This window comes from Coregonus clupeaformis, chromosome 39 (assembly GCF_020615455.1).
Source record: "Coregonus clupeaformis isolate EN_2021a chromosome 39, ASM2061545v1, whole genome shotgun sequence".
NCBI lineage: Eukaryota > Metazoa > Chordata > Actinopteri > Salmoniformes > Salmonidae > Coregonus > Coregonus clupeaformis.
This window is the reverse complement of record NC_059230.1, coordinates 3,168,307-3,240,395: the sequence shown is the minus strand read 5'-3', so window position 1 is coordinate 3,240,395 and position 72,089 is coordinate 3,168,307. Positions and strand designations below refer to the sequence as shown.

General features: G+C 42.7%; 2 protein-coding genes across 4 annotated transcripts; both read right to left on the bottom strand.

Moving 5' to 3' along the window:
* Window positions 1–28,969: 28,969 nt before the first annotated feature.
* Window positions 28,970–32,718, bottom strand: LOC121554445 (butyrophilin subfamily 1 member A1). 2 transcript variants are annotated; one of them, XM_041868041.2, is made up of 7 exons: window positions 32,511–32,700; window positions 31,236–31,327; window positions 30,727–30,756; window positions 30,597–30,626; window positions 30,205–30,276; window positions 29,836–29,862; window positions 28,970–29,687 (listed from the first exon to the last, which is right to left on the bottom strand). In XM_041868041.2, exons 2-7 carry the CDS (start codon window positions 31,237–31,239, stop codon window positions 29,161–29,163), a joined length of 690 nt encoding a protein of 229 aa, XP_041723975.1. In that variant the 5' UTR covers window positions 31,240–31,327; window positions 32,511–32,700; the 3' UTR covers window positions 28,970–29,160. The 2 variants fall into 2 exon arrangements, 1 of the variants encoding a protein (XP_041723975.1); XR_005997694.2 differs by having other exon boundaries at window positions 29,548–29,687; window positions 29,836–30,000; window positions 32,511–32,718.
* A 4,357-nt stretch (window positions 32,719–37,075) lies between these two features.
* On the bottom strand, window positions 37,076–69,839 carry LOC121554289 (calsequestrin-1). Of its 2 annotated transcripts, XM_041867784.2 has the most exons (12): window positions 69,349–69,839; window positions 45,922–45,954; window positions 43,820–43,913; window positions 41,151–41,251; window positions 40,785–40,896; window positions 40,431–40,504; window positions 40,001–40,131; window positions 39,739–39,784; window positions 39,377–39,431; window positions 38,962–39,062; window positions 38,453–38,527; window positions 37,076–38,225 (listed from the first exon to the last, which is right to left on the bottom strand). In XM_041867784.2, exons 1-12 carry the CDS (start codon window positions 69,583–69,585, stop codon window positions 37,935–37,937), a joined length of 1,350 nt encoding a protein of 449 aa, XP_041723718.1. In that variant the 5' UTR covers window positions 69,586–69,839; the 3' UTR covers window positions 37,076–37,934. The 2 variants fall into 2 exon arrangements, with proteins under 2 accessions (XP_041723718.1, XP_041723719.1); XM_041867785.2 differs by lacking the exon at window positions 45,922–45,954 and having other exon boundaries at window positions 69,349–69,838.
* Window positions 69,840–72,089: the final 2,250 nt, after the last annotated feature.

The following is a 72,089-nucleotide window of genomic DNA, read 5'->3' as shown; positions in this document are numbered from 1 at the left end:
GACAGATTTGGGCCGGACCCTGTGATGATTTGATACAATGTTGAACTTCACTAGCAATAGCTCAAGTCAAAACAGATAGAAAGGGAGGCAGACAGGCGGAGAAAAGAGATGAATGGTATTGAAATAACCAGAATTTTCATCAGGATATTTTCTACTGTTTTTATTTGTCAGCTTTAGGCCTATGTATTTTACTGAGTTGATGATGGAAGTTATCGGACTTCTGCTGCATTGGCCTATATACAGGCTATTTATCTCTGAGTCCTATGCTCTCATTTCTTTAGCCTCCAATGGATCACAGTGTATCAATGTGTCCATATGGCAGAGGCTAGGGCTTTTTATTTGATTTTACTTCAGATTTCTATGACTAACCACGTGACAATGATTTTGAGAAACAAAAACATTATTATTGAAATGAAACTGTTCCACGAAAATGTGCATATAAAAATAATCATAACTGGCATGCAGATCAGTAGAAATGGTAGGATAAATTGTAAGCTTCCCCAAACTTGAAACTCACGAGCTACCTATGGTCTTTACTATTACACCCATTTAAAACATGCGAGTAAGCGAGTGCACACATAGGAGGTCACAGTAAATAACGGGCCCGTTTTATGGAAATCAAAGGCCCATCCAACTGATTTGTTCTGCCACCTTATCTGATAAAATTACTCTTTCAATGTCAATACATATTGAATCTAAGTATCTGCTTTTCAAAATGCAATATTCACTTTACTTTTGATATGATTTAAGGATGCGTTCGTAAATTCACCCTGGCTATCTACTCCGATTTCAGAGCACTCTCCTCTGAGTGTGCCAGATTGCAGAGTAACTGATTAATTTATACACTCAACACCAGTTGAATATGGCCGGTGTCAGTAAATGTCGTCAAGAAAAGCGTAATTAAATGTTTGCCTGCAGCACAGTTACAGTCACCAACGCTCTGGATAACATGAAAACAGCCTAACCAGCTCTGCTGGGGCGAGTAAAATGGTCAGTGAGGTGTTCTCTCATTTGTGTCTGGAAGTAGCTAGCAAGCTAGCCAACGTTAGCCAGTTAGCTTGGGTGCTTTACTGCCGTTGTGAGGTCAGAATGCTCGGATCAACCCTACTCCTGCGAGAGCGAAACTGAATTTACTAACGGACAATCTGACAAAGCTCTGAATTTAAGAACAGCCAGAATACACTCTGAGCGCACTCTGGCCCTCCAGATTGAATTTATGAGCACACCCTTAGTTGTCATTTGTTAACAATACAATTAACTAAAACTTAATCAAACTGCTCAAAACTGATGACTACTGAACCAAAATTATTTAGTACATAGTTAACGTATATAGTTTGATAACTGGAACACTGTTAAATGTGATATTTTTACCTCATAAATGTATCAATTTGACAGCAATTTATGTTGGAAGGTAAAACCAAATCATACTTGGATGTGACTGTAAATACTACATCATCATTCTCCATCAGCCAGTGTGCTTCAATAGGACAAAGTGGAAAGAGTCACTCTATGTGATGACATTTGGAATTATAGTGTAGTGTACAATGCACTGCTGAAATACATTATACGGTATATAACAACATATTCCACTCATTATCTGAATTTCATTGGTACACTGTAAGCTGATGAATTTCTAGCAGAGAGAAAGGCAGTACTGTATCAGTTGACAAGTCACGTAGAAAAGGTAATTTTGTACAATGTTGCATGGGGCAGAAATGGCATACAACACCATGCTACGTTTTTACAGTAGCCGACTGCTTTACAATACCCCTATTTCTGGTGATTTGTCCTAAGTATGCATTGTATAACGATAATGAAATTGTAAAACTGACACATTTCTCAACATGCTCATAACCTGCCTTTGGATACAAATAATTGTTTTTTAATTGTGCTTGTCAAGTTTGAGTCAAATACTGTATGGAAAATGATATTTACCATCTACTATTCGTTCTATTCAGAACTTCATTTATTTTATTTTTTAAATGAGTCTCTTGTATTCTTTGCTATTGGATTTAATGGTAGATAAAATGACTAAATGATGAGCCTATCATTATCTGATGTATTGATAACTAAACAAAATGTTCTCATGGTATTTCATAGAAAACAGATTTTTCATGAATGACTCAAATCAAATCAAATCAAATCAAATCAAATTTTATTGGTCACATGCGCCGAATACAACAGGTGCAGACATTACAGTGAAATGCTTACTTACAGCCCTTAACCAACAGTGCATTTATTTTAAACAAAAAAAGTAAGAATAAAAAAAAAATAAAAAATAAAAAGTGTTGAGAAGAAAAGAGCAGAAGTAAAATAAAGTGACAGTAGGGAGGCTATATATACAGGGAGGTACCGTTGCAGAGTCAATGTGCGGGGGCACCGGCTAGTTGAGGTAGTTGAGGTAATATGTACATGTGGGTAGAGTTAAAGTGACTATGCATAAATACTTAACAGAGTAGCAGCAGCGTAAAAAGGATGGGGTGGAAAAAAAAGGATGGGGTGCAAATAGTCCGGGTAGCCATGATTAGCTGTTCAGGAGTCTTATGGCTTGGGGGTAGAAGCTGTTGAGAAGTCTTTTGGACCTAGACTTGGCACTCCGGTACCGCTTGCCGTGCGGTAGCAGAGAGAACAGTCTATGACTGGGGTGGCTGGAGTCTTTGACAATTTTGAGGGCCTTCCTCTGACACCGCCTGGTATAGAGGTCCTGGATGGCAGGAAGCTTTGCCCCAGTGATGTACTGGGCCGTACGCACTACCCTCTGTAGTGCCTTGCGGTCGGAGGCCAGGCAGTTGCCATACCAGGCGGTGATGCAACCAGTCAGGATGCTCTCGATGGTGCAGCTGTAGAATTTTTTGAGGATCTGAGGACCCATGCCAAATCTTTTTAGTCTCCTGAGGGGGAATAGGCTCAGGGGTGAAAGATGTGTGAAACCCCAATTAATGCGCATTCAAATGTTCTGAACATAAGATATGGGGCATTACAAGTTTTATTATCAGTTTAGAGTTTTGTACTTAGAGTTTTGCAAATTCACCACATACTTGTGAAAATAGCACCAAAACCGTTTTCTCAGATAAAAATTACACCCACTCCAAACAGCTAGACAGAGTTGAACCACCTCAAGCTGCCATTCTGTTTGAACAAACAGAAAGTACACTCCTCTTCCTTGACACGTGTGTTGGGAAAAGTATAACTTTTTGGACGAGATGGGTCCCATTATGCCATTACGCCTGGGCGAAAACCAAACACTGCATTCCACAGTAAGAACCTCATACCAACGGTCAAGCATGGTGGTGGTAGTGTGATGGTTTGGGGTTGCTTTGCTGCCTCAGGACCTGGATGACTTGCCTTAATAGAAGGAACCATGAATTCTGCTCTGTATCTGAGAATTCTACAGGAGAATGTCAGGCCATCCGTCTGTGAGCTAAAGCTGAATCGCAAAACACAGAATCAAGTCTACATGAAAATGGCTAAAAAGCAACACATTTGAAGTTTTGGAATGGCTTAGTCAAAGTCCAGACCTAATCCCAATTGAGATCTTGCAAGACTTGAAACGAGCAGTTAATGCTTGAAAACACACAAATGTCGCTGAGGTAAAGCAGTTCTGCATGGAAGAGTGGGCCAAAATTCCTAATACCAAACCTATGGCTTTACTAGGACTGCGTCTGAAATGACACTCTATTCCCTATTTAGTGCATTACTTTGATAGGATCTGGTCAAAAGTAGTGCACTTTACAGAGATTTGGGACGCAGTCTATAGGTGATCCGGAATAGTTTCTCAATGTGATGATCATGAGGGCTTTCCCCTTAGATACAAACACCTAAATGGTTGTTGACATAATGCTTGTTTGCTGACAGTATCTCACCTTATTGTAAAATGTCACTTGACACCTCTTTAGTCGAAAGCTTTCCTCCAACATCGATAGAAACGACCTCTAGAGACAGAGACAAAAGCAGAGGCTGCAGTGTTTTAGCCATGCCTAGTCAAAGTTTAGGTCTTCAGTATCAGTTGAAAGCTGTAGGGCTTCGGGAAAGGTAACATTGGGTTTGGTCTATGTCAGGGAAGAAAAGCAGGTGAGTATGGGGTTAGTTGGCTTGTCTTACACTTATGTAGTAGTGTGGTGACAGCGCACCTGAACCAGCCAAACAGGATCCAGAAACTGGCAGATAAAATCAGGTGTGGCATCGTTAACCGTCAGCTCTCTCATACCTGTGGCTTAAAACAAAGGAGTGTTTGTGTGTGTGTGTGTGTGTGTGTGTGTGTGTTTGTGTGTGTGTGTGTGTGTGTGTGTGTGTGTGTGCGCGTGCATGTGTGTTCATGTCTGTTTTCCCCCTTGCAATTTAAGATCATGAGACTTGAGGTGTGAGGTGTGTGCGTGTGTAGCCATATGGAAAGGGGAGACTCTCACAACCACGACGGTTGTCTCCGTTTTGCTCTACGACCCCCACAAGTGTCACGGGACTGGTCTGAAGGTAACCCATACAAACAAATGTAAGTTCAGTAGGGAGGTAGTTTGGTGCCCCAAACAATATGGGGTTAAATATGTGTAAATATATATATATATATATATACAGTGGGGGAAAAAAGTATTTAGTCAGCCACCAATTGTGCAAGTTCTCCCACTTAAAAAGATGAGAGAGGCCTGTAATTTTCATCATAGGTACACGTCAACTATGACAGACAAAATGAGGAAAAAAAATCCAGAAAATCACATTGTAGGATTTTTTATGAATTTATTTGCAAATTATGGTGGAAAATAAGTATTTGGTCAACAACAAAAGTTTCTCAATACTTTGTTATATACCCTTTGTTGGCAATGACACAGGTCAAACGTTTTCTGAAAGTCTTCACAAGGTTTTCACACACTGTTGCTGGTATTTTGGCCCATTCCTCCATGCAGATCTCCTCTAGAGCAGTGATGTTTTGGGGCTGTCGCTGGGCAACACGGACTTTCAACTCCCTCCAAAGATTTTCTATGGGGTTGAGATCTGGAGACTGGCTAGGCCACTCCAGGACCTTGAAATGCTTCTTACGAAGCCACTCCTTCGTTGCCCGGGTGGTGTGTTTGGGATCATTGTCATGCTGAAAGACCCAGCCACGTTTCATCTTCAATGCCCTTGCTGATGGAAGGAGGTTTTCACTCAAAATCTCACGATACATGGCCCCATTCATTCTTTCCTTTACACGGATCAGTCGTCCTGGTCCCTTTGCAGAAAAACAGCCCCAAAGCATGATGTTTCCACCCCCATGCTTCACAGTAGGTATGGTGTTCTTTGGATGCAACTCAGCATTCTTTGTCCTCCAAACACGACGAGTTGAGTTTTTACCAAAAAGTTATATTTTGGTGTCATCTGACCATATGACATTCTCCCAATCCTCTTCTGGATCATCCAAATTCACTCTAGCAAACTTCAGACGGGCCTGGACATGTACTGGCTTAAGCAGGGGGACACGTCTGGCACTGCAAGATTTGAGTCCCTGGCGGCGTAGTGTGTTACTGATGGTAGGCTTTGTTACTTTGGTCCCAGCTCTCTGCAGGTTATTCACTAGGTCCCCCCGTGTGGTTCTGGGATTTTGCTCACCGTTCTTGTGATCATTTTGACCCCACGGGGTGAGATCTTGTGTGGAGCCCCAGATCGAGGGAGATTATCAGTGGTCTTGTATGTCTTCCATTTCCTAATAATTGCTCCCACAGTTGATTTCTTCAAACCAAGCTGCTTACCTATTGCAGATTCAGTCTTCCCAGCCTGGTGCAGGTCTACAATTTTGTTTCTGGTGTCCTTTGACAGCCCTTTGGTCTTGGCCATAGTGGAGTTTGGAGTGTGACTGTTTGAGGTTGTGGACAGGTGTCTTTTATACTGATAACAAGTTCAAACAGGTGCCATTAATACAGGTAACGAGTGGAGGACAGAGGAGCCTCTTAAAGAAGAAGTTACAGGTCTGTGAGAGCCAGAAATCTTGCTTGTTTGTAGGTGACCAAATACTTATTTTCCACCATAATTTGCAAATAAATTCATAAAAAATCCTACAATGTGATTTTCTGGGGAAAAAATTCTAAATTTGTCTGTCATAGTTGACGTGTACCTATGATGAAAATTACAGGCCTCTCTCATCTTTTTAAGTGGGAGAACTTGCACAATTGGTGGCTGACTAAATACTTTTTTCCCCCACTGTATATAGTACCAGTCAAAGGTTTGGACACACCTACTCATTCCAGGATTTTTCTTTATTTTCACTATTTTCTACATTGTAGAATAATAGTGAAGACATCAAACATCTAAAATAACACATACAGAATCATGAAGTAACCAAAAATGTGTTGAACAAATCAAAATATATTTTATTTTTCTCTGTTCCTCCCTCCACTTCCCACATAGCTAAATTCCTGCCGATCGTAAACACAGGAGGTCACATACTGTGGTCGCACCCATGCAGCTCATTAATCTGTATGCTCAGATTTATGACTAAGTCACACAAGACAATGTTGTATCAGTAAAAAAAATACTAGCATATAACAACGGACAATCTTTAAGTAAAAAACAGCATAGTATGTCTAATTAAACAGTATGGTATGTAATGAATACTAATTTCCTCCACAGTAGCCATGCTGGTTAAGTGTGCCTTGAATTCTAAATAAATCACCAAGAGTGTCACCAGCAAAACACCCCCACACCATCACACCTCCTCCTCCATGCTTCACGGTGGGAACCACACATGCGGAGATCATCCGTTCACCTACTCTGCGTCTCACAAAGACAAGGTGGTTGGAACCAAAAATCTCAAGTTTGGACTCATCAGACCAAAGTACAGATTTCCACCGGTCTAATGTCCATTGATCCTGTTTCTTGGTCCAAGCAAGTCTCTTATTATTATTGGTGTCCTTTAGTAGTGGTTTATTGGCAGCAATTCGACCATATCTCTAGCTTAAACTGACAGATTGTTATGGAGATGTTTTTATTATGCTAATTAGATTTCCACGGTGGCATGGACATCAACCTTAGGGGGTTAAGATTCACACACACACTTCAACAGTCAAAGTGTCGCAACTGCTTTGAACAGTGAAATATGTACTTACTTACAGCGGTCGTGACTCTTGACCCATACACTGCACACCCCAGACTCACTGTATCTGACAATGACAAATCAGTCAAATTTGGAGACCTACGGAGAGAAAAGGAACTGAGAAGAGGTTTGAGGAAAAGCACTGTGTCTTGGGAGTGAAGGGGTATGATACAGGTAGACATTACTGGGAGGTTGACCTGGTAGAAAAAACTCAGTGGAGTGTTGGAGTCGCCCAGGACCCAGAGAAGAGAGGTTCAAACATCCAAATGATTCCAGAGAATGGCTACTGGAGCTTACGTTTGGAAAACTGAGAAGATAGTATTTTTCAACGTTGAGAAGAAATGCCACATCAACTCCTTCACTGGAACATTTTCTAAGAAACTCTATCCGTTCTTTGGCCCGTTGTTAGGTTGTAAAGAGGAACTCAAAATCTCACCCGTCTGACAAGCAATAACCTCCTCTTGCTGAGAAGTGAACCTGTAATAGATTGCAGTTGACAGGAAAGGCATTAGCATTGTTTGTTAAGTCTTTGGTTACTACTGCCTGTGGCTTTATTAATACTCTAAAACCCCACAACTCTCTGTGGTTTTATTTGACCATGGGGAAAAGAACTGATACGTAGAGGCAAGTGCTATATTTACTATAGTTGTACTGAATATAGTAGTCAGGGGTAAATTCATGTATTTAGGGCTAATGATTTAGGTTTGTATATCCGAGCAGCTTTAACCATGGTGATGATGGCTAAATGGTAACAGCTAACAATGAAATAGTGCTAAGTAGTCCCAGAACAACTTAGTCTTATCAAATACTCAGTCACGGCATCTATAAATAAATCGTCAGCCTCATTTAACGTCTGCTAGGCCTGATTCACATTGCTAACAAAAACCAAGAGACACATTTAAAGGAAGCATGATGCCATAAACATTTATGTTGTTATCACAAAAAGTGAAAAAAAAATGCTGACCTTGACATTTTACTAAGTAGACTGTATCAGAGAGACAGAGAGAGAGAGAGAGAGAGAGAGAGAGAGAGAGAGAGAGAGAGAGAGAGAGAGAGAGAGAGAGAGAGAGAGAGAGAGAGAGAGAGAGAGAGAGAGAGAGAGAGAGATTTCCAGTTCCTATGGTCATTATTTTTCAGATAGTTAGGTTGTGTATAAATGTCTGTCCTGTTTTTTTATATATGTACCACTTATAGTCTCAAATATGATTTATACCAAGTACACATTTACCAAATTGCTAATGCTAAATGCTAGTGAGTGGCCATATGAGAACAGAAAGATTTGATAAAGAGACAACATACTGCAGCTCCTCTGGTTAATGTGTAACCAGTCAGTTTAACCTTTCAGCAAGAATCACGTAGGGAAACTGGGAGGGTCAAGGTTTTATCAAGACAACAGTACCTTATTGACTTTCTCAGTACAGTACTTTATAGGAAAGCTGCCCCCCATGGCCATTTTAGTTACTGCAAGCATTATCTATACTCTATGTGTGCTGCATCATAACACATATTCCTGTGTTGTACACTCTTAGAAAAAAAGGTAATATCTAATACTTAAAAGGGTTCTTTGGCTGTCCCAACAGGATAACCCTTTGAAGAACGGGTGGCAGGTAGCTTAGTGGTTAAGAGCGTTGTGCCAGTAGCCGAAAGGTCGCTGGTTCTAATCCCCGAGCCGACTAGGTGAACAATCTGTCGATGTGCCCTTGAGCAAGGCACTTAACCTTAATTGCTCCTGTAAGTCGCTCTGGATAAGAGCGTCTGCTAAATGAAAAAAAAGAAGAACCCTTTTTGGTTCCAGGTAGAAATAACTATTTTGGGTTCAATGTAGAACCCTCTGGAGAAAGGGTTCTACATGGATCCCAAAAGGGTTCTACCTGGAACCAAAAAGGGTTCTCCTATGGGGACAGCCGAAGAACCCTTTTATAACCCTTTTTTCTAAGAGTATGCCTCTTGGCATCGAGGCAGTAACACACTCTCTGAGACAGATTTACCAAATGTTTACGCCTGTGGGAATTTTGCACCTGAAAGAGTAAAGGATTTGGCTATTGAAGATGAGGCTATTGATTGGGAGAATGTCTGGCAGAATATACAGTATTTCACTCCCCAAAGAACCCAAACCATCAGCCATTTTAAGCTTTGTCACAGGTCGTAAGATGTCATACAAAACAAGCTTCAAGCCCAAACTGTGACCTATGTTCCCCCGGTGACACTTCATTTTAAGGGGTCCTTTTTACAGTGTAATTACATGTGTAATTACACTATAAGAAGTATTGTAGTTAATTTGAACAACTCAAAGTTACACTGCTACAGGTCTTGGTGAATAGGGTTGATAACTGACTGCTAAAACAGTCAAAAAAAGAGAAAGAGAGTAGTTTTATCCCCATAGCCAGAAAAACAGACATTTAGCTTGTTCTTCATGGGTCTCTTTAAATAATCTTTATTACATTCTTCAGAATGTCTTGGGCAACCTGTATATTTTAAAAGGGCCCAATGTGTAAAGTATGTTGTCTAAAGACACCCTGTATTTCTGTCCCTCAGAATTCCAACTAGTTTAATTAACAATTTATGGGCTCAAATACTCATAATGTCAAACACCAATTTAGGACTGTTATGGAAAGCAACTGTAGTTTGTTATTATTGTCAATCACTTTGTTGCATTTTTCACAAGTATGAAGTGTATTTTCACAACTCTAAGCACATTTTCAATTGAATGAGTACAACAAATAATTTCACAAAGGTACTTAGGAGGCCTGGCCCACATTACCGTACCTCCTTGACCGTCCAAATAAAACATAGAAATATTGATCATTTATTTGACAGAGTTGTGCGCCTACAGAAAGACGCTTCAATCTCAGTTGGAAAGCATCCGAGCAAGCGAAACAGCACCTCTCTGTCTCAGTAAATGTAGACCATATATCTGATGCTGTCTGGATCAAAAGAGTATGCCATGTCATACTGTTTCTGTCCAGACAGCATCAGATACATGGGCTACATACAGAGGGGCGCTGGATCACTCGCTCGGATGCTTTCTCCGGTGATATACAGTATATAGTTTCAGCAGAGAGGATGAGGCGAAGCGAGAGGGCTCACTCTCGCCAAACTCTGTCCAGTTTAAGCCCAATGCATTTCTATGGGAATAATATCCAGACCTAAGCTTGTCGCCTGCCTTCCTGCCTTTGGGACAAAGACTCACATTGTTAGGGCGGAGAAATGAGCATCTCATCAATATATACAGATCTCTGGTTTTAAGCTTCTTGCAAATTGGAAAGGAAAGTTGGCAGGTTCACACTGCAGTGCTAGGATTCTGGATTGCCCTAAAGCAAATTGATGTTTCGCCAAAATAAATAAATACATCCTACGCCATCCCCTTCTGTTTCACCCTCTTTCATTTATACATGTAGTTTGACCATATACAGTGGGGGAAAAAAGTATTTAGTCAGCCACCAATTGTGCAAGTTCTCCCACTTAAAAAGATGAGAGAGGCCTGTAATTTTCATCATAGGTACACATCAACTATGACAGACAAAATTAGAAAAAAAATTCCAGAAAATCACATTGTAGGATTTTTTATGAATTTATTTGCAAATTATGGTGGAAAATAAGTATTTGGTCAATAACAAAAGTTTCTCAATACTTTGTTATATACCCTTTGTTGGCAATGACACAGGTCAAACGTTTTCTGTAAGTCTTCACAAGGTTTTCACACACTGTTGCTGGTATTTTGGCCCATTCCTCCATGCAGATCTCCTCTAGAGCAGTCATGTTTTGGGGCTGTCGCTGAGCAACATGGACTTTCAACTCCCCTCCAAATATTTTCTATGGGGTTGAGATCTGGAGACTGGCTAGGCCACTCCAGGACCTTGAAATGCTTCTTACGAAGCCACTCCTTCGTTGCCCGGGCGGTGTGTTTGGGATCATTGTCATGCTGAAAGACCCAGCCACGTGTCATCTTCAATGCCCTTGCTGATGGAAGGAGGTTTTCACTCAAAATCTCACGATACATGGCCCCATTCATTCTTTCCTTTACACGGATCAGTCGTCCTGGTCCCTTTGCAGAAAAACAGCCCCAAAGCATGATGTTTCCACCCCCATGCTTCACAGTAGGTATGGTGTTCTTTGGATGCAACTCAGCATTCTTTGTCCTCCAAACACGACGAGTTGAGTTTTTACCAAAAAGATATATTTTGGTTTCATCTGACCATATGACATTCTCCCAATCCTCTTCTGGATCATCCAAATGCACTCTAGCAAACTTCAGACGGGCCTGGACATGTACTGGCTTAAGTAGGGGGAAACGTCTTGCACTGCAGGATTTGAGTCCCTGGCGGTGTAGTGTGTTACTGATGGTAGGCTTTGTTACTTTGGTCCCAGCTCTCTGCAGGTCATTCACTAGGTCCCCCCGTGTGGTTCTGGGATTTTTGCTCACCATTCTTGTGATCATTTTGACCCCACGGGGTGAGATCTTGCGTGGAGCCCCAGATCAAGGGAGATTATCAGTGGTCTTGTATGTCTTCCATTTCCTAATAATTGCTCCCACAGTTGATTTCTTCAAACCAAGCTGCTTACCTATTGCAGATTCAGTCTTCCCAGCCTGGTGCAGGTCTACAATTTTGTTTCTGGTGTCCTTTGACAGCTCTTTGGTCTTGGCCATAGTAGAGTTTGGAGTGTGACTGTTTGAGCTTGTGGACAGGTGTCTTTTATACTGATAACAAGTTCAAACAGGTGCCATTAATACAGGTAACGAGTGGAGGACAGAGGAGCCTCTTAAAGAAGAAGTTACAGGTCTGTGAGAGCCAGAAATCTTGCTTGTTTGTAGGTGACCAAATACTTATTTTCCACCATAATTTGCAAATAAATTCATAAAAAATCATACAATGTGATTTTCTGGAGAAAAAAAATCTCAATTTGTCTGTCATAGTTGACGTGTACCTATGATGAAAATTACAGGCCTCTCTCATCTTTTTAAGTGGGAGAACTTGCACAATTGGTGGCTGACTAAATACTTTTTTTCCCCACTGTACATCATTTTTTTCTCCAACTTGGTTATAAAGGGTTTCTCAATGAATTTGAATGTTTGCTTTGTAAGGGCACATCTTAACATCCTTATCATGGGTCTTGGGTCAGAGCCAATGAGCAGGTCATTCTCAGAACTGAAGGTGTCGGGTAAACCTAACTTACAGGTGGATCAGGTTTGTGAGTCATAGGAGTTGGAAATCATGTGACCTTTCCATTGTGGTGATTGTTTACCACATGATCCTGGTGATCCTGGTACCATGAGATACAACACAGCACTGAAACTACAAGCAAGGAAATGTGAAACCGTAAATCACCTGTAAATTAAAATATAACCTGACATTCTCAGCCAAAGAGAGAAAAAGAGAGAAGACAGTGGTTCAATGAGTTTGCAGTTGCAGAGTAAACCAATTTTTTTCTCAAATGAGAGATGAAACAAAGGTAATGTAAATGTTGTAAATAAAGGAATTAGGCATTACTGTAACTTGTAAATGAAGATACATAATGTATCTCCTATATCATATGTAATATAACAAATATGTAACATACATCATTAGACCCAATGACAATACTGTATCTCCTATCCATTTCATATCACTTTTATTTGTTGAGGCTGAAAAAAAGCATGTGAACAAATAAACTTGCCACCCAGAGCTCTATTTTCATTGTCATGTGACAATGGCACCGGTTCCAATTCAAGTGCCAATGCCGTTTAGCAAACTTCAGGCATTTACATTTGATGGATGGTATGAAAATAGAGCACTTTGGCCACACACCTCAGTGGTAGGTTTGTTGTCGAAATAAGGATGCATAAGCAGAAAAGAACCCCATACCTACTGTAAAATATGGTGGTGGATCTTTGATGTTATGGGGCTTCCACTGTTCCTGGGGCCCTTGTTAAGGTCAGCGGCATCATGAGCTTTACCCAATGGGTGTTCTCCAATCTCATAAAACATAACATGCTCAGTGCTGTTGTCAAGGCAAGGTGAGGTATTGAAAGGTATTGAAAAACCGGGTGCCAATAATTTTGACCCTTAACTTTTTGAGAAAAAACGATATTGCTTGTTAAACAATTTGTTTTATCAAAGCAATTATATTAGTATAAAATAATAATATAAGAAATAAAAACAATTAGCAAACAAACAGCTCAGTACTTATATGATTTATTTCATACAGTCTTTTTTGCTCATCTTTATCAAGGGTGGCAATAATTCTGGACCTGACTATATACATAAATACATACATTTGCATAGCCTATACATACAGTGAGGGAAAAAAGTATTTGATCCCCTGCTGATTTTGTACGTTTGCCCACTGTCAAATAAATGATCAGTCTATAATTTTAATGGTAGGTTTATTTGAACAGTGAGAGACAGAATAACAACAAAAAAATCCAGAAAAACGCATGTCAAAAATGTTATAAATGTATTTGATTTTAATGAGGGGAATAAGTATTTGACCCCTCTGCAAAACATGACTTAGTACTTGGTGGCAAAACCCTTGTTGGCATCAGACGTTTCTTGTAGTTGGCCACCAGGTTTGCACACATCTCAGGAGGGATTTTGTCCCACTCCTCTTTGCAGATCTTCTCCAAGTCATTAAGGTTTCGAGGCTGACGTTTGGCAACTCGAACCTTCAGCTCCCTCCACAGACTTTCTATGGGATTAAGGTCTGGAGACTGGCTAGGCCACTCCAGGACCTTAATGTGCTTCTTCTTGAGCCACTCCTTTGTTGCCTTGGCTGTGTGTTTTGGGTCATTGTCATGCTGGAATACCCATCCACGACCCATTTTCAATGCCCTGGCTGAGGGAAGGAGGTTCTCACCCAAGATTTGACAGTACATGACCCTGTCCATCGTCCCTTTGATGTGGTGAAGTTGTCCTGTCCCCTTAGCAGAAAAACACCCCCAAAGCATAATGTTTCCACCTCCATGTTTGACGGTGGGGATGGTGTTCTTGGGGTCATAGGCAGCATTCCTCCTCCTCCAAACACGGCGAGTTGAGTTGATGCCAAAGAGCTCCATTTTGGTCTCATCTGACCACAACACTTTCACCCAGTTCTCCTCTGAATCATTCAGATGTTCATTGGCAAACTTCAGATGGCCCTGTATATGTGCTTTCTTGAGCAGGGGGACCTTGCGGGAGCTGCAGGATTTCAGTCGGCGTAGTGTATTACCAATTGTTTTCTTGGTGACTATGGTCCCAGCTGCCTTGAGATCATTGACAAGATCCTCCCGTGTAGTTCTGGGCTGATTCCTCACCGTTCTCATGATCATTACAACTCCACGAGGTGAGATCTTGCATGGAGCCCCAGGCTGAGGGAGATTTACAGTTATTTTGTGTTTCTTCCATTTGCAAATAATCGCACCAACTGTTGTCACCTTCTCTCCAAGCTGCTTGGCGATGGTCTTGTAGCCCATTCCAGCCTTGTGTAGGTCTACAATCTTGTCCCTGATATCCTTGGAGAGCACTTTGGTCTTGGCCATGTTGGAGAGTTTGGAATCTGATTGATTGATTGCTTCTGTGGACAGCTGTCTTTTATACAGGTAACAAACTGAGATTAGGAGCACTCCCTTTAAGAGTGTACTCCTTATCTCAGCTCGTTACCTGTATAAAAGACACCTGGGAGCCAGAAATCTTTCTGATTGAGAGGGGGTCAAATACTTATTTCCCTCATTAAAATGCAAATCAATTTAAAACATTTTTGACAAGTTTTTTTCTGGATTTTTTTGTCTCTCACTGTTCAAATAAACCTACCATTAAAATTATAGACTGATCATTTCTTTGTCTGTGTGCAAGTGTACAAAATCAACAGGGGAACAAATACTTTTTTCCCTCACTGCACAGTAGACACAGTAAACAGGTCATGGCTAAGACGGCTAAGAAAGGCACCAGTTCAGGGATTGACATTAAAGGGGCAATCAGCAGTTGCTACATTTAATTTTTGATATTTAAAGATATAGCTACCCATTGATTCTTGACTAATATAACTTATAAATACCTCATGAGCTTAGTTCAACTGCCGTACCACATCAGAACGCAAAGTATAGGCTTGTTTTACGCCAATGTTTTTAAACAAAGTAAATGCAAACAAACACTATATAGCTTCAAAACATGGTTAGAACCACGATTTTGATATCGTGGATGATCAGTCCTTGGATCCATAGATATGTCTATGAATTTTTCTCCAGCCCTATTCTTTAGCTTTTTATCGAAACAGGGGCGGGGAAGACACTTTGTTATTATGGTAAAATGTTAAGAAATAATAGTTCATCCACATTTTAAGGTAAACATGTTATCTGTTCCATGAGCCTTATTAATTGATACAGCGTATACATCCACTACACTACTTTGATAAGCACAGTGCACTGTTAGGATGCTGAATTGCCTTAAAGTAAATTGATGTTTCACCAACATTATATAATTACTCCTGTCTAAATAAAATTATTCAAAATACTTCATCGGGAGCATGACTTAGCAAGAGAGGATCATTAGCTTCTTTTTTTAAATGCTGTGTTTGGGAAGCCCATAATTTGGGTAGTGCTCATGGCAATAGGTCTAGCTGATTGAGTTGCGGCTGTCAATGAAAAGCATCTAAAATATGTGTGAAGATAATGTGTCTTGAGTATAATTTCAAATATAGCATCAATTTAAAGGGGAGGGGGAGTCTGGCGAAGATATGGTGTGTCTCACTCCAGAATGCATGCAAGTTCCCATTTGGCAATGTCTTATTTCTGTTTGTCTTAACTCACCACGTACACCACAAAAACAAATTATACACCTCACAACAAAGTCGGATTTTTTAAAATCCATTGCAAATGATAGTTCCTCAGTATTTGAAAAATCTTCCCAACACTCCCAGCCTCAATAATTAACCAAGCCTCGGTGTGAAAGATAAAAATGTAATGATTTATTGATCCCATATATCCAGTGGAAACGTAATTAAAAAACGCTTTCAGTCCCGAGCTCACTGGCACAGGAACATTTGAGGGCCCGGAGTAGGCTAATTGATAGTCTACAATGTTGTTAGCGACAGATTTGGGCCGGACCCTGTGATGATTTGATACAATGTTGAACTTTGCTAGCAATAGCTCAAGTCAAGACAGATAGAAAGGGTGGTAGACAGACGGAATGTATAGGACACATCACTGCACTCTATACGCCTCTGTAAACTGGTCATCTCTGTATACCCATCGCAAGACCCACTGGTTGATGCTTATTTATAAAACCCTCTTAGGCCTCACTCCCCACTATCTGAGATACCAACTGCAGCCATCATCCTCCACATACAACACCCCTTCTGCCAGTCACATTCTGTTAAAGGTCCCCAAAGCACACACATCCATGGGTCGCTCCTGCAAAGAACACTCAAACTGGACAGTTTTATCTCCATCTCTTCATTCAAAGACTCAATCATGAACACTCTTACTGACAGTTGTGGCTGCTTCACGTGATGTATTGTTGTCTCTACCTTCTTGCCCTTTGTGCTGTTGTCTGTGCCCAATAATGTTTTAACCATTTTATTTTGCTGCTACCATGTTGTGCTGCTGCCATGTTGTGTTGTCATGTGTTGCTACCATGCTGTGTTGTCATGTGTTGCTGCCATGCTGTGTTGTCATATGTTGCTACCATGCTGTGTTGTCATGTGTTGCTACCATGTTGTTGTGTTGCTACCATGATATGTTGTCCTGTGTTGCTACCATGTTGTTGTGTTGCTACCATGCTGTGTTGTCATGTGCTGCTGCCGTGTTGTTGTGTTGCTACCATGCTTTGTTGTCATGTGTTGCTGCCATGTTGTTGTGTTGCTACCATGCGGTGTTGTCATGTGTTGCTACCATGCTGTGTTGTTATGTGTTGCTGCCATGCTGTGTTGTCATGTGTTGCTGCCATGCTGTGTTGTCATGTGTTGCTGCCATGTTGTTGTGTTGCTACCATGCTGTGTGTCATGTGTCACTACCATGCTGTGTTGTCATGTGTTGCTACCATGCTGTGTTGTCATGTGTTGCTGCCATGCTGTGTTGTCATGTGTTGCTGCCATGTTGTTGTGTTGCTGCCATGCTGTGTTGTCATGTTTTGCTACCATTCTGTGTTGTCATGTGTTGCTGCCATGCTGTGTTGTCTTGTGTTGCTGCCATGCTGTGTTGTCATGTGTTACTGCCATGCTGTGTTGTCATGTGTTGCTGCCATGCTGTGTTGTCATGTGTTGCTGCCATGCTGTGTTGTCATGTGTTGCTGCCATGCTGTGTTGTCATGTGTTGCTGCCATGCTGTGTTGTCATGTGTTGCTACCATGCTGTGTTGTCATGTGTTGCTACCATGCTGTGTTGTCATGTGTTGCTGCCATGCTGTGTTGTCATGTGTTGCTACCATGCTACGTTGTCATGTGTTGCTATGTGTTGCTGTGTTGTCATGCTGTGTTGTCATGTGTTGCTACCATGCTGTGTTGTCATGTGTTGCTACCATGCTGTGTTGTCATGTGTTGCTACCATGCTGTGTTGTCATGTGTTGCTACCATGCTGTGTTATCATGTGTTGCTGCCATGCTATGTGGTTGTCTTAGCGTTGTGGTGTCTCTCTTGTCGTGATCTGTGTTTTGTCATATTCTTTTTATTTAATTTTTTATCCCAGCCCCCGTTCTCCAGGAGGCCTTTTGCCTTTTGGTAGCCGTCATTGTAAATAAGAATTTGTTCTTAACTGACTTGCCTATTTAAATAAAGGTTAAATAAATAGATAACTGGCACGCAGATCGGTAGAAATTGAAACGCACATGGTCTTTATTATTACACCCATTTAAAACATGCGTGCAATTTCCGATTTCAGAGCTCTCTGTCTGAATGTGTCAGAGTGCAGAATAACTGATTCATTTATGAACGCTCAACACCTGTTGAATATGGCCGGTGTCAGTAAACTTCGGCAAAAGAGCGTAATGAAATTGTTGCCAGCAGCACAGTTACAGTCACCAATGCTCTGGATAACATGAAAACAGCCTAACCAGCTCTGTTAGGGCGAGTAAAATGGTCACAGTGAGGTGTTCTCTCATTTGTGTCTGAAATAGCTAGCAAGCTAGCCAACGTTAGCCAGTTAGCTTGGGTGCTTGACTGCAGGTCAGAATGCTTGGATCAACCCTACTCCTCGGCCAGAGCGTCCAGTGTGCGCTCTGAATGCTGCGAGAGCTAAACTGAACCTACTAATGGACAATCTGACAACGCTCTGAATTTACGAACTATCAAAGCAAACACTGAGCACACTGTGGCACTCCAAATTGAATTTACGAACACACCATTAGTTGTCATTTGTTAACAATACAGTTAACTATAACTTAATCAAACTGCTCAAAACTGATAACTACTGAACCAAACATATGTGGTGCATAGTTACCTTCATAGTTTGATAACTGGAACACTGTAAAATTCGATATTTGTATCAATTTTACATCAATTTATGCTGTAAGGTAAAACCAAATCATATATGGATGTGTCTATAAATACTGCATCATCATTCTTCATCAGCCAGTGTGCTTCAATAGGACAAAGTGGAAAGAGTCACTCTATGTGCTAAAATTTGGAGTTATAGCGTAGTGTACAATGCACTGCTGAAATAATGGGTTATACAGTATATAACAATATATTCCACTCACTATATGAATTTCATTGATACACTGTAAGCTGATGAATTTCTAGCAGAGAGACTGGCAGTACTGTATCAGTTGACAAGTCACGTAGAAAAGGTGATATTGTACAATGTTGCATGGGGCAGAAATGGCATACAACACCATGCTTAGTTTTTACAGTAGCAAACTGCTTTACAATACCCCTATTTCTGATGATTTGTCTGCGTATGTACTGTATAAGGATAATGAAACTGTAAGACTGACACTTTTCTCAACATGCTCATAACCTGCCATTGCATACAAATTATTTTCAAAAATTGTGCGTGTCAAGTTTTAGTCAAATACTGTATGGAAAATGATATTTACCATCTACTATTCGTTCTATTCAGAACTTCAAAAATAACAATTTTAAAATGTGTAGATTGTATTCTTTGCTATTGGACTTAATGGTAGATAAAATGACTAAATGATGAGCCTATCATTATCTGATGTATTGATAACTAAACAAAATGTTCTCATGGTATTTCATAGAAAACAGATTTTGCATGAATGACTCAGGGTTGAAAGATGTGTGAAACCCCAATTAATGCGCAATCAAAGGTTCTGAACAGAAGACAGGGGGTATTACAAGTGTTATCAGTTTAGAGTTTTGTCCTTAGAGTTTTTAAAATGCACCACACACTTGTGAAAATATCACCAACAACATTATTTCGGATAGAAATTACACCCACTCCAAACAGCTAGACAGAGTTGAACCACCTCAGGCTGCCATTCTGTTTGAACAAACAGAAAGTACACTCCTCTTCCGTGACACGGATGTTGGGAAACTATCTCTGTTTTCTGAAGAATAAGTATTATTTGACTTTGACATTTACATGTACAAGCTGACGTGTGAGTGAGTGAGTGTGTGTGTGCGTGTCTGTGTGGGTGTGTGTTCTTAGGCAAGTGGGACTTTAGTTGGAAAATTAACATTCAAATGGAGAAAGAAGGGGGGAGAGAGAGAGAGAGAGAGAGAGAGAGAGAGAGAGAGAGAGAGAGAGAGAGAGAGAGAGAGAGAGAGAGAGAGAGAGAGAAAAGAGAGAGAGAGAGAGAGAGAGAGAGAGAGAGAGAGAGAGAGAGAGAGAGAGAGAGAGAGAGAGAGAGAAAAAGAGAGAGAGAGAAAAAGAGAGAGAGAGAGAGAGAGAGAGAGAGAGAGAGAGAGAGAGAGAGAGAGAGAGAGAGAGAGAGAGAGAGAGAGAGAGAGAGAGAGAGAGAGAGAGAGAGAGAGAGAGAGAGGACTGCTAATGCCCCTGTTACATTGCTGAACAGGTGGGACTGCATTTTTGGGGGGCATCAGAAGCATTTAAGGCTCCACATTAAAGGGGAAAGAAAACACTGTATGAAGTAAATCCAAGCAAAGAGATGCATTCAATCCACTAATACTAAACATGTGCATTTAACATAAAAACATCTCTATATTTAGTATTTTGATCGTCGACAAGGTTTATTTGAGCTATGGTCAGCGCCATTTTAAATTGCCATAGTAACGACTGACACCAGTGCGTCACCGGCAGGAATTGTCTGTGGTATTGAGTTTTCGCACAGAGAGAATCGCAGAGAGTGAGGTTAGGTGCGGACAATGAAGATGGCAACAACAAGTAGTAAGCTAGGTATGCAATGGAGCCTGAGGTAATGTTAACCGGCCATGACCGTTGTTGACCAGGCTAGCGTTAGACACTGGACAACTTTTTTGCAACTCTAGTTGAAGGTAACTAGCTAATTGTGTCTGAAGTGTTTTCTGTAACACCCCCCAGCAAATAACGTTAGCAAGCAACTCAGCTGCAACTAAAATTGCAACACAGTTTCTCTGTGTAGCCCTGTTATTACGTAGTTACTGTAGCTAGCTTCCACCTCAGATAGTCAAGTACTCCACCTCATTTAGCTTGACTGAAGTTGACATTGCTAATGTTTGCTGAAAAATAATTGTCCCTGTATTTGCTGTGTGTGTGTGTGTGTGTGTGTGTGTGGTGTATGTGTGTGTGTGTGTGTGTGTGTGTGTGTGTGTGTGTGTGTGTGTGTGTGTGTGTTGACAAAGCATACAAGACAGGTAGCTTGTTAATGCCAACTGATATATTTGGGTTCAGTTGTCTTAACAAAACATTTGTTTGTTTTCAGGATGACATCTTCATCCCTGAAAAGGTTTTCATCCTGGAGGACACTGTGCAGGAGGAGGCAGAGGAGATACATGCAAATCCATGTTATTTCTAAGGCTATTGTTTATTTGAAGTATATGCAGTGATTCTTGAATATGACTATAGCTTAATAGACGCCTTAATTGTTTTCTACCAATAGGAAAGAACAGTTAGTACAGCATGCAAAACTGACCCCTGGGTGCCAGAGTGTTCCTGTACTGCAGTGGAGAAGAGGTCCACCGGGACCTTCACTAAAGAGCTCGGGGCCCAGCTAGATTGCGCTCACGACCATAAGTATACAACCGAGTCCTGCCCCTATACGCCACAGATGGAGCTGATGGAGAGTGAGATCAATGAAGACCATAACTTGCTGTATGAACCTGAGAGTTCAGAATCACAATCATCACAGCGCGAGCCAAGATGTACTATCGATCACTTTGGGGGAGCGGGCTTGTGTTCCGAAATTGGAGAAGGAGCAGGCCATTCGACAGCGAATTCAAAGATACAGCCATCCATAAAGGGAATCGGAGTGGAATTGTTTTCCCACTGTTTTTTTTACCCGTTTCAACAGATGTGCTACCTTGTCCCGGTCCTGCTGTTTCGACTTTCTCTCTCAAACTATGAATGTTCAGCTATGAAAAGCCAACTGACATTTGCTCCTGAGGTGTTGAACTGTTGCACCCTCTATAACCACGGTGGTTATCAGTTTGATGTAAAAAGGGCTTTTGTAAAATACATTTGATTGAATGATTGTTTGCTGTGCTGGATGCTGTGTATTCACTAACTGTCTGAGTGATGGGACATTTTTATGAACTCAGCAAAAAAAGAAATGTCCCTTTTTCAGGACCCTGTCTTTCAAAGATAATTTGTAAAAATCCAAATAACTTCACAGATCTTCATTGTAAAGGGTTTAAACACTGTTTCCCATGCTTTTTCAATGAACCATAAACAATTAAGGAACATGCACCTGTGGAACGGTTGTTAAGACACTAACAGCTTACAGACGGTAGGCAATTAAGTTCACAGTTATGAAAACTTAGGACACTAAAGAGGCCTTTCTACTGACTCTGAAAAACACCAAAGGAAAGATGCTCAGGGTCCCTGCTCATCTGCGTGAACGTGCCTTAGGCATGCTGCATAGAGGCATGAAGACTGCAGATGTGGCCAGGGCAATAAATTGCAATGTCCGTACTGTGAGACGCCTAGACAGCGCTACAGGAAGACAGAATGGACAGCTGATCGTACTCGCAGTGGTAGACCATGTGTAACAACACCTGCACAGGATCGGTACATCCGAACATCACACCTGCGGGACAGGTACAGGATGGCAACAACAACTGCCCAAGTTACACCAGGAACGCACAATCCCTCCATCAGTGCTCAGACTGTCCACAATAGGCTGAGAGAGGCTGGACTGAGGGCTTGTAGGCCTGTTGTAAGGCAGGTCCTCACCAGACATCACCGACAACAACGTCGCCTATGGGCACAAACCCACCGTCGCTGGACCAGACAGGACTGGCAAAAAGTGCTCTTCGCTGACGAGTCGCGGTTTTGTCTCACCAGGGGTGATGGTCGGATTCGCGTTTATCGTTGAAGGAATGAGCATTACACCGAGGCCTGTACTCTGGAGCGGGATCGATTTGGAGGTGGAGAGTCCGTCATGGTCTGGGGCGGTGTGTCACAGCATCATCGGACTGAGCATGTTGTCATTGCAGGCAATCTCAACGCTGTGCGTTACAGGGAAGACATCCTCCTCCCTCATGTGGTACCCTTCCTGCAGGCTCATCCTGACATAACCCTCCAGCATGAGGTGTTTCAGGCGGCATGTCTGTGTTGTTACTGCTACGAGAACTAACTCTTTGATCTGAGGCAACGATCGGCTCAAACATGAACGACTTCAGTAGGTTTATTGGCCTCATTCTCAGACTCTGAGCTACTCTTGGTAAATTCAGCCATTTTGGGGAGTTTTTTTGAGGACCTCTATACCAGGCGGTGTCAGAGGAAGGCCCTCAAAATTGTCAAAGCCTCCAGCCACCCTAGTCATAGACTGTTCTCTCTGCTACCGCACGGCAAATTGTACCGGAGAGCCAAGTCTAGGTCCAAAAGACTTCTCAACAGCTTCAACCCCCAAGCCATAAGACTCCTGAACAGCTAATCATGGCTACCCAGACTATTTCAACTTATTTCAAAGAATTCTAAAAAATAAGTAACGGAAAAGTGGTGTGTGCATGTATTCACTCCCTTTGCTATGAAGCCCCTAAATAAGATTGGGTGCAACCAATTACCTTCAGAAGTCACAGAATTAGTTAAATAAAGTCCACCTGTGTGAAATCTAAGTGTCACATGATCTCAGTATGTATACACCTGTTCTGAAAGGCACCAGAGTCTGCAACACCACTAAGCAAGGGGCACCACCAAGCAAGCGGCACCATGAAGACAAAGGAGCTCTCCAAACAGGTCAGGGACAAAGTTGTGGAGAAGTAGGGATCAGGGTTGGGTTATAAAAAAATATCTGAAACTTTGAACATCCCACGGAGCACCATTAAATCCATTATTTAAAAAATGGAAAGAATATGGCACCACAACAAACCTGCCAAGAGAGGGCCGCCCACCAAAACTCACGGACCAGGCAAGGAGGGCATTAATCAGAGAGGCAACAAAGACACCAAAGATAACCCTGAAGGAGCTGCAAAGCTCCACAGTGGAGATTGGAGTATCTGTCCATAGGACCACTTTAAGCTGTATACGCCACAAAGCTGGGCTTTACGGAAGAGTGGCCAGAAAAAAGCCATTACTTAAAGAAAAAATAAGCAAACACGTTTGGTATTCGCCAAAAGGCATGTGGGAGACTCCCCAGACATATGGAAGAAGGTACTCTGGTCAGATGAGACTAAAATTTAGCTTTTTGGCCATCAAGGAAAACGCTATGTCTGGGGAAAACCTAACACCTCTCATCACCCGGAGAACACCATCCCCACAGTGAAGCATGGTGGTGGCAGCATCATGCTGTAGGAATGTTTTTCATCGGCAGGGACTGGGAAACTGGTCAGAATTGAAGGAATGATGGATGGAGCTAAATACAGGGAAATTCTTGCTGCAGAGGATAGGTTCAATAGAGTTACCAGCCTCAGAAACTGCATCCCAAATAAATGCTTCACAGAGTTCAAGTAACAGACACATCTCAACATCAACTGTTCAGAAGAGACTGCATGAATCAGGCCTTCATGGTCGAATTGCTGCAAAGAAACCACTACTGAAGGACACCAATAAGAAGAAGAGACTTGCTTGGACCAAGAAACACGATCAATGGTCATTAGACCGGTGGAAATCTGTCCTTTGGTCTGATGAGTCCAAATGTGAGATTTTTGGTCGCAGAGTAGGTGAACGGATGATCTCCGCATGTGTGTTTCCCACCGTGAAGCATGGAGGAGGAGGTGTGATGGTGTGGGGGTGCTTTGCTGGTGACACTGTCAGTGATTTATTTAGAATTCAAGGCACACTTAACCATAATGGCTACCACAGCATTCTGCAGTAATACACCATCCCATCTGGTTTGCACTTAGTGGGACTATCATTTATTTTTCAACAGGACAATGATCCAACACACCTCCAGGCTGTGTAAGGGCTATTTGACCAAGAAGGAGAGTGATGGAGTGCTGCATCAGATGACCTGGGCTCCACAATCACCCGATCTCAACCCAATTGAGATGGTTTAGGATGAGTTGGCCCGCAGAGTGAAGGAAAATCAGTCAACAAGTGCTTAGAATATGTGGGAACTCCTTCAAGACTGTTGGAAAATATATTTTGATTTGTTTAACACATTTTTGGTTACTACATGATTCCATATTTGTTATTTCATAGTTTTGATGTCTTCACTATTATTCTACAATGTAGAAAATAGTAAAAAAGAAAGGAAAACCGTTGAATGAGTACGTGTCCAAACTTTTGACTGGTACTGTGCTTCTATAAATGTTTTCAAGTAGAACCGGGGGACCTTTAGACGAGTCTTGTGAGACCTGTGGGAGTCCTAGAGAAAAATCTTTCCACTGAGGGGTCATATTAAGGGTTATTAAGGGTTACCGTTCAGACGCTACAAACGGCTTTGTGAGAAGACGGATTTTCGGGATGTCTCATTGTCTGACAAACACCGCTCTAGCTATGTCACCTTTCACTGTAAATGTGGAAGTGAGACATAGGTGGATCCGGTGGATTGAGACGCATCCAATATCTCTAGCTTAAATTGACAGATTTTAATGGGGATTTTTTTATTATGCTAATTAGATGTTCCATGGTGGCGAGGACATCAACTTTAGGGGGTTAAGATTCACACACACACACACTTCAGCAGTCAGTGTCGCAACTGCTTTGAACAATTAAATATGTACTTACTTACAGCGGATGTGACTCTCGACCCATACACTGCACACCCCAGACTTACTGTATCTGTCATTAAAATTTGGAGACCTACGGAGAGAAAAGGCAACTGAGAAGAGGTTTGAGGAAAAGCACTGTGTCTTGGGTGTAAAGGGATATGATACAGGTTACGGGGAGGGTGACCAGGTAAAGAAGACTCAATGGAGTGTTGGAGTCACCCAGGACCAGTGGTGGAAAAAGTACCCACTTGTCATACTTGAGTAAAAGTAAAAATACCTTAAAAGAAACTTACTCAAGTAAAAGTAAAAGTCACCCAGTAAAATAGTACTTGAGTAGAAGTCTAAAAGTATTTGGTTTTAAATGTACTTAAGTATCAAAAGTAAAAGTAAAATTAAAAATCATTTCAAATTGCTTATTTTAAGCAAACCAGACGGCACGATTTTCGTGATTTTTTATTTATTTACGGATGGCCAGGGCACACTTCAACACTCAGACATAATTTACAAATGAAGCATTTGTGTTTAGTGAGTCTGCCAGATCAGAGGCAGTAGGGATGACCGGGGATGATAAGTGTGTGAATTAGACCATTTTTCCTGTCCTGATAAGCGTTTCAAACTGTAACCAGTACTTTTGGGTGTCGGGGAAAATGTAAGGAGTAAAAAGTACATTATTTTCTTTAGGAATGTAGTGAAGTAAAAGTAAAAGTTGTCAAAAATAGAAATAGTAAAGTAAAGTACAGACACACCCCAAAAATACTTAAGTAGTACTTTAAAGTATTTATACTTAAGTACTTTACACCACTGCTTAATGCCTAATGTCATTCCCATTGAACTGAAAACCTGTGGAGCTGGGAGTGTTAGTGGACTATGGTTTTATCTGTGGTTTTATTTGACCATGGGGAAAACAGCTGATGCGTAGAGTGCAATGCGGATTATAGTCCATTGCTTGAGCAATTGTTTAGCTTTAGCAATGATTAACTTTGTGAAGATTGAGTTACTTCAATCTTTTACTTTCTTTGTCCCACACACACTGATCTGAGCGATGTGAGATGGAACATTTTGCCCTTTTTGAGAGCTGTAAGCCTACTGTTTTCGAATGTTTTAAATGTAACTGTAAAAATCTACTAAAATGTCTGTTTTGATTCTCATTACTGTAAAGTGAGTATCCCTCATTATAAAGATGTTGTCACAAGCTGATGTGGATAGGTGTTGGAGTCAGGCGCAGGACACAGAAGATCAGTCAAAATGACTCTACTAGTCAACAAGACAATACAAAATAACGGGCCTCAAAAACTGGAGGCGAGCGATTACGCATACAGTGCGTAAATACACTATAAACACGAGAACAAATACCATAAATCAACGGACAGGCGGTCAATCACACACAACTGCAAACAAAACTAAAGGAAACTTATAGGTGACCTAATCCATACATAACACGAAACAGGTGCACTAACAAGACAAGACCAAACAAACATCGAGACATCAAGCGGTAGTAGCTAGTACTCCGGGGACGACGAACGATGAAGCCTGCCCGAGCAAGGAGGAGGAGCAGTCTCGGCGGAATTCGTGACAGATGTATACACTAACAAATTCTGTTTTGTCAGATTTATGTTTTGTCATTCATAATATATAGTCATAGTTCTTTTAAAAATAAGTCATATAATCACTTTATATCCCAGACTGATTGAACTAAAATATTGGTAGAAATATCTGTAATGATAATATGGTGAAACTAGATGTTACACTGGACAACTAACTACAGGCTTCACTGGGTCAATATATTGTGTCAAATCTCTGGCTAACTACAGCACCTTAGGAAAGTATTCAGACCCCTTTACTTTTTCCACATTTTGTTATGTTACAGCCTTATTCTAAAATTGATTAAATAAATACAAAAGCCTCAACAATCTACACACAATACCACATAATGACAAAGCAAAAACAGGCTTTTAGCTTGTTTTGCTAATTTATCAAAAATTAAAAACAGAAATACCTTATTTACAGAAGTATTCAGACCCTTTGCTATGAGACTCGATAATGAGCTCAGGTGCATCCTGTTTCCATTGATCATCTTTGAAATGTTTCTACAACTTGATTGGAGGCCACCTGTGGTAAATTCAATTGATTGGACATGATTTGGAAAGGCACACGTGTCTATATAAAGTCCCACAGTTGACAGTGCTTGTTGGAGAAGAAACCAAGCCATGAGGTCGAAGGAATTGTCTGTAGAGCTCTGAGACAGGATTGTGTCGAGGCAGTATTGTAGGTCCCCAAGTGCACAGTGGCCTCCATCATTCTTAAATGGAAGAGGTTTGGAACCACCAAGAATCTTCCTAGACCTGGCCGCCCGGCCAAACTGAGCAATCGGGGGAGAAGGGCCTTGGTCAGGGAGGTGACCAAGAACACAATGGTCTCTCTGACAGAGCTCTAGAGTTCCTCTGTGGAGATGGGGGAACCTTCCAGACGGACAATCATCTCTGCAGCACTCCACCAATCAGGCCTTTATGGTAGAGTGGCCAGACGGAAGCCACTCCTCAGTAAAAGGCACATGACAGGCCGCTTGGAGTTTGCCAAAAGGCCCCTAAACACGCTCAGACCATGAGAAACAAGATTCTCTGGTCTGATGAAACCAAGATTGAACTATTTTGCCTGAATGCCAAGCGTCACGTCTGGAGGAAACCTGACACCATCCCTACGGTGAAGCATGGTGGTGGCAGCATCATGCTGTGGGGATGTTTTTGAGCGGCATGGACTGGAAGACTAGTCAGGATTGAGGCAACGATGAACGAAACAAAGTACAGAGAGATCCTTGATGAAAACTTGCTCCAGAGCACTCAGGACCTCAGACTGGGGTGAAGGTTCACCTTGCAACAGGACAACAACCCTAAGCACACAGGCTTCAGGACAAGTCTCTGAATGTCCTTGATTGGCCCAGCCAGAGCCCGGACTTAAACCTGATCGAACATCTCTGGCAAGACCTGAAAATAGCTTTGCAGCAATGCTCCCAATCCAACCTGACAGAGCTTGAGAGGATCTGCAGAGAAGAATGGGAGAAATTCCCCAAATACAGGTGTGCCAAGCTTGTAACATCATTCCCAAGAAGACTTGAGGCTGTAATTGCTGCCAAAGGTGCTTCGACAAAGTACTGAGTAAAGGGTCTGAATACTTATGTAAATGTGATATTTCCGTTTTTAAATTTTTTATACATTTGATAAAATGTCTACAAACCTGTTTTTGCTTCGTCATTATGGGGTATTGTGTGTAGATTGATGAGGGGAATAAACAATTTAATCCATTTTAGAATAAGGCTGCAATGTAACAAAATGTGGGAAAAGTAAAGGGGTCTGAACACTTTCCGAATGCACTGTAGCTTGCATTGTTGGTCATTGTAAAGATAATCAAGGTTTTATGTGATGGAGGATTATTAAACTTGTCAAAACAACTACATACAAGCCAGTAGAAGGTAGTTGTATCTCTCAATCCTAGTCATCAATAGATCTACATTCAGATACCAAATAAGATTCTGTATTTTTCACAAATCAACATTTCATGTTTTAAAACAAAAATGCTTGTTTAATGTCACACACAATACACTACTGAAATAATGAATGTATAATACATTGATAAAGAATATGGAGCACAACATTTTAGTCATTTAGCAGATGCTCTTATCCAGAGCGACTTACATGAGCAATTAGGGTTAAGTGCCTTGCTCAAGGGCACATCAACAGATTTTTCCCCTAGTCGGCTCGGGGATTAGAACCAGCGACCTTTCGATTACTGGCACATCGCTCTTAACCACTAAGCTACCTGCCGCCCGTTCTTCACAATATTGATGAATCCACAATTCTTTATAGTATTTAATCGAAAATGATTGACATAGCTTTATACCACGATAAGCTATTGACAGACAGGGAATGTGATGAATTATGTTTTTTATGTTGCCGTGATTGACAAAATTGTGATTGGTTTTGGATCATTGTTCCAGGGTGAGAAAAGTGGGAGGACATCATCCTCATAACTTGGTCCATTGATAAATGAGTGGATGAGTGAACCATCTTTTGCATTAAAGAAAGTCACCTTCCTTTCCGGATAATCCAGATAGATACCGACTTTATCTGGAATTCCTACGTCAAGAACACGTTCTTCATCCTCCATGGCTTTAAGTCTTTGTCCATTGGATAGTCTGATTACCCAGAAGCCATCTTTTGGTCTGAAAGCCAACGGCCCCTTCCTGTGAGCCGTTGCCTTGGCAACGCCAAGCACCCAGTCATCCTTCTCCTTCACATCCACCTCCCAGTAAGTCTTCAAAGCACGGCCCGTTTTGCCCAACACAAAAGGCTCTTCATCAAAACAGTTCTCAATGTCAATGTTTCTCTGCGATGATTCACCTATCCAATGTAGTGATTTCCCATTTATCTTCAGCTTAGGGTGAGCTGTGTCCACATCCAGAGTGACATCCACTGTGGAGAATAGGAAAACAACATATTTTATTCACTCATTATTTTCATTGTAATTGCATCTTTAGTGATTTAAAGATTAGGCATATAGGGCAGATAAAAAATATTTTAATTGAGTTAAAAAACAGATTCTGTTGACAGAGCGCATTACCTTCATGTGTGCGTGCTTGATTTATATCTGGTGGGGGAAAAAATGGGGAAAAAATAGCAAATCTATGTCTCACATTTCATATGAATATTATCTGAAGTTATATTGTATTTAAAAGAGATGCATTAGCGAACTTTGCAGTGTCCTTCCTGGATCTCGCTGATGCATCTACAATTGCAATGATAAACCAGAATGAGGTATGGAACACAAAGCTAATAACTGGGAAAGATACTGTGTAATTAACAAAAATATACATCTGACTTAATTTGTATGCACATGGATAAGATGCCGCACTAGGGTAAGTTGGTGCAAAGTTGGTGCTTACCCAGAATATATACAGCATCATTTGTATTAATGTAGTATATTTCTCACCATTTCTAGGAGATGGTTTGAGCTGCGTTTCTGTCTGTAAAGGGTTTTCTAGCTCTGCAGTTGAGTCATAACCTTCATATCACCAAAACAATAGAATATTCCTTAAATAATTTAAATAAACATTCTTCATCTGAAATATTTGTCAGACCATACTGTATAACTGCACATGCTTTCCATCAATTTTATGTTTTTGTTGTTTATTAAACAAAACATGCATGGATAATACGAGACCCCCCCACACACACACTTCCTCCCCTATGTATAACATAAAACACTAAAATATTGAGTCCTTAAAAATCAGAGATCATATTTTAAATCTACCAACTCTCAATTGTCTTCTTTTGAAATAATGATACAGTAAAAGTATTTACATTAAGAGATTAAAAGCCTACCCATCTTTGCTGAATCCCCTGTGCTCTGTCCTGTATAAAGTAATACAGTGTTCAATTATACATTTTCTTCTTTTGAAAGACAAATATCCACCATAACCTTTTTGTGACAAAGAGAAGAAAACAAACTTACTCTGTTCTTCTGTTTTTGATTCCCAACATCCTATAAAAGAAAGAAATAGTTGTGCTTATTTTACTCCAGTAGTATATTTACTATAGTTGTACTGAATATAGTAGTCAGGGGTAAATTCATGTATTTAGGGCTAATGTTTTTGGTTTGTATATCGGAGCAGCTTTACCCATAGTGATGGTGGCTATTACCATGGTGATGGTGGCTATTACCATGGTGATGGTGGCTAAATAGTAACAGCTAACAATCAAGTAGTCCCCAGTATATCACATGATGTATTTAGGGCTGGATTCAATCCGTATCGCAGAAGTATTGCGGATCCGAGTTCTAGCTCGATTGAAATATAAAGGCAATGTTCCAGCATTCGCAGAGACTGCATTAAAAGTAAATGCTGCATACAGTATGTTGGCTCAATCTGAAAATTACTGTTAAATTTGAACGCAGATCTTCCACAATACTTCCGCGATACGGATTGAATCCAGCCCTTAAGTATCTATATCCAAGCAGCTTACCCATGGTGATGGTGGCAAAATGGTCAAAGTTAAGAGTCAAATTGTTGCAGAACAACTCTGTCTTGTCCTTCTATAATACTCAGCCACGGCACCTATAAAGAAATTAGCAACCTTATTTCACATCTGCTAGGCCTGATTCACATTGCTAACAAAAACCAAGAGACAAGTGTAAAGGAAACTATGGAAAATGGCTTGAGCAGAGAGGAAGGCAAACTTTATCTATTCTTAATGTTTTAATTGGAGAAATGCCTCTGGTCAGTCTCAAACACAGAATTGTTGTTGTGTTACCACCACAACAAGTGGGTGATCCTGAATGGTTTTGTGATACGCTCAACTCTGTGGTATTAAGCACATTCATAACTGTTTTATAACACCTCAAATGTATGTCACTTTACTTAAAGTGTCTGTGCACACTCTATAACGGCATGTGACATGGTTTTGACGCCCATCATTCCATTTCATGTAATAATGTGACACAGAGTTTGGTAAATGATATAAAGCCCTATTATAACATCTGGTATGTAGACACTTATGTAGCATGTAATAACATATGACATTAGTTGTCATGCAGAATGTGTAATAGCAGTTGTTATTAACAGTTGACATAAGCGCATATGACAACAAGATGAACAGTCATCTATAACACCCATTATAACTAGTTTTATAACATCTTATGCCGTTACTCATAACTATTTAAAACAACTCATTACAGCTTATGACAAATGTTATAATGTGTTATATAGCTGTTATAAAGGCTTTATGAATGCATGAATAAGGACACTGGCAGTAAACTGTTTCTTTGGGACTCATTGGAACAAGCACTAAAATGCATTTGGTATCAGGTAGTTACCAATTGGGTACAATTATTTGAAGTATGTACTAGCAAGTACCCATTGATACCTTATAATGTCCTAGCAAATATGCAATTTATGTACCATAACATAAAGTACTACCCAAATCACTTCCTACTGTGCTAGTTCCATTCCAAAGACATTTCAAGAAAGGATTACATTCTAAAAGTGATTAGTTAGTTTCAGAAAGACAGTACTTCAGTTATCCTGTTGAAGGGGTTGTCTTTCAGGGATATTTCAAATTGCCTCAGATCAAAATGATTATTGTTTAACCCACTAGTATAGAAGTTCAAAGTTACAGTAAAAAAACAATAACGCTGAATGGTTAGTCAACGAGAGAGAGAGAGAGACAGACAGAGAGAGAGAGAGAGAGCAAGATGGAATCATTTCAGGACATTATGGTGATTATTTTTCAGACACTTACCTTGTGTAAAAATAATGTCCTATTTTGTTGTATATGTATCACATATAGTCTCAAATATTATTCATACCAAGTACCCATTTACCAAATTGCTAATGCTAAAGGCTAGTGAGTGGCCATAATTATGAGAACAGAAAGAGTTGATAAAGAGACAACATACTGCAGCTCCTCTGGTTAATGTGTAACCAGTCAGTCGAACCTTCCAGCAAGAATCACGTATGGAAACTGGGAGGGTTTAATCAAGACAACAGTATCTTATTAACTTTTCAGTACAGTACTTCATAGGAAAGCTGCCCCCCCCCCATATGGCCAGTTTAGTTACTGCAAGCATAATATATACTCTATGCCAGTGGTTTGCAAACCTTTTTGGCCCACAACCCCATTTTGATATCTGAAAATCATCGCAATCCCAAACATGTAAAAAACAATTAAAATAATTAACAGCGATTGTCTACTTTTTTATTTGGGGCTATGGCAGTCAATTGAAAAAACATTCTCACAGTATTTCTGATTGTCTTCTCAACTCACCATCACATACTTTTAATGTGGGGCTATGACAGTCAATTAGTCTGACATAATGTATGTTATCTCACCACCACTAATGAGATGGGTGTGCTTGATGCATGTCGCGTTGGAGCTTCTCAAAGTCAGGGGGCGTGGTCGACAGTACGCACCTCATCTCTGCTGTCACATCCAACCTGGATCGATATTTGGTTTTAATGCAGACGAGAGCATTGAATCCAGCTACACACAGATATGAGCTGGCGAAGGGTACCATGAGTTTTATGGTGCTTTCAAGACAAAAGAGAACTCGGAAAAATACAAGGTCAAATGATGACATCAGTGATCTGCAGGTTGGAAATTTGGAGCTCTAGAAAGAGGCCCGAGTTCCCGAGTTGGAATTCTGAGTTGGATGACCGTTCAAAACATTTTCCGGAAGTCGGAGATTTCCGAGTTCAAGTTCCAAGTTCCCTGTTTTTCTTAACGCAGCATTAATGCTCAGAGGGAGATGGCACGGTTTTCCATTTGAATCAGGAACCAAAACTCCTTCGTAGTGACCAGTGAATGCATTCGGTCACATGAAACTCAATCAGCTGTTGGATTTCACTTACAAGCATGTCAACGGAGCCAGGATCGCAGTCAAATCGATTGGAAGTGGGTCCCAAACTGCTCTTCCAAGCATTGGAGGTGAGCAGTCATCACTCGTGTGGAACACTTACTGTTGGTGTTTTCTGCTAGAAACATGAACAACCGGGGAAGGGGGAATAGTTCGCTTTTGAAAGACTCTCTCTCCAATAAGAATTATTTCCTCTGAATGCCCTGATTCGGTCACTCATCTGTAGAATTATTTTGTATTTCCCCTGCATGCTTGTGTTCAGTTCATTCAGTTTCCCAAATATGTCTGTTACATCAAATCAAAATTGTATTTGCCACATGCGTCGAATACAACAGGTGTAGACATTACAGTGAAATGCTTACTTACAAGCCCTTAACCAACAATGCAGTTTTTTGAGATAAAATTAAATTAAAAAAGTGTGAAGTAAAAAATATATAAGTAAAAAATAAAGGCAAATAACTAAAGAGCAGCAGTAAAATAAAATAACAGTAGGGAGGCTATATACAGGGGGGTACCGGTACAGAGTCAATGTGCGGGGGCACCGGCTAGTCGAGGTAATTGAGGTAATATGTACATGTGGGTAGATTTAAAGTGTCTATGTATAAATAATAAACAGAGTAGCAGCAGTGTAAAAGAGGGGGATGGGGTGGGTTTGGGGGGGCAGTGCAAATAGTATGGGTAGCCATGATTAGCTGTTCAGGAGTCTTATGGCTTGGGGGTAGAAGCTGTTAAGAAGCCTTTTGGACCTAGACTTGGCGCTCGTCGTGCAGTAGCAGAGAGAACAGTCTATGACTAGGGGTGGCTGGATTCTTTGACAATTTTTAGGGCCTTCATCTGACACCGCCTGGTATAGAGGTCCTAGATGGCAGGAAGCTTGGCCTCAGTGATGTACTGGGCCGTACGCATTACCCTCTGTAGTACCTTGCGGTCGAAGGCCGAGCAGTTGCGATACCAGGCGGTGATGCAACCAGTCAGGATGCTCTCGATTGTGCAGCTGTATAACTTTTTGAGGATCTGAGGACCCATGCCAAATCTTTTCAACCTCCTGAGGGGGAATAGGCTTTGTCATGCCCTCTTCACGACTGTCTTGGTGTGTTTGGACCATGACAGTTGGTTGGTGATGAGGACACCAAGGAACTTGAAGCTCTCGACCTGCTCCACTACAGCCCTGTTGATGTGAATGGGGGCGTGTTTGTCCCTCCTTTTCCAGTAGTCCACGATCATCTCCTTTCTGCATCACGTTGATGTAGAGGTGGTTGTCCTGGCACCATACTGCCACATCGCTGACCTCCTCCCTATAGGCTATCTCATCATTGTCGATGATCAGGCCTACCACCGTTGTGTCATTTTATTTTAATTACACAGAAAGTCAACCAAGTCAACCAAACAGTTCCTCTCTCAATGTGAAAAATATGTCCAACACTCCCCCTCGATAACCACCAAGCCTCGGTGTGAAATAGAACATTGTCATGCTCTGATCCCATAACGCCACATAGTTTTGCGAACAGGTGTGCGCGCAGTGGATGTGGTTTGATGTAGCTTACAATCTAAGTTACCTGCTACAGTATATCTCTGAGTTTCTGTGCTCAGCTCTTTTGCCACCAGTTGCTCTCAGTGTATCATACAATGTGTCCATATGGCAGAGGGAGACACATTCATAACTAGAGTGCAGAGGCCTGCCTGCCATCCCGCCGTAGATGGAGCCCCATCTGTGCAAAAGCCAACCATTTGATCCCATGGAATCTGTTTTTTGTCAATATAGCCATGCAGCACACTGAACATCCCCTGTGCCGTTTCATGCTCGGGAATCGTGAGACAACAATATGTCCTTGTGAATAGCATCCCTCGACATGTATAGCGAACAAACGTCAATGCATGGGTCAGTCCTATGACATACACATATAGGAGGCAGGGCCATGACTACACCAATGAGAGGAACCATTTAAGTTCCTGCCTAGCAACAGAGATGTATTGGCTGTCTAGACGTGCAAGGAGTTGACTCCGCCCAGTGGAGGGAATAAATATATGTACTTGTGGAAACATGTCTTTGTCTTATGCAGCTGTTTGACCCAGTGGGTGAATACACTTGGTTTGAGCTTTTCCTAGTAGTCCGTGAGTTTTACTCTGTTTATTTAGAACCTAACAGTATTCAGGACAAAAAGTTAATTTCTTTGCCAAATGTTTTGCATTATTCATTTAGTGCCTTTTTACAAATAGAATGCATGTTTTGGAATATGCTTATTCTGTCCAGTCTTCCTTCTTATCAATCTGCCATTTAAGGCAGGGGTTCTCAAACCTCTCCTCAGAGATCCCCAGCCATTCCATATATTTGAACTATTCCACAGCTAGCACACCTGATTCAAATTGTCAACTAATCATCAAGCCCTTGACTAGGTGAATCAAACGAACTAGTTCAGGGCTACAACAAAATTGTGAAATGTCTGGGGGTCCCTGAGGAGAGGTTTGAGAACCACTGATTTAGGTTAGTATTGTGAAGTAACTACTGTACAATGTCGTTTATCCATCCTCAGTTTTCTCCTATCACAGCCATTAAACTCTGTAACTGTTTTAAAGTCACCATTGGCCTCATGGTGAAATCCCTGAGCGGTTTCCTTCCTCTCCAGCAACTGAGTTAAGAAGGATGCCTGTATCTTTGTAGTGACTGGGTGTATTGATACGCCATCCAAAGTGTAATTAATAACTTCCCTATGCTCAAAGGGATGGATATTCAGAGTCTGCTATATACCAATCGGTGCCCTCCTTTGCGAGGCATTGAACAACCTCCCTGGTGTATGTGGTTAAATCTGTGCTTGAAATGTACTACTCGACTGTGGGACCTCACAGATAATTGTATTTGTGGGGTACAGAGATGGGGTAGTCATTGGTAAATCAAGTTAACCATTAATACTGAACACAGAATGAGTCCATGCAACTTATTATATGACTTGTTAATTACATTTTTAATCCTGAACTTATTTAGGACTTGCTATAACAAAGGGCTTGAATACTCAAGACATTCCAGCTTTTTGTTTTTAATTAGTTTGTAAACATTTCTTAAAAACAAAATTCTACTTTGATGTTATGGATAGATCAGTGACACAAGCTGTAACAAAACAAAATGTGGAAAAAGTGAAGGGGTGTACTTTCTGAAGGCACTGTATATCATGTGTTTTATGCCTCCTGTCATCAAGGCAGTAAAATACCCACTGAGACAGATTTACTTTCCTGTGAGAATTTTGCACCTTTTAGTTTCGCACATAACCAATTATTCAGTCTTGTCTCTATGATATTCTCAAGAGTCTTGAATTATATTATATTTGATGTGTAAAGCTTCACCTTTGTCAAAATATGTACTCGTTTTACCAGGTTTCACAATTATGTAGCTGTACTTTATAAAATGTCACACACACAAAGACACACATTCATGAAGAAATTATGACAAACAACAATATTTATTTTTTAAATGTTTTTTTCTCATTTATTTTTTTAATTTTATATCGGACCAGAAACAATCAAGTTATTTGCCTTTTTGTGAATTCCAAGATCTTCATAATCACTTTTCCAAACTGTGTTATTCTTAAGACGTTTCAGTGAGGTTAAGTTTCCTTCTCTTTAAAAAATAATACAATATAGTACAATATAGTACAATGTTTCTTCTCTTTACCAGTAGAAAACATGTAGTTGTTACAGAGTACAGAAAAATGGGACAAATGAGAGGGGAAAGGGAGCATCCCTGATTTGTGCAACGAGATAAATAAAACGAGGTCAAACATACTAGTTTTCCTCAGCTTCGTCCTCACGTACACACACTCAGAGTTATAAACCCATGAAGAGAGAGACAAACGTTTCATACTGAATAAGGAACACTGATCTTACATTTGAACCGCAACCCATAATTTTTTTCATAGACAAAATCTTCCCCCTGCTTCCATGTCTTTTCTTACCCAGGGAAATCAGTGGAGGCTGCTGAGGGGCTCATAATAATGGCTGGAATGGAGCAAATGGAATGGCATCAAACCATGTGTTTGATGTATTTGATACTATTCCACTTATTCCACTCCAGCAATTACCAAGAGCCCGTCCTCCCCAATTAAGGTGCCACCATCCTCCTGTGAGTGAAATTGATTTAGGTGTTGCCCTTTGGGCGTATCACCAGACTTTCTGATCATGGCTTTGAGAAAGAGATACAGGAAGCAAACAGGAAGGGATACAACGTGTTTTTGAAGAGATGTTAGGAAACTGATGATTGGTGCCGGCTTTCGGTCACTGTTGGCTAAAGCCGAGAAAACCCAAGAATGGCAAGTAAGCTTTTACTCGTCATCGTCGTCGTCGTCATCATCATCATCATCATCATCATCATCATCATCATCATCATCATCATCGTCGTCGTCGTCATCATCATCATCATCTTCGTCGTCATCATCTTCGTCATCATCATCATCGTCGTCATCATCTTCGTCGTCATCATCGTCGTCATCATCATCGTCATCATCGTCATCTGGGTCAATCTTTCCGGACAGCACGTCCTCGATCCAGTCCTCAAGCTCATCAGCAGTGGGCATGTCCTCATCATCATCCATCTCCATCCACACACTGTCGGCCTGTGAGGGAACACAAACACAGTAAGACCTCGATTTGACTGTCACGAGACAAGATGGAGTTGGCCTACAAGACATAAAGACACTAAGATTCAAGAGAGGCTTGAATACAAGACAATGAGAGTAGACCATCAAAAACCTGAGTTTCTCAGAGAAGATGGATGGATGGACAGAAGAGGATGATACAAAGGAGACGACAGAGACAAAGTAGGCGGGAAGATCAGACTTACATCTTCTACATCCACAACACCGATCTGAGGGGAACCGAGGTCAATGCCGAAGGTCTTCTCCCAGTAGGGCACAAGCTAAAAGGAGAGAAGGGGAGATAGAGAGGGGGAGATAGAGAGAAAAGAAAAAGAAAATGCTGTTTGAAGGGTTTTATAATATATTATATTGGATATCTCCAAAGTGCTTTTCAGTCTACAACTAGGCTTAAACTGAGTCTGGGAAATCAGAATTTAAAGTTCTGCTTTTCAAGTCCTTAGTGTATCTGTCCTTTTTTAATTGACCTCAACATAAATATATTGATAACATATTATAATATTAAAATGTTGGACATTTCTAATATTCACTTGTTAAACTAGTCGGTACACATACAGGTGCAGAATTGCTTATCTTGATCACATAATGAGTAGTTATTTGGGATTACAAGGTGATTGGTTGATTCAGTGATTCTGCACAGTCCAACTTCAATACACAGTATGTTCAGCCAGTTCACATATCTTCAACCAGCTCTTACCAGGGGGAAATCGTCGGGGTCAATCCAGATGATGCTGAGGTCGGGGTTGTCAGTGTTTTCCTGGGCCACCTCCTTCAGGATCTCCAGGAACTCAAAACCGTCTGGGAAAGGTCAAAGGTTAGATACTGTAGTCTATTACCCCCTTCTACACGCCCACCCTTCTACATGTCCCCTAAAGCCTAGACCCTAAGTAGAGTTCCTAACCTGTCCGCTAAACCCTAGTACCCAGAGTCTCTAACCTGCCCCATCCCTTCCCTAGCCCCATCCCTTACCTAGCCCCCATCCCTTCCCTAGCCCCTAGCCCCATCCCTTCCCTAGCCCCAGCCCCATCCCTTACCTAGCCCCCATCCCTTCCCTAGAGAAAATATATACAGTATATATAAACTTTGCTTTTGACTAGTGCACTGTACAATACCAGGGTCATCCTCCTCAGCGAAGGCAACAATGTGCTCTCCATCAATGTCATCCTCCTGATAGAAAGAAAGAAAGAAAGAAAGAAAGAAAGAAAGAAAGAAAGAAAGAAAGAAAGAAAGAAAGAAAGAAAGAAAGAAAGAAAGAAAGAAAGAAAGAAAGAAAGAAAGAAAGAAAGAAAGAAAGAAAGAAAGAAAGAAAGAAAGAAAGAAAGAAAGAAAGAAAGAAAGAAAGAAAGAAAGAAAGAAAGAAAGAAAGAAAGAAAGAAAGAAAGAGACTCAGGCCTACTGTACATCTCCATGAGAAATAGGCCCACTGGACAGTTCTGGTTTCTAGCCATTTCAATAGTGAGCGAATAAATCTTACCCAGGTCTCGTACATGCTGTGAGGCTCGAGCTTCCTCAGAGTGGGCCTGGAATGAAAACAATATCATTTTATCACATTTAGATGATCAAGCCCTTTTTACATCGGCAGTTGTCACAAAGTACATTCACAGTAACCCGGCCTAGACCCCAAAGAGCAAGCAAGGAAAGGCAGAAGCAAGATCACAGTGGCTTGGAAAAAGAACATACCTTCTGGCCTTCTGGCTTTCCATTGTAGGTCAACTGTACTGCAGTCCCTAACTCACCTGTCGTGCTCCTCAATGTAGTCTACAAGCTCAGCCTCAGTGTACGGCTTTCCTGGGATGGTCACTGGTTCCTCCATGAAGGGCTCGTAGAAGTCAACCTCGTTCAACTTCATATTCAGCTTCTTGGCAATCTGGATATGGACAAAGAACATCCATTATCAAAAATCTGTTGTTTCAACGTAAAAAGATGAGTTAACGTTCTGAATTAAGTTATTTGCAATGTAACTAATATTACGTTTTGTGGACTAAACTAGATTTCCTGAGTTGACTTAACACTTCAAGGTAGCGCAGTAACTTATCTTTTCAAGTTAAGACTACTAAAAATGGTACAGCGTATTAGGCAGTTGGTCTGCATTGGGGACAATGGAAATATTCCAGAATGGAGTTTAGAATATAGCTGACTCTAATTTTACCCTCTGTGGTTCCTTACCTTGGGGTCAAAAGTGGCGAAGAACTTGATGAATGGGTGGAACTCCTCGGCAGCATCGTCATACTCAATGAAGTCTGTAAAAGAGAAAAATAACATGAACCTAACGTGATATTCTCATTGACATACTTGATTGAGGAAATTGTCAAAATACAGACATAGAAAACCAGCATGTGGTTCACAGAAATAGGTGTTGTGACTAGCAGCCCATTAGCCTGATCCCAGATCTGTTTGTGCCAATTCAGTGACAATGACCTTAACAGTTGGCATGACAGCACAAACAGATCTGGAACCAGGCTAGCATCTTCAGTCATGATTTCTCGGGTCTTTCCCGCAGAGTTTGTTGGCTGTACATACGGGGGGATTTCTCGCTTTTGAAGTAGCCAACCAGCTTGATGTCCTCGTCAATGTTGTGGAAGCCCTTGAGCTCACGCTCATTATCAATGATCTCCACGGGGTCCTCAATCACCTGCAGAAAGATTGAGTGAGGGAGAAGAGAAGATTTGAGATGTCAGAGAAAGATTTTACTGGCCGTATTTTTTCTATCCTTTTCTGAACAATATTTAGTAAGTACAATGTAATCACCCATTAGTACACTACACTTTCAAGAGTATTTACACAGTGATAAAAGCACACTAAAGTAAAGTTACAACCAAATGACTGTAACCCAAATGAGGTGACATGACAACCAAATTACTATATAATGTTATAACAGTTACTCACGTCGTAGAGGAACTCTACCAGGGTGTCAGCGGCCAGCTCACCATCGTACTCAATGATTTCATTATCGATAAAGATGTAGATGCTCTCCACCTCATCCAGACCTGAGGATGGATGAGGACAGGTTAGAGACGCTGTTTACGGGCTAGGGAAGGGATGGGGGCTCGGGGCTAGGGAAGGGATGGGGCTAGGGTCTAGGGAAGGGGTGGGGCTAGGGAAGGGATGGGGCTAGGGAAGGGATGGGGGCTAGGGGCTAGGGAAGTGATGGGGCTAGGGGCTAGGGAAGGGATGGGGGCTAGGGGCTATGGAAGGGATGGGGGCTAGGGAAGGGATGCGGGCTAGGGAAGGGATGGGGCTAGGGAAGGGATGGGGCTAGGGAAGGGATGGGGCTAGGGGGTAGGGAAGGGATGAGGGCTAAGGAAGGGATGTGGGTTAGGGAAGGGATGGGGCTAGGGAAGGGGGCTAGGGAAGGGATGGGGGCTAGGGAAGGGATGGGGCTAGGGAAGGGATGGGGGCTAGGGAAGGGATGGGAGCTAGGGAAGTGATGGGGGCTAGGGAAGGGATGGGGCTAGGGAAGGGATGGGCCTAGGGAAGGGATGGGGCTAGGGAAGGGATGGGGCTGGGGAAGGGATGGGGCTAGGGAAGGGATGGGGGCTAGGTAAGGGATGGGGCTGGGGCTAGGGAAGGGATGGGGCTAGGGGCTAGGGAAGGGATGGGGGCTAGGTAAGGGATGGGGCTAGGGAAGGGATGGGGCAGGTTAGAGACTCTGGGAACTAGGGTTTAGCGGACAGGTTAGGAACTCTACTTAGGGTCTAGGCTTTAGGGGACAGGTTAAGAACTCTACTTAGGGTCTAGGTTTTAGCGGACAGGTTAGGAACTCTACTTAGGGTCTAGGCTTTAGGGGACAGGTTAGGAACTCTACTTAGGGTCTAGGCTTTAGGGGACAGGTTAAGAACTCTACTTAGGGTCTAGGTTTTAGCGGACAGGTTAGGAACTCTACTTAGGGTCTAGGCTTTAGGGGACAGGTTAGGAACTCTACTTAGGGTCTAGGGTTTAGGGGACAGGTTAAGAACTCTACTTAGGGTCTAGGGTTTAGGGGATAGGTTAAGAACTCTGATTAGGGGTTATGGTTTAGGGGACCATAAAAATCAAGGCAGTGACAGTACAATATAATGATAAGATTGGTATTATAATAGAGAGAGCTGCAAGTCAGTTAGAAACTGAAAGTTAGAGACTCAGATCTCAGCGAGGAATGTTTGTTGAACGCTACATCTCTCTGGTGGCTGAATGATGTACTGAGGGTGATACTGAAGCTTGTATGTGTCTAGACTGTTACATGAACATAACATTTCTTAACCATAACTAGGGCCATCAACTGGTGGCTAGATTTTATTCTGGTTAGGAAAAACTCTGCCTTTCCCATACAATATGTTCCGTATTACAAAGATATCAAAGATATCTTACACAGCTACTAGATTAGGTCCAGAGATCTGCCCTACTGTAAATGCCATGGCTGTCTTTACTCTAGTTGCAAGTCAGTTAGAAACTGAAAGTTAGAGACTCAGATCTCAGCGAGGAATGTTTGTTGAACGCTACAGCTCTCTGGTGGCTGAATGATGTACTGAGGGTGATACTGAATGGGGTGTGCTATATGGCCAATATACCATGGCTAAGGGCTGTTGTTACGCACAACGCAATTTGGAGAGTCAGGACACAGTCCTTAGCCATGGTATATTAGCCATATAACACAAACCCCCGAGGTGCCTTATTACTATTATAAACTGGTTACCAACGTAATTAGAGCAGTAAAAATACAGGTCAAATCCAATACAACACCACACAGAGTGAAACCCTTTGTATTTTGAATGGTGGCAGCATCATGTTATGGGTATGCTTGTCACTGGCAGGAGCTGGGGAGTTTGTCAGGATCAAAATAAAAATGAAAGGAGCAAACCCCAGGTAAACGGTTAGAGGAAAACCTGCCTAAAACCTAACCCTGGGATAGAGTTTTATTTGTCTACGGGACAATTACACAAAATTTGAATGTCAATGCCAAAGACACACAAGAATGGCTTTGCAATATGTGTTGAGTGTTTCTGAATGGTTCAGTCATTCAGGAAATCAGAGACAAGGTTTGAATGTTGCTGTCCATCAATGATTCCCAACCAAATTTGCTGAGATTGTTGCCTTAAGAGTTGTGCAAAGTTGGTAGAATCTTACTCAAATGATTCACAGCTGTAATTGCCTGCCAAAGGTGCTTCCACCAAGTATTAACTTTGGGGTGTGAAAGCATACCCAATTAACATCTTAATTTTTTATTAATTAAGAACATTTTCTATAATCTTTCTTTCACTTTCAAAATGTGGAGTAGGTTGTGTAGAACTGTAGGAAAAAAATCTAATTCAATCCCTTTTTACATTTAATTTTAAGACTTTCACTAGGCACTGCCTGTGAATCAGTTGAGTTAGTTCAGGGTTACAACAAAATAGTGAAATGTCTGGGGGTCCCGAGGAGAGGTTTGAAAACCACTGCTCTAATCTTTTTCAACAGGAAAGATACCACTCCTCGGGCAGAAGAGGGCCAGAGAGATCAGGATTCTATGTGAAGTCAGACTGAAGGACTGAGGTTTTATCGATGATGAAAAGGGGGTGAAGAGATGAGTGAGTTCTTACCCAGCTTCTTGGCGACAGAGAGGTCCTTCTTCTCATCCACAAGACCGAATCCAATGTCTTCATCATCGAGATCGTCAAGAACCTGGGCTGCAAGCTGCAGAGAAGAGAGAGGCGAAAGAAAGAAAGCAAGAAAGCAAGAAAGCGTGTAAGAGATGGAGCTGTATCAGAGCACATGGACCCTAACATCGTAACATCTATTTTTCGCTACATTTTTGGATCTCTAGACCTTACTTCTTTGAACAACCTTGAATGGATCTGACAGGTATTAGCTCAACCCTGCCCTCTGATAGGCTATAGCTCAACCCTGCCCTCTGATAGGCTATAGCTCAACCCTGCCCTCTGATAGGCTATAGCTCAACCCTGCCCTCTGATAGGCCAGGTGACATTTTCAACATATTGCTTATACCTATCCAATCATTTCAAATCTACACAACTGCCTATAGGGAAAGGGGGTTGGTTTAGAACGGAATAGAGATGTGTGTGCCCCCACACAGTCCCCCCAACCCCACACCCCCCCTGTTCATCTTGAAATAGGTTCCTGTTGGCTAAACTTATACGTGTTTTCTATGTTTATAGATCTGCCGTCCTTCACTTAGGAATGAGGTGCTCAGCACTCCAGTCCTAGACACATATGACCACACCGCAGTCCAATGGACTGCATGGAAAATGTATTTCCCACATACTCCGTAAGCACCCCCACCCCCCAATCATGGCATTTCCTCCCTCTTTCAAGGCCTTAAAAGCAAAAGCCTTGCACTTTCTAAATCTGTGTGAAACTGCACCTATTGGTGGATAGTTAGCCCAGCAAATGAGAGGGCAGAGAGAGAAGGGGGGGGGGTGTGACATGGTCCTAGTGTGTCGACGGGAAGAGACGTGGTCACGACAGGTGCAGTGGACCGGTGGACAGGAGAAGGGATTACGCTTTGGGAGAGTAAACTTACATACGCACACTCGCTAACACCCACTTGCAAAGACACACACCAACACGCATACACGCACAAGCACACAGACACACACACAGACACAGACACACACACAGACACACACACACTTTGTTCTCATTTTAACCACCAGAGGCCACCAATCTATGGCAATATATGGAACAAAACATCAGTAGAGAAAACATTGGACTCCAATGGATATGCAAGAATCACATAATTACAAATGTCTTTCAATGCAGAATGGGTATCATTCAAAAGCAGGCAATATCCATCAAGGAATATCCAGTGATATGTCCAGCCCAAACAGTCAAGCTAGGCAACATCCACCCTAGCCAGGTCATGGTTCAGTCCAAGCCTCAACTCCACCTCAGCCATAACAGCAGCACTGAGCTCCATTTTGGTTTGGACAGTGCTACCCGGGATCCTTGGGACGTCCTTACCCTAAACCCTGACCATAACTCTTACCTAACCCTAACCTTAAGCCTTACCTTAACTATTTGAAATGTCAACTTCAATGGGGTAGGGACGTCCCAAGGATCCCAGATAGCATGGACCATTCCCGGGATAGCACCCAACCAAGATGGCCACCAAAACAAGATGGCCAACATTATGTGGCTCAATCTGGTTTACAGTAAAGCCAGTGTGACAAGTACTGCTCTCTTGCCAAGCAATTCCTTGGGGCCAGCATCTCTGTTTTGCATGAAATTGTTAAAAGGATGGATGGATGGATGGATGGATGGATGGATGGATGGATGGATGGATGGATGGATGGATGGATGGATGGATGGATGGATGGATGGATGGATGGATGGATGGATGGATGGATGGATGGATGGATGGATGGATGGATGGATGGATGGATGGATGGATGGATGAAAGAAAGGATAAAGGGGTTAGACCAGCCTTTTCAATTTGTTTTGCTTATTTCTTTCTCTGCCACAGTGAGCTTTATTTGCAACATTACTTTCACTGCTGCAGTACAGAGAAGCAGTCATAGTCTGCATCCCAAATAGCACCCTATTCCCTACATAGTGTACTACTTTTGAACAGGGCCCATGGGGAATAGGGTGCTATTTGGGACGCTGCTATAGAGCGAGCTGCTGAGGGTTTAGCTGTAGGGCAGCAGCTTTGTAGAGGGGTGGTTTGAAGGCCTGAACATACCTGGAATGTCAGGGCAGCTGGACTGGTGAGTAACTGTAGAGAGAAGTTATGCTTTAGCACAGGGACATTCACGTATAGTCCGGTATTCAATCAAAGGTGCATTGACGAAAAGAGCACTGCACTAGACTGTTCAAGGTAATTTACGCTTGAGCAGACATCCACAGAATTCCCGTGAATGTGAACTCCACGAAAGTCGGGAAATTGCCTTTAAAAGGTGCATTGTTGACAATGCGTCTTTGATTGAATTTCGGCCATAACAACTACAAGACTGGGTAAATAAAGGACAGTAAATAAAGGACAGTGAATAAAGGACAGTAAATAAAGGACATCCCACTGGGCACAGACTTCAATTTAACATCTATTCCATGTTGGTTCAACATAATTTCATTGAAATGACGTGGCAACAACGTTGATTCAACCAGTGTGTGCCCAGTGGGATTACTTGACGATTTCATTACATCATCATAAAACATTTTATGTTATTATTATGAATATGGATATTAAGGTATATGGACAGAGTCACGACATCACAGGACAGTGAATAGAATCCCGAATAATTCCACTATACAGGACAGTCCATAGAACACAGAGATGGTGACAGGTCAAGAGGCAGAGTACCAAACAATCTAACTTCAATGGACGACAGAGTTCAGACTTCAGAATAAGCACAAATGCTTTTTGAACAACAAAGGCTATAGCTCAGGGCCCTTATTCACAAAGTGTCTTAAAGTAGGAGTACTGATTTAGAATCAGTTTGGCCTTTTAGATGATGATGAATAAGACAGGAGGGACCTGATCTTAGAGCAGCACTCCTGCTCTGAGATGCTTTTTGAATAGTGGCCCTGAACATGTTTCTATGCAACATACCATTATCCATTATGACAAACAGCCCAATTGTCCTCCCACAGCTTGACCATTAGATCTCCTGACTTTCTATCTAGCCATTGCTCATCATTTCCACCTATATATCTGGTTGACCACTGATAATTAAAATGTTTAACATGTTAAATGCGGTAAGACCTTTACCACATTTGCCAAGACATTACAGACTGGTGGCAAAACTGGTAGCAAAGACGTCTTCCAGCCAATAACTGTCGGTCGGTGTTATGCTTTTGAGAATGGAACCCTCATTACCCACCCCCCTCCCCCCCAAAAAAACACAGCCCCCACCCACTTCTTCATCTCCTCTGTCACAGGGTCCGCATCCGATACCTCCAAGGCGCTTCCATATTAGTCTGAGCAGAGGTATTTCTAAGAGAGACTGAATTGGACTGGCAATAGGGTGGGGAGCTGGGCAAGACAGTCCTAGAGCTATATAAGGCCTTCTGGGGAGCCCATGTGAGAAGCTATGACCGGGACAGAGAGACACAGGGAAGACGTGACGGGTGGAGGGAGCGAAAGAGGGAGGGAAGAGAAGGGAAGGAAAAAGGGAGAAGGTGGAAGGGAGGGAGGGAAGGAAGGAGGGAGACTGAAACAGATGAGAAGCTTTGATTATGAATATAGGAGTGGGGAAGGAAGGGAAAGAAGTGGGGGAGGAGAAGGGATGGAGAAGGATATCTAATACACTGGCTAACACTGTTAGACTATCAATCATCTCCTCACAGAGAAATCAGTGTCACTTCTGTTTCTCTCTGACTTGCAGCTTCTATTGGACTCATTGTGACCCCTCTCTCTCTCTCTCTCTCTCTCTCTCTCTCTCTCTCTCTCTCTCTCTCTCTCTCTCTCTCTCTCTCTCTCTCTCTCTCTCTCTCCCTCTCCCTCTCAGCTAGCATGAGTCACTCTGACTGACTCAAATTAATACAAATGTGAGACCAAAGAGGTACGATATGATCCCACGTACATGACGTGGAACTTTCTCTCGCTCACTCCTGTACTGTCCTGGTACTGTCCTGGTACTGTCCTGGTACTGTCCTGGTACTGTACTGGTACTGTCCTGGTACAGTCCTGGTACTGTACTGGTACTGTCCTGGTACTCTCCTGGTACTGTCCTGGTACTGTACTGGTACTGTCCTGGTACTGTACTGGTACTGTCCTGGTACTGTCCTGGTACTCTCCTGGTACTGTCCTGGTACTGTCCTGGTACTGTCCTGGTACTGTACTGGTACTGTCCTGGTACTCTCCTGGTACTGTCCTGGTATTGTCCTGGTACTGTCCTGGTACTGTCCTGGTACTGTCCTGGTACTGTACTGGTACTGTACTGCCAAGAGAAAGTGGGGCTTATTGGCTCCCTCTTTTACTGTCCAGCCACAGAGGAGAGGTGGTGGTGGACCAAAGGGAAATAAAGGGTTGGATCTGACGATGATAATAATAATAACAGTAATAATAATAACAGTAATAATAATAACAGTAATATTAACAGTAACAGTAATAATAACAGTAATAATAATAATAACTAATAATAATAATAACAACCGTAATAATAATAACAGTAATAATAATAATAATAATAATAATAATAATAATAATAATAATAATAATAATAACATTAATCATAACAGTAATAATAATAATACATTTGTAGAGAGCACTTCCCACATTCAATGTGATAATGTGGATGACTGTTGGGGTACAATTTCCTCCTAAGATCTTGGATCAGATTAACCAACCCTCAATCCTACCAACGGGGTGAAGAAATGTCAGCCTCTGTTTCAATGTTTAGAGGCATCCTCATTCATATTCTATGGGTGAATGAAGGACAGACTAAGTGCAAACAGGGAAAACAAACAGCTAGTACATCCATTGTTTCCTGTAAATCTTGCATTAACATCATGTCCATAAGCTAAAATAACTCCATGGTTACAGTACTGCTGTAGTTCTAGCAGGTCACGTCAACCTTGCTGAAACTGATCTGGGCGCTGAATAGGTTATCTTCAACCATGCTGTGTGTCTGTCCTTTGATGTGAAGTAAAACTGATCTGGGAGCTGAACAGTTTATCTTCAACGCTGCTCGTTGTTTGATGAGTCACCACACGTCTGTGTATGCGTCACATCTGATTTGAGTGAGTCACTCACAGAGTGGAGCGGCTCATGGGGCGTCTGACGGTCTCCATGATGTTATTATAGCATGGTTTGTTTTTCTTAACAGCGCCAGTATATTGCCGTTTTCCTAATGTAATTCAGTATGGTGAGGAGGGACGGTGTGTTTATGACTGTGTGCATGCTTATAATATCCATCCCTTCTACCTCTCCATTCCCAAGGACAGAAGATCACAAACTGATACAATTATTAACGCAACAGACTTCTCACTTCTGTCATAAGCCATTATTTTCCTTGCACTAATGTTATGATTAAACCACTTAGTTTTGATGCAGAGAGATTTGAGTTCTGTATGAGACCCCAGGACACCGAAGAGTCACATTTCTACCCATAGCCACTGAATAACTGTTAGGAGTTCACAACTCAATCCCCGTATGCTAAGACGAAAATAAACTCAATAGCAATACTGCCTTGTTAAATGAGAGATTTTTTCCGCATTTTCAGGCCAGGAAACAAACTTTTCTATAACAGGATAAAAACTAAAGTGATGGGAAAACAGAATGTGTCACAGCACTGGCAGGAACCGATCCTAGCAGGGGAGGTGGTGAATCGCTAACGACACGTGTGTGTGTGTGTGTGTGTGTGTATGTGTGTGTGTGTGTGTGTGTGTGTGTGTGTGTGTGTGTGTGTGTGTGTGTGTGTGTGTGTGTGTGTGTGTGTGTGTGTGTGTGTGTGTGTGTGTGTGTGTGTGTGTGTGTGTTTGATGCTATAACCAGTGTCAATTTTGGCACTCTTTTTTTTAGATTTAGTCTAGTCTTAGTAATTTTCACAAAAACATAATTAAGTCACATTTTTGTCATTTAAATAATGATTTAGTCTAGTTATTGTCAAAATGACGAAAATAGTGGGCCATTTTAGTCAACTAAATGCTCTTTCATTTGAGTCAAATCACATTTGTATTGCCTCATTAACCTATAGTAAACATAAATCACTGACTTCCATGTGAACAAACATACATAGCCTTGTCCTACCAACAGATTGTTCTGCATAACATCCTATTCTCTTCCCAACAGCAGACATATGACAAACATATATAAGAATAATATTATAGAAGAATTACCTGGTCATGTAAATTCCTAATACAGCCTAAATAGATATTACACATTACATACAAAACAAACAGACAGAGAGAGAGGGAGAGAGAGAGGGAGAGAGAGAGAGAGAGAGAGAGAGAGAGAGAGAGAGAGAGAGAGAGAGAGAGAGAGAGAGAGAGAGAACCACAATCTCCAGATGGTGTCATAAAGTATTGGTAAAGTAGTATGAGTTCCACCTCCGTCACTCGGTCGCGTCGTTGTCATTGTTATCAATATTCCACAGACGCCGCAGCCACATTGGAGTCCAAAGTCCCGAGTGGTGCAGTGGTCTAAGGCATTGTCGTGCTAGCTGTGCCACTAGAGATCCTGGTTCGAATCCAGGCTCTGTCGTAGCCGGCCGTGACCGGGAGACCCATGGGGCGGTGCACAATTGGCCCAGCGTCGTCTAGGGTAGGGGAGGGAATGGCCGGCAGGGATGTAGCTCAGTTGGTAGAGCATGGTGTTTGCAATGCCAGGGTTGTGGGTTTGATTCCCACGGGGGGTATGAAAAAAATAAAATAATAAAAAATAATGTATGCACTCACTAACTGTAAGTTGCTCTGGATAAGAGTGTCTGCTAAATGACTAAAATGTAAGCAGAACGGGGGCTAATGACTTTGAACGGGAGCTAATGACTGTTTCGCCCAGTGCTTTAGTCGAGTCACTAAACCTCAAATCGAGTCCAAGCCCAAGTCTGACTCACCAATGGTCGAGTCACGAGTCCCTATGGCTTTTGTCCGAGTCCCAGTGCTAGAGTCCTGGTCCAAGTGCTCAAGTCTGAGTGACTGAGTCCACATTAACTCAAAATAAAGTGATTTACCCAGTCAGATATAGTGCAGTGGCCAGAGGAATTTAATCAATAAATTGTTTGCTATCCCTTTTCCTGTCTTTCTGTGCCACCAAATGTTTGCATATAGACTACTGGTATTGTTACCATGGCCACGTTCAGTTGAAAATCATTCATAGAAATTCCATGAATAGAGCCAACGTTATTCCTTATTCAACATGTCAGAGAGGCATGTTTGCTCCAAAACATTGCGTCCTGCTGAACGCTCCCCAGATTGTTAGCAATAGCTAGCTAATGAGGTAACATAACTGAACAAGGTGTAGCCTACATTTTTTTTTTTATGTTCTGGTCCGCAAGTACCCTAGTTTTAGAACGGCCTGCAATATGCTTCATGAATGTAAAATGCAGCCCACCAATGCACGATAGAAAGAATAGAAACGTAGCGCTGGTATTATGGGTCTAGATGAATGGCTAGATTAAGCCATTTTCTCTGAGGAAAAGAGGGAGACTTGGCTACGTTGGCTACAGAACCTATGTAGGAAATGTAGTGGGGAAAGTGGGAGGGTTTAGCGAGATTACAAATTCAGACTGCTACTTTTCTATAGCCTACTCAAGGAAGAGAAAAACATAGCTAGATTGTTGTTTTACTATTAAACTCAATGCTGCTATTGTTTTTAATTTTGTAAAGCAGCTTGTGTTTCTTAATCAGGCAAAAGGTAGCTAACTAGAAGGCTGGTGGTGACTGATTAGCTAACGTGAAGCAAGAAAGTCGCCTGTGCAATGTGTATAATCGGAGGCGGAGCCAGAGCGAAGCATGTCTGCCCACACTCATCGCTTGCTCCACCGCAGCTCACCAGCTGATGCAGGCTGTGTTTGCCGGGTGTGAGGTGTCCTTACCACTGCTGAACCAAAGTGTTCTGCACATCTGTGTTGCTAATATTTATTGTGCTTATCACTGAAATCATCTCTCCAAAAACTCTTGTTCAGTCCACTTAGTAGTTCCATTTTAGTCACAGAGATAATTAAGTCAACTAAAATGAAAAATATTTTTTGTTTAGTTATAATTTTTTCTGGGGGTCTAATTAGTCAGTTGTAGTCTCGCCACTGAAAAATAGGTGTTTGACGAATATTTTAGTCACAATGTTTGTTCACGAAATTAACACTGCGCTGGACACAACAGGACATCGCTAGAGCCCAGGGATGCATAACAAAAAGAAAGCCTCCAGCCTTCCAGTTCTATCCCATCCACTCCCAGCTATAGTGTAAATAAGTAATGATGTAGCTGTAAAATAAATGTGTTTGTGTGTCTGAGTATGTGTGTGTGTGTACGTATGTGTGTGTATGTTTGATGCTGAACACATCCCTACAGCGACGTGTTACATAACAGTGCGCTGGGTGGGCATTAAAGATTCAAACAACAGATTTAAAAGTGCTGAGCAAAAGCAGCCAGCAGAGTTTTGTTTAAAGGCAACACGTTGGTGTGACTTAGTAAGTCAGAGTTTGAGTCACAGATTTGTCACATTTTGAATCAGAGTTTAAGCCAGTTTTAAGTTTTAAGTCACAGTTTGAATCAGAGTTGAAGTCAGTTAAAGTCACAGTTTAAGTCACGTGGGTGTGGCTGAAATAGGTGCTCTGACATAGGCTAGTAAATCTGTTGCTAAAATAAATACAGTGAGGGAAAAAAGTATTTGATCCCCTGCTGATTTTGTACATTTGCCCACTGACAAAGACATAATCAGTCTATAATTTTAATGGTAGGTTTATTTGAACAGTGAGAGACTGTCACGATCGTTCATGAACGAGAAGGACCAAGGCGCAGCGTGATATGCATTCATATTTATTAACGACTAAACACACAACAAAACAACAAACGAAACGTGAAGTCCAAGGTAGCATACAAACAACATACCTTACACGGAACATACACATCCTGACTCAACAAATAAACGTCCCTTGAGTCAGGGCGTGACAGTACCCCCCCCCAAAGGTGCGGACTCCGACCGCGCCACATAAACATAACAGGGTAGTACCAAGCCCTGTCTGGACCCTGGTGTGGGAGACCCCGAACCTGGAGAGGAGCTGACGTCTGGGTCTGGACTGGACCCGCTGACTGGAGCTGGACCCGACGACGGTGGATCGAACTGCTCTGGCTCCGGGGTGGAGCCGCTGACCGGAACTGGATCAGGTACCGGTGGAGCGGACTGCTCTGGCTCCGGAGTGGAGCCGCTGACCGGAGCTGGACTGGACCCCGTTGGAGCGGATTGCTCTGGCTCCGGAGTGGAGCAGCTGACCGGTGCCGGACCAGGCACCGGTGGAACAGGCACGGGCCGTGCCGGACTGGACACACGCACCACAGGCTTGGTGCGGGGAGCAGGAACGGGCCGGACTGGGCTGACGATTCGCACCACTGCCTTGGTGCAGGGAGCAGGAACGGGCCATATCGGACTGGCGACGCGCACCACTGGCCTGGTGCGAGGGAGAGGAACAGGTCGGACCGGGCTGGCGACGCGCACCACTGGCTTGGTGCACGGGGCAGGAACAGGCCGGGCCGGGCTGGCGACGCGCACCACTGACTTGGTGCGAGGAGCAGGAACGGGCCGAACCGTACTGGGAACACCCACCACTGGCTTAGTGCGGGAATCAGGAACGGGCCGGACCGGACTGGCGACACGCACCACTTGATTGGTGCCTAACCAGCTCCTCTCGCCGTGCCTCTACACTTTCCTTCTGCTCCCTCTGAACCAATGACCTCCCTAATCTGGCGGCCTCCTCTGCTAAACAGCTGAACCGCTCTATCGCGGCCTCCTGCTGCCTCGTCGTCCACGGCGTGAGCCTCCCCCCCTAAATTTTTTTTGGGATTGTCTCTCCCCCGTGATCATGGCCTCCATCCCTCTTGCCAGACTCTCGCTCATCTCCTCCCAAGTCCATCCTCTCTCCTTGTCACGCTGCTTGATCCAGGATTGTTGGGATCTTCTGTCACGATCGTTCATGAACGAGAAGGACCGAGGCGCAGCGTGATATGCATTCATATTTATTAACGACTAAACACACGACAAAACAACAAACGAAACGTGAAGTCCAAGGTAGCATACAAACAACATACCTTACACGGAACATACACATCCTGACTCAACAAATAAACGTCCCTTGAGTCAGGGCGTGACAGAGACAGAAGAACAACAAAAAAATCCTGAAAAACGCATGTAAAAAATGTTCGAAATTGATTTGCATTTTAATGAAGGAAATAAGTATTTGACCCCTCTGCAAAACATGACTTAGTACTTGGTGGCAAAACCCTTGTTGGCAATCACAGAGGTCAGACATTTCTTGTAGTTGGCCACCAGGTTTGCACACATCTCAGGAGGGATTTTGTCCCACTCCTCTTTGCAGATCTTCTCCAAGTCATTAAGGCTTCGAGGCTGACGTTTGGCAACTCGAAACTTCAGCTCCCTCCACATATTTTCTATGGGATTAAGGTCTGGAGACTGGCTAGGCCACTCCAGGACCTTAATATGCCTCTTCTTGAGCCACTCCTTTGTTGCTTTAGCCGTGTGTTTTGGGTCATTGTCATGCTGGAATACCCATCCACGACCCATTTTTAATGCCCTGGCTGAGGGAAGGAGGTTCTCACCCAAGATTTGATGGTACATGGCCCAGTCCATCGTCCCTTTGATGCTGTGAAGTTGTCCTGTCCCCTTAGCAGAAAAACACCCCCAAAGAATAAGGTTTCCACCTCCATGTTTGACGGTGGGGATGGTGTTCTTGGGCAGCATTCCTCCTCCTCCAAACATGGCTAGTTGAGTTGATGCCAAAGAGCTCGATTTTGGTCTCATCTGACCACAACACTTTCACCTAGTTCTCCTCTGAATCATTCAGATGTTCATTGGCAAACTTCAGACGGCCCTGTATATGTGCTTTCTTGAGCAGGGGGACCTTGCGGGCACTGCAGGATTTCAGTCCTTCACAGCGTAGTGTGTTACCAATTGTTTTATTGGTGACTATGGTCCCAGCTGCCTTGAGATCATTGACAAGATCCTTCCGTGTAGTTCTCGGCTGATTCCTCACCGTTCTCATGATCATTGCAACTCCACGAGGTGAGATCTTGCATGGAGCCCCAGGCCGAGGGAGATTGACAGTTATTTTGTGTCACCTTCTCACCAAGCTGCTTGGCGATGGTCTTGTAGCCCATTCCAGCCTTGTGTAGGTCTACAATCTTGTCCCTGACATCCTTGGAGAGCTCTTTGGTCTTGGCCACGGTGGAGAGTTTGGAATCTGATTGATTGATTGCTTCTGTGGACAGGTGTCTTTTATACAGGTAACAATCTGAGATTAGGAGCACTCCCTTTAAGAGTGTGCTCCTAATCTCAGCTCATTACCTGTATAAAAGACACCTGGGAGCCAGAAATCTTTCTGATTGAGAGTGGGTCAAATACTTATTTCCCTCATTAAAATGCAAATCAATTTATAACATTTTTAACGTGCGTTTTTCTGGATTTTTTTGTTGTTATTCTGTCTCTCACTGTTAAAATAAACCTACCATTAAAATAAATTATAGACTGATAATTTCTTTGTCAGTGGGCAAACGTACAAAATCAGCAGGGGATCAAATACTTTTTTCCCTCACTGTAGATGTATTATAAATGTATTTATTTAATTGTATTTAACCTTTATTTAACTAGGCAAGTACTATAAATGCTGTCTTGATGATTGTAGCAGTCTTAGCCGGATGTTGGCTATTCGTATTAGGCCCATTTAATTAAAATCAAATCAAATGAAATTAACCAACAATTTAAATTATAAAAAATATATAAATTATTAAAGAGCAGCAGTAAAATAAAATAACAGTAGGGAGGCTATATACAGGGGGTACCGGTACAGAGTCAATGTGCGGGAGCACCGGTTAGTAGAGGTAATTGAGGTAATATGTACATGTGGGTAGAGTTAAAGTGACTATGCATAACTAATAAACAGAGTAGCAGCAGCGTAAAAGAGGGGGTTGGGATGGGGTGGGGGGGCAATGCAAATAGTCTGGGTAGCCATGATTAGCTGTTCAGGAGTCTTATGGCTTAGGGGTAGAAGCTGTTAAGAAGCCTTTTGGACCTAGACTTGGCGCTCCGCTACCGCTTGCCGTGCGGTAGCAGAGAGAACAGTCTATGACTAGGATGGCTGGAGTCTTTGATAATTTTTAGGGCCTTCCTCTGACACCGCCTGGTATAGAGGTCCTGGATGGCAGAGCTTACCCTCTGTAGTGCTTTGCGGTCGGAGGTCGAGCAGTTGCCACACCAGGCGGTGATGCAACCAGTCAGGATGCTCTCGATGGTGCAGCTGTAGAACTTGTTGACGATCTGAGGACCCATGCCAAATCTTTTCAGTATCCTGAGGGGGAATAGGTTTTGTTGTGCCCTCTTCACGTTGTGCCCTCTTGGTTTGTTTGGACCATGATAGTTTGTCTTGGTTTGTTTGGACCATGATAGTGTGTTGGTGATGTGGACACCAAGGAACTTGAAGCTCTCAACCAGTTCCACTACAGCCCTGACGATGAGAATGGGGGTGGGCTCAGTCCTCCTTTTATTCCTGTAGTCCACAATCATCTCTTTTGTCTTGATCACGTTGAGGGAGAGGTTGTTATCCTGGCACAACACGGCCAGGTCTCTGACCTCCTCCCTAAAGGCTGTCTCATCGTTGTCGGTGATCTGGCCTACCACTGTTGTGTCGTGGGCAAACTTAATGATGGTGTTGGAGTCGTGCCTGGCCATGCAGCCATGGGTGAACAGGGAGTACAGGAGGGGACTGAGCACGCACCCCTGAGGGGCCCCCGTGTTGAGGATCAGTGTGGCAGTTGTGTTGTTACCTACCCTTACCACCTGGGGGGCGGCCCGTCAGGAAGTCCAGGATTCAGTTGCAGAGGGAGGTGTTAAGTCCTAGGATCCTTAGCTTAGTGATGAGCTTTGAGGGCACTATGGTGTTGAACGCTGAGTTGTAGTCAATGAATAGCATTCTCACGTAGGTGTTCCTCTTGTCCAGGTGGGAAAGGGCAGTGTGGAGTGCAATAGAGATTGCATCATCTGTTGATCTGTTGGGGCGGTATGCAAATTGGAGTGGGTCTAGAGTTTCTGGGATAATGGTGTTGATGTGAGCCATGACCAGCCTTTCAAAGCACTTTATGGCTACAGACGTGAGTCCTACGGGTCGGTAGTCATTTAGGCAGGTTATCTTAGTGTTCTTGGGCACAGGGACTATGGTGGTCTGCTTGAAACATGTTGGTATTACAGACTCAGTCAGGGACCTGTTGAAAATGTTGGTGAAGACACTTGCCAGTTGGTCAGCGCATGCTCGGAGTACACGTCCTGGTAATCCGTCTGGCCATGCAGCCTTGTGAATGTTGACTTGTTTAAAATTCTTACTCACATCGGCTACTGAGAGCATGTTCACATAGTCATCTGGAACAGCTGATGCTCTCATTCATGCTTCAGTGTTGCTTGCCTCGAAGCGAGCATAGAAGTGATTTAGCTCGTCTGGTATGCTTGTGTCACTGGGCAGCTCACGGCTGTGCTTCCCTTTGTAGTCTGTAATAGTTTTCAAGCCCTGCCACATCCGACGAGCATCGGAACCGGTGTAGTACGATTCAATCTTAGTCCTGTATTGACTCTTTGCCTGTTTGATGGTTCGTCGGAGGGCATAGCGGGATTTCTTATAAGCGTCCGGGTTAGAGTCCCGCTCCTTGAAAGCGGCAGCTCTACCTTTTAGCTCAGTGCGGATGTTGCCTGTAATCCATGGCTTCTGGTTGGGGTATGTACGTAGCTGTATGTTGTCCATGTCGTCGTTCAGCCACGACTTGGTGAAACATCAGATATTACAGTTTTTAATGTCCCGTTGGTTGGATAACCTTAATCTTAGGCTGTCCAATTTATTGTCAAATGATTGAACATTGGCTAATAGGATTGATGGAATAGGCAGTTTACTCGCTCGCAGTCGGATCCTTACAAGGCACTCCGACCTATGTCCATTATATCTCTGTCTCTTTGTCATGCAAATTACGGGGATTTGGGCCTTGTCGGGTGTCTGTAGGATATCCTTTGCGTCTGACTCGTTGAAGAAAAAATCTTCGTCCAATACGAGGTGAGTAATCACTGTCCTGATATCCAGAAGCTCTTTTTGGTCATAAGAGACAGTGGCAGAAACATTATGTACAGAATAAATTACAAATAACGTGAAAAAACACACATAATAGTACAATTGGTTAGAGGGCTGTAAAACAGCAGCCATCTTCTCCAGCGCCATTCATAGTGCCCACTGGGGGAATCAACTGAATTGAAAGTTACAGAATGCACCTTTAATAGCCTAGCTTTGCATGCTATTGAATATCCATTCTAAATCATATCAGACTTAACACCAACACATACTACAGTATCTGCTGGGGAATAGCTGAGTAGTGTATACTTGTGTCTGGAGGGCTCCGGGGTTAAGGTTCCTCTAGGTACAGATCTAAGGTCAGCTTCCCCTCCCTCAATCCTATGATGAACCATTAGTTGGAAAATGCAAAACTGACCCAAGATCAGCGTCTGGGGCAGCTTCACCCTACACCGTCTGGAGGAGTGTTAAGGAGCTCTGTTTGTCACCATCGGTGAGTGACTCATGCTCACTACATGAGCTCCATCGCAGCTTTGTCACACACCAAACCAGCCAACCAGCCAATACCCTCCTCGCATCACACATCACTCTGCAGTCGTCAGGTGTTGGTTAGCCAAGCAGGATATATCTATCAGGTAGATCAAAGAGAGGCTTTGTGGCAAAGCTTTATCAAACACTATCTTTTCTCCTGGAGTACCTCATTCTGGCTATTTTGCCTGGATTTAAGAGGTAGAACACAGGCCTAAGATGCATGATAACACACAGTAAACCATACTACAATACTAGGAGCTTTTCCTGACCATATGACCTTAACCGGCAATAAAATACTATTTACTGTATAACTACAGCTCCTGTTAGTGGCCATGGTACAGTAGTATATTGTATATCTCTAAAAACGTGCTCAATACAGTGTACATATTAGGCCCTAGATGTTACATCATGATACTCCAATAAACAGGTGTTTATACTGTATATGTTTATACTTCAGAGTAACCATGATAACAACAAGTGAAAACCATGACAACGTACACGTTTCCACTTTTGCCTCTCCCTCTAGTTCCGATCAATAAAGCAATAAAAATCTAAATTCAAATGTTTTACTTTAACCAGGCTTTTTGCTCCCCTGCCTTTCAGTGTGTGTGTGTGTGTGTGTGTGTGTGTGTGTGTGTGTGTGTGTGTGTGTGTGTGTGTGTGTGTGTGTGTGTGTGTGTGTGTGTGTGTGTGTGTGATGGCTTTCCCGGCCCTGACATTGCCTCTCCTATGAATAAGATATAAAAATACATTCCCACATTCAGTACGCCTACAGAGAGGGAGGAGGGTCATTCATAAATCATTAGGCACATCACGAAGTACAGACTATTATAACACAACAGCAACGTGTGTGTGTGTCTCCTCCTCTAAGCCTCCCAGTAGAAACACAATGGAACAACAGTGTGTCACGTTGCCTGTCGCTTGTGACTAAATCTGGGAATGACAACCTCAATGAACCTGCACTGAGGTCAAATCCACCTCATAGGAACACAACAGTGAACATCCACCGCATAGAAGCACAACAACAGAAATGTATTCTCTTTGAGACATTAAAGAGATTCCAAGGCTTTGATGTCCTACATCCTTCTGAATTCTAACTCCAATTCTACATACGATATTCAGACAGCAACGCTAAGGCCCAAAAATCTGAATGATTCTAGAATGATTCTAGAATAAAAAGCTATTCCAGAGCACACAGCAGAAGTTAATTCTAGAGCTCAGCAACCTAGTAGCCACCACTATCAACTGCACCATACTGTAATCTCCAGAAGGGGGCAGACTCAGTGCAAACCCACACAGGGAAACAGTGAGAAACAAGAAGGGGTTGTAATAGAACTAAAGGACAGTGACAGCACCCAAATCATCTCTGACACAAGACCACTCAGAAGAACTTCCTAGCTTAAATACATAGGCCTAAACAGACTAGGTAGACTAGATGGAGTGAAGCGTTAAAGGGTTGAACGTCAGTGTCATGCAGGGTTGGGTATATTTAGCCCGACATAGACAGAGAGAGAGCAGCCGGCCGGCTTCATCAGGGACTATTTTGGCAAGGCTTTGGGGACTTGCTGACAAGTACAGTACCGAATCCCCATAGCTGTCTGCTACAGTCTACAGCCAGCCAACGCTGCAGAATCAGTGTGTGTGCGTGTGTGTGTGTGTGTGTGTGTGTGTGTGTGTGTGTGTGTGTGTGTGTGTGTGTGTGTGTGTGTGTGTGTGTGTGTGTGTGTGTGTGTGTGTGTGTGTGTGTGAATCTGGGGATAGGAGTCTGATTATCTGATAGGTTAGAAAACTGCAGTGTGCTGTAGTGCAGGGGGAAAACTGACTGTTGTTAGAATGGAAGAGGATAGGGACTGCATAAGGGCCTGACACCAATATCCTGTTGTTTATCTTGTACCAATGACCAAATAAATCGCTAGGACTGGGGTGTAGCCTAGTGCAGGGGAACCACAATAGATGGTACTGACTGTATACACAGTGCTATCTAGAACCTTAAAGGGTTCTTCGGCTGTCCCCATAGGAGAACCGTTTGAATAACCATTTTTGGTTGCAGCTAGAAACCTTTTGGTTCCAGGTAGAACCCTTTTGCGTTCCATGTAGAACCCCCCAAATACAGTTGTGCCAAGCTTGTAGCGTCATACCCAAGAAGACTTGAGGCTGTAATCGCTGCCAAAGGTGCTTCAACAAAGTACTGAGTAAAGGGTCTGAATACTTATGTAAATGTGATATTTCAGTTTTTGTTGTTGTTTTTTGCAAACAAATCGAAAAACCTGTTTTTGCTTTGTCATTATAGGGTATTGTATGTAGATTGATGAGGAAAAACATGAATTTAATCCATTTTAGAATAAGGCTGTAACGTAACAAAATGTGGAAAAAGTGAAGGGGTCTGAATACTTTCCGAATGCACTGTATGTAAACACATCTTTCTATGACTGATAGTAACCTCCTATGCCATGTAACCTGTTTAGGTCACACTTTATTTGGATAGTCCCCCATAGATGATCTACAGCAGTGAACGGCTCATAATAATGGCCGGAACGGAGCAAATGGAATGCCATCAAACACCTGGAAACCATGTATTCCACTGATTCCGCTCCAGTCATTACCACAAGCCCGTTCTCCCCAATTAAGGTGCCACCAACCTCCTGTGATCTACAGACGTTCATACTATCAGCAAACTGACAAACTGCACATCTCCTGTTAGGGCCGGGTTCAGAGTAAACACACTAATATTTGTATGACTCATAGGCTGCGTTTACACAGGAAGCCCAATCAGATCAGCTCTGAAAAAAGATCTGATGTAAAAGGATCTGATGTGATTGGTCAAAAGACCAATTAGTAGAAAAAAGATCAGAATTGCTGCCTGTAACCTATGCCATGTACAGTACCTATTTAATCCTAGACATTTTGGATGCAGCCCGACTCTCTCCTGATCATGCAAAAGTATATTAATATCGTATCAAATGTCTCTAATATCATATGCTCTATACATGACATATACCATGCAAATGCATAGTCATCCTAATGATTTATGTGCCATAAATCTCTCTAGTACAGAGTTCATCCTGCTCAGAAAGGTGTACAGTAACAGCATCAAAGGTAGGATATTTTTCAACATGTATTCCCATACCTCTCTTGTAAATTGCTAATTTCCAGACCTGGGTTCAAATACTATTTGAAATCATTGCAGCTACTTTAGCTGCACTTGATTGAGGTTGATTGTGCTTGATTGAGTTTGATTGAGATTGCCTGGTGCAGAGGAACCAATAGAATAGTCCCGCAAACACACAAAGTATTTGATTTCGAATAATATTTGAACCCTGGTCTGGAAATTATTAATATCCTAGAAAGGTGTGGGAACGAGGTAGATCACAATCACACTCGCGCACACACACACACACACACACACACACACACACACACACACACACACACACACACACACACACACACACACACACACACACACACACACACACACACACACACAAACACACACAAGGAGAAACTGTAGTTGTAGAAGTTCTAGATTGTGCTAAATAACAGGATATTCATAAACTTGTTTTCCTCCTGTCACATGTTGTCACATGGGGGTGAAGCAAACACACACACACACACACACACACTGAGAAAAATAAAGAAATCTCTGTGTGAGTGTTTTCTTCAACCCCGTGGTATCATACCCCAACCACTGTAACTGTGAGATGATGACGGAATGTGCCCTCCTAACTTGGGATGTGTCTCAATAACTTCAAATAGCTTCCTCTCCTCACACCCTTTCCTCAAAGACTGGAATTATATCCTGTCCTTCCATCTTTAGAACCAGGAGTTTGTCATAACCAGAATAGAACTCTACAGGATATAGCCTAGCGTTTCCCCTAACTTGGCCCTTTTTCATTGTTAGATCACATGGTCAGGTAAAAGTCCAATCCCTAGTAAGGAAGGGAAGGTTAAAAAGAAAGGAAGCCATTTTAATATTGAGGAAGTCTTTGGTCTCTTCACTACTAAGATAATCAGATGTACTAGGATCCTTGCTACATTGTGGCCTGGAGTGGGAGAAGTCTGTGTCAGTCAGTTCATGCCTGATGACACTGCCCACTGGGCACAGACGTCATTTCAACGTCTAGTTTTGATTTACATTTGGTTGAGTTGTCAAAACATTTTTTTTAGTTAGGTGAAAGAAAGAGGAAATTCCCTTACGTTGATTACTTTTTGCAAATCCAATCAGTTTTCATGTTGATTCAATGTCATCACATTGAATTTATGTATTGAAATGACGTGGAAACAACTTTGATTCAACCAGCTTTTGCCCAGTGGGTATGTTGCAGTCAGGGTCAGAGTTAAAGAGGCTATGGTCTTCTAGCTGGCTTCTAGCTGGCTTCTAGCTGGCTTCTGGCTGGCTGTGGTCTTCAGGCTGGCTGGCTGTGGTCGCCAGGTTGGCTGGCTGGATGTGGTGTCCAGGCTGGCTGGCACAGAGTCGCCAGGCTTTGGTAGATCCTTTCAACAAGCTCCTAATTCATTCCCTCATTAACTAAGCTTATGATCTGGACCTGGTCCATGTTGTGCTGTTGATCTGTTCATTCCAAAGTGTCATCAGAGGAAAGGCATTTATGGAATGTAATAGTCAGTAAATAGAGAGCAGGACTGAAGGAATAGTTTGATTATCACATTTCAGAGAGAGTATGGAAAATGCTAACTATAACGCACAAGAACACTGCACAACTTAACCATAGGCTACTTGATCCTTTGTAACATTTTAATCATCCCCAAATGTTCTACTCAGTTCCAAAACCTTTTTTCATTTCTTAGTTAGTTGCTGTAAGGCTTGCATAACATCGCTACTCTCATGAGAACTGGCAGTAATCAAAGTCTAAAGCTTGTTGTTGTTGCCCGCTGCTGTCTAATGAACAAGCAGTGATGACGTTATTTTACATAAACTGCATGGCCCCCATGTAGAGTGACACGGTTGCCATGATGACAGTCTGACCTTTCAGCTCAATACTACAGAGATCGTCTACTCCACAAGGTACTGTAGAAGATGTGGCTAGTCATGCAAGGAAGATGTGTAGATGAACAAGCTAATGTGGTATTGTCCACAGGCAGCTCCATGGGTGGTCAATAGTGGCTATAGAGGTCCACTGTGTGTTCAACTAGTTCAACTAATCTAGACAAAAATTAGTTGAACTAGATGTGTTTGTGCTGGCCTGGAGCAAAAGCCTACACTCACTGCAGCCTAACTCTACTACTGTTTGCAGGGTAGGGATTGTGAGCTCACTGTTTACAGGGTAGGCACTGTGAGCTCACTGTTTACAGGGTAGGGGGTGTGAGCTCACTGTTTGCAGAGTAGGGGGTGTGAGCTCACTGTTTACAGGGTAGGTACTGTGAGCTCACTGTTTACAGGGTAGGTACTGTGAGCTATAATATGTGCTGGAGGGAGAGGTCAGTCCTACATCTACGTCATTTTGCAGACGCTCTGATCCAGAGCAATTAGGGTTACGTGCCTTGCTTAAGGGCACATCAGCATATTTTTCACCTAGTCAGCTCTGGGATTCGAACCAGCGACCTTTCGGTTACTGGCCCAACGCTCTTAACCACTAGGCTACCTGCCACCCTAGTAGGCTACTACTACTTCCTTTTCACACAGATTATTTTTACTCTTACTATTACATGTGACCACAGTTTGACCCAGAGACAAAGTTCAATACAGTATCATGTGTAAACTCTTGTAGCATTTACTTTTCAAACAAACTATAGAGAATATTTATCTCTTCAAAGACATAGACCCATAAAACCTATAGCTGCCCGCTGCCCCTTAGTGTCCCACTTCATGTTAGGCCAGGTCAGTCCCTGTCGCAAAGAAGAGTTAAAACTACAACCTAATTTGACCTACAACATAATTTACCCAAGGAAACTTCAGTATCATGTGGACTCCACTACAGTGGAATAATCTATTTTTCACTCTATTCCCCTCTTCAAAGCCATTGAGCCATAAAGGCCTAACTGCCCACTGCCCCCCTTCTAGGACATGAAGAACCAGATGGCCTGCTGCCCCCTTTAGCCAGTATCCCATTCAGCCTATGAGGTTGACCCTTGACCTTTCTGCTTAGAGTACATTCCTAGATGCATAAATCAAGGCATCCCTCAGGCTTTGGGTTACAGTATTCCTTTACTGACCAGACCTCTACCACTCCCTGTCTCCCTACCTTAGATAGATGGTATAGGCCTAGCTCACAGTCCCTACCCTGCAAACAGTGGTACACCTCCATTAGAGCAATGGTGGCCAATATCGGCTATGTAGGGCCAAGGAGCGTTAGTCAGACAATGACTGAAAAGACACTGTAAGGTTTGTTGCAGAGTTATCTGATATCTGGTATACCAACGTTCTTCATGTTCTTCTTCTTGGGTATAACCCTGAGGTCTGGTCAAAATAAAGACTTAAGAGTCCCATAGTGAAACTGAACGTAGAGTGCAAAACCATGTTGTAGGCTACTTAGGTACTTTACTATGCTTAGGTGCCTTGGGTGATACTTAGCGAGGACTCAGAATGTTAAGTCTTTAACTTTTGATGCAAACCTGTGAGACTTGGATGTTTATACCCAGTAGACATATTGTACCATTAAAATACCCTGACAGGCAGACATATATATTTTCAGGTTAGAATGTTACACAAATTCAAGTACATCTACACATAACCTACCCACTGGGTAAAAACTGGTTGAATCAACGTTGTTTCCACGTCATTTCAACCAAAGAAATCAATGTGATGACGTTGAAACAATGTGGCATTTCGTCTTTTTTTTACCCAACTTTTAACCTAAATTCAATGACATGGTGCATTTTCTATTTTTTCACGTTAGCTGACAACTCAACCAAATGAAAAAATATATAATAATAATAATAATAATACGAATTCACGTCTGTGCCCAGTGGGTAGATGCTACTCATAGCCTAAATCTACACAGAATCCACCATAGTGTAGTGTGCTAAGCTAGCATGAGTAACTGACAAAGATATTCTCTATAGAATCCCCCATAGCTAACCACTTCCCATAATGTTGTGTAGAAATGCTAGCTTATCAATACTACACATAGTGCAGCAATGCTACACATACTAATTTTTTATTTGATTTAACCTTTATTTAACTAGGCAAGTCAGTTGCGAACAGATTCTTATTTACAATGATGGCCTACCCCGGCCAAACCCAGACGACGCTGGGCCAATTGTGCGCCGCCCTATGGGAATCCCAATCACGTCCGGATTGCTGCGCCACTCGGGAGCAAAATAGAATCCACCATAGAGCCTACCAGTTCCCTAGGACCTAAGGTAGTAATGCTAGCTTAGCTTAGCTTACATTAGTCATTGTTGTTCGAGCCTAGTAAAGTACAGCAATGCTAGCTAGCATGAGTCACTGTTGTTAGGCCTAGTGCAGCAGTCGCTGACTGACTCAAATTAAGACAAATCTCCATAGTGACCAAACAGCTGCAATCTGGACCCAATTGCAGTAGGCTACATGATGTGGGAACAAAGCACTCTCTCTCTCCCTGTCTCTCTCCCTCTCTCTCTCTCTATCAGCATCTCTCAAAGAGGATTGTTATTATCACACCTCATAAACACAAACTGCACAGGCATGAACACGTATAGTCTCCCACACCCAAATAATCCTCAAGCAACATCATATACTCCTCAACATCACATAAACCCAAAAACTGATACAGCTCCAACACCCAACCACATATAGATATAGCATCTTCTTCTCAGTGGTCTTGTTTTTCAACCCAGAGAGATACACTATAATCGGACTCCAGCAGGGTTAGAGGGGTGACATTTCATGAATATTTCAGGTGTGACACACCGGGTTGACTCTCGCTAGCATTTTGACCTTTGATCTCTCTGAGAAGAAGACGCCAAAGGTGTCGTCAGCGACAGTAGAGGAACGTGTCACCACAGCCACGCTTAGACGAGGAGGGTTCAGTTTCGGGCGGCAGTAAAACCAAGGGTCATATTCGCTATGGACACCAGAGGACATATTTGCGATCTCGACACATGGAGAGTCACACTACCTGTCTTAACTGTCCGTTTTTCTGATGTGTCTGCATTCTCTCTCTCTCTCTCTCTCTCTCTCTCTCTCTCTCTCTCTCTCTCTCTCTCTCTCTCTCTCTCTCTCTCTCTCTCTCTCTCTCTCTCTCTCTCTCTCTCTCTCTCTCTCTCTCTCTCTCTCTCGCACTCAGAAGTCTTAGCAGTTAACCTCTAGATGACCAATTCAATAAGCTTTTCACATAAACACTGCTTTTGAATCCAGACACCACCACAACCTCAACAACATCGCTAAAGAAAGAAACAAGCAACAACAAAGAATACATAATGTGGCTAGACTGCTGTAATTTGTATCTAATGGTTAAATCAATCGTATCCACACTGAGCTTATTTATGGTTTTGGGACATCCATGAGGAGACAGCAGTTTCAGAAGCCTGATCGACACAGATAGAGCTAGATAGAGAACATTAGATTACACATATTGTGCTACTCATCTGTCCAATAGCATTACAGGACATCACACAGACGAAGAGGAAACATATGAAATGTTCCCAGCTGTGAAATGCGTCAGAGCACGTCCCACAACCTAAACCGCCATGCTAGACTATTCCTCTGATCAATATCTTGATATTTTAGGTTCTTCGCTGCAATAAAACCAATAACATATTTTTATATATTGCATGTTTATTGGGTCCATCATTTAATAATGAATAAATCCTGTTTGGTGGTAATGACCTGCTATTTTCAGTATGTATTTTAGACCCCTAAGAGCTAGTTACCGATTGGCTAGGAGTCAGCGGTATGACAGTAGGGGTCTAGCTACTCAACAATTCCTTGCGCACTGTCACGGTTTCGGCCGAGGCAGCTCCTCCTCCTTGTTCGGGCGGGTTTCGCCGGTCGTCGTCTCCGGAGTACTAGCTGCCACCGCTCCATGTTTCCTGTTTGATTAGTTTTGTCTGTTAGCCACACCTGTCTTGTGTTATGTCTCATTAAGCACCCTATTTAGTTTCCTTGTTGTTAGTGGTGTGGTGTGGAATCAGGCGCAGAAGTAGATAGACAGTCCAACAAGACTTTACTGGAGAGTGCAAAATAAATCCAAAAACAGCCAGAGGCCAAAAGACGCACACAGGCGTCAAAACACGAGCGCACAACACAGGGCGCAAAACTCTCCTCAACCGAGGAGGAAGCTAAATAGCAATGGCGTACCGAAACACGGGTAACGCACAAACACCTGACACAAAACAATTACACACAACACTACACTAACAACAAGGAAACTAAATAGGGTGCTTAATGAGACATAACACAAGACAGGTGTGGCTAACAGACAAAACTAATCAAACAGGAAACATGGAGCGGTGGCAGCTAGTACTCTGGAGACAACGACCGGCGAAACCCGCCCGAACAAGGAGGAGGAGCTGCCTCGGCCGAAACCGTGACACGCACACACACACACACACACACACACACACACACACACACACACACACACACACACACACACACCCTGCTCAACTCAGCTCAGCTACACAGGCACATTCACCCAGTCCACTGATCGTATCCGAAGCGTGATAGGTACATAAAATATGATTTAAGACATTCACCTGCGACCCAGCATTGTGTGGTATGGTGCAGATAGAGCATTGGGAGCACTGAGAGCAGTTAGAGCTGTGAGATATGGCCATATGCTCTCTATCTCTCCCCAGAGGGCTCTTAACCTTCTTGCTAACAACGCCACCCCTGTCCAGAGCTATTTACAGTCGTGGCTTACAGATAGCCCTACTCTAGACCTGTAAGAAGACACTGTCAGTCTCGGAGTATGAGTGTTTTCCTTTTCATCACAATTAATACGGGGGGGGGGGTACCTGATCCTAGATCAGCAATCCTACTCTGAGACGATCGATGCATACAGCCCCAGACTTATCCTGGTCTGCTGTGGGCTTGCAGGTAGGGCAGTGTGCAGAGGAACATATCGGTTGTTGTTATGACGTCATAGTCTAATTCCGACCCTTTACGAATTCAGCAGTTTGGCCGATAGTCCACTGTAGCCGCATACTATACCTGCATGCACACACGCACATACCCATACACACACAAGCCACTTGGACACCATCAACCAGGACCAAATAACCTAGAGAAGCCCAAAGCAGAAACCTATGTATTTAGGACTCAGCTATGCAGACCAGACCAGCTTCAACTCTGTTAACAACAACCAATAACATGACGTGTCCAAGGCCCAGCCATTTGGAGCATGGTTAGACTGACTTGGGATAGCCAATAGACTTGTGGAAGACTGATCGACGCTGCTATTAAGGTGTTTTTTTTCAGCATCTCTTAGCATTTAGTCTTCTCCCCTGTCATCTCGTTTCTCATCCCTCTCTCTCATCCTGTCTTCCCTTCATTTTCTTCTGGCTTGATGATCCTGGCTTCCTGGGATGTACCTCCAGCTCCAATGATGCTATGTTTCTCTCCCTCATTGTTGCCCCTCCCTCCATTCTCACATTCCTCGGCTTCCTTACATCCACTCTCCCACCCTTCACCTTCTTCTCTCCACCTCAGGGTTCATCCTCGAGGACCATCATCATTCCTCCACCCTCAACCCTTCATCCCTCCGCTTCGTCATGCTGTCCCAACACCCACCTACCGGGTCAACTCCTCCATCTCCCTCATCCTCTCATCCCCTCATCCACTCTACAACCCCTATTCCCCTCATCCCTCCGATCGTTCATGCTCCTTGGGACACACCTTGAGGGCCAGCTCCATCTCAAAGACTCTTAACTGCTCATCCTCTCAATCCACCCTCCATCCTTCCATTCATTCTCTTCATAGGACCCACCTCCAGGGCGAGTTCCTCCATCTCAAAAGTTTTCTGGGCATTTTTGTTGTTCTCCACATGTGCATGGTAGTAGATCACCATCACATCGTACTTCTTCATCACAGATTTGTAATTCTTAGCGTTGAGATCATGGACGCGGTCTTTCCCATCATACTCAGGGATCTCCAGACCCTTCTCCCCCCAGGACAGGGTCCCCAAGGAGAGCAGGGCCCCCAGAAACACCCAACCCCACTTCATGGTTCCAGGTTATTGTTGCTTCTCCCCACTCAAGTCTCCCACGACTCGGACGTCAATTGATGAATTGTTCACTGTTTCGTAAAAAAAAAGGACACAAAACACTACACCTAGGAACAAGGTCCACTTAGTTTCGATGCCGGCCAGAGAAGAGCAGGTCGGAGTGTTGAATCCCCCCTTTTAAAAAAAATGGCACGTAAGCTCAGATGCTACTGGCCAGGGAGATGAGGGAGGGGTGGGGTTCCAACAACGAGAGTGAGTTGGAGGGAGAGAGAAGCTGGCTGAAGACGAGGGATTTGGTGGGGGGGGTTGAAAATAGCAAATGTGTGGGAACGTGGGAGGGGCTATCTTGGGCCACCTATTGGATGCAATGGCTACGGCGCGAGGGAGGGAGGGAGAAGAAAGAGAGACATACCTAGCGTCAGGGAGGGGAGAAGGTATGGGTGAGGGAGAAAGGGAGGGAGAGAGGGAGGGAGGATTACATTCCCATATTAAGTTTTGTAGAGGTCCCTGACCATGGCTAAAAATACTGACACCGAAGGTGTGAGCATTTAAAAGATGGCCGCCATGGAATCCTGAGGGTGTACTGTAGAGAAAGAGAGAGAGAGAGAGAGAGAGAGAGAGAGAGAGAGAGAGAGAGAGAGAGAGAGAGAGAGAGAGAGCTAAACCCAGAGTGAGAGAGAGAGATAGATAAAGCCAGAGTGAGAGAGAGGGAGAGGGAGTGAGAGCGAGAGAGAGTGCTAAAGAGGGAGAGAGCATGTCAGATATTAGTTTACAGAGAGAGAAAGCCTACCGTTTTCGTTTTAAGCTTTGGCTGACTGTGACAAATGTTGGCTAGTGTTGCGTGCGTGTCTACATGTAACAATATTTATATATATATATACACTACCAGTCAAAAGTTTGGACACACCTACTCATTCAAGGGTTTTTCTTTATTTTTACTATTTTTTACATTGCAGAATAATAGTGAAGACATCAAAACTATAAAATAACACATATGGAAATATGTAGTCAACAAAAAAGTGTTAAACAAATCAAAGTATATTTTATATTTGAGAATCTTCAAATAGCCACCATTTGCCTTGATGACAGACCTTGGAGTGTGTGAGAAAGAGGGAGAGCTAAAGAGGGAGAAAGCCTGTCAGATATTAGTTTACAAAGTGAAACAGGAGAGGAGAGTTATTAATAATAGTGTAACCTGACCTCTCCTGCTGGCTCATGCAGTTTAGGCCTATTTAGATCCCAGGCCCAGGCCCAGGCCCAGGCCCAGGCCCAGGCCCAGGGGGAGAGGGTGCAGGAAGATGGTAGGTATGGGTAGGTAACTATAGCAAGTTTGGAGGAACTTCTGTTTTATTGGTGGTGTGTGTATGAGAGAGAGAGAGAGAGAGAGAGAGAGAGAGAGAGAGAGAGAGAGAGAGAGAGAGAGAGAGAGAGAGAGAGAGAGAGAGAGAGAGAGAGAGAGAGAGTGACTGTGTGTGTGTGTGTGTGTGTGTGTGTGTGTGTGTGTGTGTGTACCTTTAATTATAGTCAACCAAGCCTGTGTGCATGTGTGTGCGTGAGTGAGTGCATGCGTGAGGGGTGTGTGTGTCCAAGACAATCCCCCTCAGGATATGATGGCCACTGACAGACAGCGTGTACGGTATTGCACCTCAGTGGACAACAGCACCCTCACCTGGCCGTAGCAGTAACGGCACCAAACGTGTTGAAACCCCCATCACTATGACTGTCAGTCACCTGCTTTGCACATATCTACACAACAGGTGGTTGGTGGCACCTTAATTGCGGCGGATGGGCTCGTGGTAATGGCTGGAGTGGAATGATGCCATTCCATTCGCTCCGTTCCAGTCATTATTATGAGCCGTCCTCCCCGCAGCAGCCTCCACTGGTTGTGTACTCCAGGGATATGTACAATGTTTTAAATGGAACTTGGACTGGTCACAATATAACCCACCCTCTTCTAAATAGAAATTACACTGTTCTCATAAGAAGCAATGCTGCTGCCCTCAGCAGCCTCCACTGGTCTACATAGATACATAATAGCATAACATTACTGCATCCAGTAAATCTTAATATCAAGCAAAACTTCTGAAGTTGAGAACAAAATGCTTAGTGTTGCGAACAAAAATAATGATATTGAAAACAACTTCTGTTTTGCCTCTGAAGCTAAGCAGTGTCGGTCCTGGTCAGTACCTGGATGGGAGACCAGATGTAGCTGGAAGTGGTGAAAAATAATGTGAAAAATGAACGTTTTAACAAAAGTCACATGTGGGGAAATTATTTTTCACATTAGGGAAAAGCACGTGAAAAATTAAACCATGTGTCTGACTCGTGAAAATATCAAATGTTAATTTTTCTTTTTTTTCTTTTACATGTGACATTCTTCACGTGATTTGTTCATGTTGGTTTTTTTCAATTGTAATGCTTTTCTCTCATTTTCAATTTTCTTTCTGCCTCTCTCTCTCCCTCTCTCTCGCTCTCTCTCTCAGTTCCCACCATGCATCTGGTCT

Bases quoted from the DNA above. Each gene is read 5' to 3' on its own strand.
- LOC121554289 (XM_041867784.2), bottom strand. From the start codon at position 69,585: ATGAAGTGGGGTTGGGTGTTTCTGGGGGCCCTGCTCTCCTTGGGGACC. The intron at 41,252-43,819 runs GTAAGAACTCAC...ATCCATCCTCAG, and splicing joins CTCTGTCGCCAAGAAGCTGG to GTCTGGATGAGGTGGAGAGC. The intron at 40,505-40,784 runs GTATGTACAGCC...TCTCTTTTACAG, and splicing joins CAAAAGCGAGAAATCCCCCC to ACTTCATTGAGTATGACGAT.
- LOC121554445 (XM_041868041.2), bottom strand. The intron at 29,863-30,204 runs GTGAGAAATATA...TTCCCCCACCAG, and splicing joins CAAACCATCTCCTAGAAATG to ATATAAATCAAGCACGCACA. The intron at 29,688-29,835 runs GTAATGCGCTCT...TATTCTCCACAG, and splicing joins TCAAGCACGCACACATGAAG to TGGATGTCACTCTGGATGTG.